Below are 72,089 nucleotides of genomic sequence, written 5' to 3' on the forward strand. Positions count from 1 at the left end.
AGAACTTTAACAATTGTGCATCTGAATTGATCAGAGACTCACTGAACCAAGAAAGGAAAGACTGTGAGTATTTGGAAGCAACCCTAACTACTAAAACGTGGAAACTCCAGCTCAAAAAATGGTGAAAATCTTTATTAGTCCATCTTCATTTAAAAGGACATCCTTACAGGTTACTAAGGACATCGGTGGTTACATGAATGTAGGCTTATACTCCAACCATGTACTCCCTTCAGGTTTAATTGTAATAGTATTTGGAGCAACAATATCCCCTATAGTTTGAGCTTTTCTTGCAACCACATTAACTCCATCCTTCAGGATATCCGTAAGAATATGATCCTCATAGAGGATGGGTAATCTATTATTAATAATATTCTTAATTTGTCCAAATTGGGGGCTGTACTGAAGACATACATGGGGCTTATTATTATAATTGTGTCTCGCAGATAGGTTATTTTTATTTGATGTTAATAAATCATCCCTGCATTTCTTTCTATGAAAAAAACCCTGGAAGAATATAAAACACAGCTGCAGTATGATTTGTCAATTAAACAAATGCAGGATAATGTGTGCGCCTTTGAGGATGAAATTACAGATCATAAAAGACGCAAATTTGAAAGAGACCTGAACGACTATTCAACTGATAATGTTTATGAATGGGGGAAATGGGAAAATAAATACAAATCACCCAAATCCATCCTGAAAAATAGTCGAGCACGCCAGAGACCAACCAATAGACCTCAGGTGTATTTTTCCTCTACTGAGCCCAAGTCATCAGACACTAATGCTAGTATATCGGATCTGGCTACAACCAGTAACGCATGAAAGAAGAAAGGGAAATTATAAGGTGTCAAAAAACGGAAAAGACGTGGTGGAAGGAAACACAAAAGAACATCTAGGGGTAACGACACGTCAAAGGAGGAAATACAGACAATAGAAAGAAAAAATAATGTATTGAACCTATCGTCACATGAGTTTACTCAGGATCATTTGGATGTACTGGCCTTGGGTCTCAACTTCGTTCCTGATGCTAATTTCAACTTATTTTTAACAATTTTGGATATTAATAAATTTATTAGGAATTTGACAATAAAGAAACATTTTTTCTCAGACCATGAAGTAGTATCGGAGGATATGGGGAATCCAAGAATTAATGAATTTGAGAGTCTAGATTTTAGGGAACAAGTTGCCCTGAATTGTTTACTGAAATTATCGAAAGAACAACAAATAACATCGGTAGAGGGACCTGAGAATTTTTCAAGAACTTTCAAAACAAAAAATCCTTACTTTTACCCGATTCAATCAAGAGCTGAATGTATGGACAGATTTCAGGAATTAATTGAAAAGGATCTTAAGAATCTTCAAGATTCTAGCCCTATTAGAACCCATAAGAATTACTTGTCACATAAAAAATGTAAAGCATTGGAGGAGTTAAAAAATATGAAGGATATTGTTATAAAAAAGAGTGACAAAGGGGGACTTATTGTAATTATGGACATAGGGGATTATAAAGAAAAAATGACTGAACTTTTGTCTGACACTGCCACGTATAAAAAATTGAAAGAAAATCCAACTAAAAAAATCAATGAGCAAACAGCCAATTTAATTGCTGAAGGTGTTAGTTTGGCAGTGCTAGACAAAAAACAAGCATATTATATTTACGTACAATACCCAAAACTTCCTGTTATGTATGGCCTCCCAAAGGTGCACAAAAGGGATGGCTTTCCATCAATGCGTCCTATAGTTTCGGGTATTGGATCAGGTCTGGAACATCTATGTGAATGGGTGGACTCCTTGCTTCAGCCCTTGGTATTGAGAATGCCAGGGTATATTAAGGACTCACGAGAAGTATTGAAAATCTTTAAACATAAAAAATGGGAACAAAGTTACACATGGCTCAGTTGTGATGTTGTATCTTTGTATACAAGTATACCACATGAGGTGGCAATAAGAGCCTTACAATTTCACCTCACTGAATGTGGAGATTACTCTCAGAATTTAATTGATTTCTGTTTACAGGTTATATCTTTTCTTATGAAACATAATGTGTTCACATTTGGGGATGAGATATATGTGCAGACATCAGGAGTTCCAATGGGAGCGAAATATTCCCCATCTTTGGCTAATCTAACCATGGCTTTATGGGAACAGGAGTATATTTACTCAGCCAGTAATCCATTCATTGATTGCATCTCCTGGTATGGCAGATACATCGATGACACCCTCATTATTTGGGGGGGCGATGTGTCTGCCATACCGGGATTTGTAGAATATATAAATAATAATAACTTTGGTATAAAGTTCACTTATGTCTGGGACCCTTGCAGTATCTCATTTTTGGATCTTGACCTGTGCGGTATAAATGGTGAATTCATTGTAAGTAAGACGCACATTAAACCGGTAAGTGGGAATACTATCTTGCATGCTGCTAGCAGTCACCCTGCTCACACAATCAAAGCTATACCAGTTGGCGAATTCACCAGATCTAAACGTAATTGCAGTAGGGAAGAAGACAGACTCAAGGAATATGGGGATTTAAAGAAAAAATTCAGTGACCGTAAATATCCGTATTGGTCGCTTGATAGGGCCAAAAAAATAGTGAACAAGAAATGCAGGGATGATTTATTAACATCAAATAAAAATAACCTATCTGCGAGACACAATTATAATAATAAGCCCCATGTATGTCTTCAGTACAGCCCCCAATTTGGACAAATTAAGAATATTATTAATAATAGATTACCCATCCTCTATGAGGATCATATTCTTACGGATATCCTGAAGGATGGAGTTAATGTGGTTGCAAGAAAAGCTCAAACTATAGGGGATATTGTTGCTCCAAATACTATTACAATTAAACCTGAAGGGAGTACATGGTTGGAGTATAAGCCTACATTCATGTAACCACCGGTGTCCTTAGTAACCTGTAAGGATGTCCTTTTAAATGAAGATGGACTAATAAAGATTTTCACCATTTTTTGAGCTGGAGTTTCCACGTTTTCGTATATTGCTGCTGCTTGGCGTCTCGGTCTGGACGCATCTCCGTGCTCAATCATCTATGGTCTGGTTGGTGAGCTGGCTACGGCTTTGTGCCGTTTTTTTCTCTTTATTATATAACCCTAACTACTCCTTTACTCCATCTGCATTAAAAAACAACAGGAAATTGAAAGTCTGCCTGAAGCTATGCAAATTGATGTCATCCAAAAACCTCTTTCTACAGTAGAGAAGAAGAGGCACTGTACAGAGAATTTATACCTCTACTGTGGGGGCTCTGGACATTTTGCCGTTAATTGACCTAATAAAAAGACCATAGCCTTCACAAATGACAAGCAATTTGGACCTTTCTGAATGGCTAGTTCCAGTTATCCAGACAATCTCATCTGTTATGCAGGACAAGGGCAAAGAGCAATCGCCATCTTCTCATTTTGTCGTTCCCATACAGGTCATAATTGGGAGCCAAAAAATACAATGCTGTGCTATGTTAGATTATGGAGCAGGAGGGAATTTCATTGCAAGTAGGACTAAATCCACAAAAATGTTTGTAAAGGAGGATGTATTGCCGGAACCTCCCTCTGCGATTGTTACTGCTGTAATTTCGTCTTATTTCATCTCCAAAATTTCCAGTTATTCTAGGAATTCCCTGATTTTTCATTCCATAAACCATCTATCAACTGGGTATCAAGGACCATTACCTTTCCCTCTGAGTACTGTAAATACAATTGCCATACTAATTTATCTGTTTACAAACAAATTCAAGTTTCCGAGATTTCTCATCAGAATAACAGTATGATAAACTACCTCCTCAGTACCAGCAGTTCAGTGAGGTCTGCAGTAAGAAGAAAGCCGATCAACTGCCTCCTCATCGTTCTTATGATTGCTTCCTGGAGCATCCATTCCGTTTGAGCACATTTATAATCTTTCCAAGCCAGAATTGAAAGTACTAAAAGAATACCTATGTTAGGGCTAGTGGAACGCACCAAATAATTAGAAAGATAGAACAAGGTGCGTTCGCAGCCCGGGGTCCACCGTGCATAGATGGAACCTGCTACCAAGTAATGACGGATTATATGGCAGTACAATGTGAATACACACGCGGGTTAACTTCACCCTGTGTGAAGGAAACGAACCCTGTTAAGTCACAGGGCCACGGTACCGCACACAAGAGCGCAAGCAAGGAGTCACCGAGCTCAGTCCCAAGACTTAGGATCCGAGTCCGTCTAGACTACTTGCGCTCGACACCGCTAATGGGGTGTCAGCGTAACCACAATAATAATTAAAGGTGCACGAGAGTGCGTGCGGTGCTGCACTGGCGGACGCCACTAACCACCCAGTCTTGGGTCAGGAAAGCGCTGTGAAAGCGCACGGCGCCGCACTGGCGGTCACAGCAATTAAATGCTGTAAGGTGTGTTATGTGCTGATGGCTTAGTCGGGCGCTAGATAGCAATCATCCACCTTCCGCGAGCAGTCATCCAATAGGGAGGGGATTTTAAAGAACGACTTTCACTCACAACACACACACGTTTACAAATGTACACTAGCACATGGCCGTGCAGTCATGCGAACCTTAAATAGCTGCAGCATGTACATGACCTTCCCAGAAGGACCAATGGGAGGCTGCCACAGAAGTTGAGCACCTTCAGGACCTTCCTGGAGGACCAATGGGATCTGCTGCAGTTTCTGAGCATGTGACCCTCGATCTCCAAAGGTAGATCTTGCCCTGGGCATGCTCAGAAGAGGAAAAGCAGGACTTAGTCCCAAAGGAGTCTGCTCGCTGCTGCCTAGCACTGGCTTCAATGGCAGAAGCTGGAAAAGCAGCAGTAACCCTATGCACAGAGTGAGACTGAGCAAGACGCTGGGACTGATGTTTCTGCTGAGCAGACTCCACTGCGGCTGGAGAAGAATGGGAGACCACAGCAGAGATGGTTTGAGATTCCCCCTGTGCAGAGGTGGGAACTTGACACCTAATATACCTAGACGAAAATTTGGCGAAAGGCTTCATTCAACCTTCTTCTTCGCCAGATGGAACACCCTTGCTTTTGGTAGAAAAGAAGGACTTAATCCTACAGCCATTAAAGAGAAATAAATAAGATTACAATTAAAAATCGCTACCCACTCCCCTTAATTCCTGAGCTGCTGGAGAGACTCCATTCATCCAGAATTATTACCAAACTTGATCTAATAGGGGCTTATAATTTCATACGAATCAGTCCAGGAGGTGAGTGAAAAACTGCCTTTACAAATAGATATGGACATTTTGAATATCTGGAAGCAGGATAGGTCATGTAAATGGGGATCACCACACGTTTGGATATAGCAAACATTGAACACAGCTTTATTCATGTAAATATACAAACAATAACAAGACACTGACATTTAAAAACATTAAAAAGGGAACATATTTGTGCCTGTAAACAAGCCCGCAATAAGGCTACAACCTGCACATGACTCCTAGGTAGGGTTGAGCGAAACGGATCGGACAAATTCAAAAATCGCCAACTTTCGGCAAAGTTGTTTTTCATGAAACCCGACCCGATCCTAGTGTGGGATCGGCCAAGAGGTTGCCGATCTGCGCGCAAAAGTCGCGTTTTTCAGCCAATGAAGGAGGACGCAGAGTGTGGGCAGCGTGATGAATAGATCTCGGTCCCCACCATCTTAGAGAAGGGCATGGCAGTGATTGGCTTGCTTTCTGCGGCATCACAGGGGCTATAAAGGGGCGTGCACGACGACCGCCGTCTTACTTCTGCCGATCTTAGCATAGGGAGAGGTTGCTGCAGCTTCATCAAAAGAAGGGATATAGTTAGGGATGGAAGATTAACGCCCAAACTGCTTGTGCTGTAGCGATTTCCAATGTCCAACACCTCCATTTTTTTGCAGGGACAGTGGAGGCTATATTTTTGTGCATCAGCTCTGTAGCTTATTAGGCTGCCTTATAAGGCTCCCGCATCAGATCTGTAGCTTATTAGGCTGCCTTATAAGGCTCCCTGATAGCTGCATTGCTGTTTGCATGCTGCTGTGCAAAACAACTGTTTTTTTTTAAGCAAAAATCCTGTTGCTACTTTCTGCACAGTTATCTTGTTTATTTGTCCACACTTTTGTGTGCAGCAGTCCTTTTTATTGCTGCCATACGTTTCCTGAGATCATTGTAGGGAGATTGAAATTGTACTACAGTCCTTGTATTTTTTCATATATCTTCCAGCCACTTTCTGCCACTTACATTGTGTTGTTTTATACACTGGGCCTGAGTTTTGGTTCAGTCTCCCCCCAAAAAAGTGAGATTCAAATTCTCACAAAGTGGATATACTTCAGTCCTGTTAGTTTGTCGTATATCAGCAAGCCACTTTCTGACACTTACATTGTGTTGTTTTATGCACAGGGCCTGAGTTTTGGTTCAGTCTCCCCCCAAAAAGGGAGATTTAAATTCTCAACAATTTTATATACACCTTATACCTTGTTTTACAGTACCATATAACAGTTGTTATTTTGGTTAGATTCTCCAAAAAACTGAGGAAGTCTGGTGGCAGAGCCCGTGGGCGGTGTTTGCCAGCTGGTACTGATGGTGGTGGTGGTGCATCTGGTGGTAGTGGCAAAAGCACAATAGCACATAAGGCTGGAGGTGTTGAGCCAGCGTCATCGTCTGGCTACACAAGGCCTCGAAGGCTCTCTTATCTGGGAGTAGGAAAACAGCTTTTAAAGCCAGAGCAGCAGGAAAAAGTTTTGGCTTTCCTTGCTGACTCAGCCTCTAGCTCTTTCGCCTCCTTTTCAGAAAGTTCCAAATATAAAAGCAGCGAGTCGTCAGTGGATTCTCCCGGTCAGGAACAAGACATTTCCTTGTGTCCTTCACCCAAACCAAAAGTGAAGGATGCATCAGGCGACACTACAGGTTACTCCATGGAGCTCTTTACACATACCGTGCCTAGGTTAGAAAGGGAAATTGTTAACTGCCTATAACTAGATGAATCGGACATGGAGTGCACTGATGCACAGCCACAGCTAGATTATTATGCTGTTCCTTTGACTCAGATCACTACATTGCCCTCACAGTGTACTGAGCCAGAATCTGACCCTGATGAGACTATGGTGCCCTGTCCCGAACGCTATAGCACCTTACACGGTGACACAGAGGAAGGTGCACATGACATTGAAGAGGAGGTGATAGATGACCCAGTTGTTGACCCAGATTGGTAGCCATTGGGGGAAGAGAGTGCCGCTGCCAGTAGCTCAGAAGCAGAGGAGGATGATCTGCAGCAGCCATCTACATCGCAACAGCTGTCATCTGGCAGGCCCGTATCAGGCCAAAAACATTTGTCAAAAACAAAAACAGTTTTAGGACAGTGTGGCCATCCGGTGAAAGTAGCACAGCACGCAATGCCTGAAAAGGTATTCCATAGTAGGAAGAGTGCAGTGTGGCAAATTTTAACCAAGATCCGAATGATCAGTCAAAAGTTATCTGTAAGTTATCTGTAAGAAATGCTCAAAGACCTTTAGCAGAGGGAAGAATCTTAAAAATTTAAATACAACATGCATGCTTAGACATTTAACCAGCATGCACTTGCACCTGGACTATCTACCAAACGTCCCGTACCGTTGGTGCACCTGCTCAGAATGAAGGTAGTCAGCAATGCTACATTGCTTCTCTCACTGTAAGTCCACTGGTTAGGACACCACCAACAGCAAATGTGGAGGTATCGTCGCAAGGCCAAAGCAGTCAGGGAATCACAAGGTTATTGCTAGGAAACACTGTATGTAGGCCAACATCTAGAATACCATCACCAACCCTCTCTCAATCCGCCATGTCCACCACCACCACCGCTAATTCCACCATATGCAGCTCTCCAGTCCAGCTCACCCTACAAGAGACTCTCGTTAGGAAAAAAAAGTACTCATCCTCTCATCCGCGTACACAGGGTTTGAACGCCCACATTGCTATGCTAATCTCGTTAGAGATTGTGCCCTACCGGTTGGTTGAAAGCAAAGCTTTAAAGACCAGATGGACTACGCAGTACCACGCTATGACCTACCCAGTCGGCACTTCTTTGCGAGAAAAGCCATCCCAGCCCTCCACCAGCATGTCAAAGACCGCATTGTCCATGCACTGAGGCAATCAGTCAGTGGAAAGGTGCACCTCACAACAGATGCATGGACCAGTAGGCATGGCCAGGGATGTTACGTGTCCATCATGGCAGAGGTGTTAGAGGTGCACAAATCCGAAGTGGAGTTGGACAGAGGGGTTTTATGACCAGGTTGTGGAGTGATTTCGCATTTGCCCAGTATGGTTACGAACTACTTTTCCTCCATTATCGATGTTCTCCCTCACAGGTCATTCCCCTTTGATTACTGGGCATCTTAAATAGACACCTGGCCTGAATTGGCAGAATATGCATTACAGGAGCTCGCTTGCCTGCTGCTAGTGTGCTATCAGAAAGAGTCTTCAGTGCTGCTTGTTCAATACTGACTGAAAAAAGAACATGTCTGGCTACCCAGAATGTTGATGATCTAACCTTCATTAAAATGAACCAATCATGGATTTCAAATTATTTTGCCCCACCGTCCCCTGCTGACACGTATCTTGCCTTAAAAATGTCTTGCTTTTGGCCTCCTCTTACTGACTTCTCCAATTCCTCCATTTGCAGCTGCTGAATGTCCACCATAGGCCATTTTTATACCTCCCTAAATGGGCTGACTGCCCCCACAGGGCTGTGGTCACCACCTGGCGCAAGCACCCATGCCAGTGCCATTTGCCTGGACAGGTGGGTGGGCCCACTCTTGGGCGACGGCACTGGCACAGGGTCCCTCACAGTACAATGAAGTGTCTCTGATGGTGGTGGTGCACAACCAACGTCAGACACACCGTCGTAATATGAGGGGCCCTGTGCCAGTACCGCCACCCACGAGAGAGTGTCCCCTCCAGCTCGAACAGTGCTCTACCACTTGCAATACTTACCTCTCCCTGCTCCACCACTGTGTAGTCTGTGCTGTTAAATCCTTCAATGGCACTGCCAATACAAATTTGTTGAAATGATAGATGATATTTAAAATACAGTCATGGCCAAAAGTATTAACACCCCTGCAATTCTGTCAGATAATAATCAGTTTCTTCCTGAAAATTATTGCAATAACAAATTCTTTGGTATTATTATCTTCATTTAATTTGTCTTAAATGAAAAAAACACAAAAATAATTATCTTAAAGCCAAATTGGATATAATTCCACACCAAACATAAAAAAGGGGGTGGACAAAAGTATTGGCACCGTTTGAAAAATCATATGATGCTTCCCTAATTTGTGTAATTGACAGCACCTGTAACTTAGCTGTGGCACCTAACCTCTGTCCTGTGTCCTTGTGTGTACCACATTGAGCATGGAGAAAAGAAAGAAGACCAAAGAACTGTCTGAGGACTTGAGAAACCAAATTGTGAGGAAGCATGAGCAATCTCGGGGATACAAGTCCATCTCCAAAGAATGTTCCTGTGTCTACCATGCGCGGTGTCATCAAGACAATGGCACTGTGGCTAACCTCCCTAGATGTGGATGGAAAAAAAAAATTGGCAAGAGATTTCAACGCAAGATTGTGCGGATGTTGGATAAAGAACCTAGACTAACATCCAAACAAGTTCAAGCTGCCCTGCAGTCCGAGGGTACAACAGTGTCAACCCGTACTATCCGTCGGCGTCTGAATGAAAAGGGACTGTATGGTAGGAGACCCAGGAAGACCCCACTTCTTACCCTGAGACATAAAAAAGCCTGGTTGGAGTTTGCCAAAACTTACCTGAAAAAGCCTAAAATGTTTTGGAAGTATGTTCTCTGGTCAGATGAGACAAAAGTAGAGCTTTTTGGGCAAAGGCATCAACATAGAGTTTACAGGAGAAAAAAGAGGCATTCAAAGAAAAGAACACGGTCCCTACAGTCAAACATGGTGGAGGTTCCCTGATGTTTTGGGGTTGCGTTGCAGCCTCTGGCACTGGACTGCTTGACCGTGTGCATGGCATTATGAAGTCTGAAGACTACCAACAAATTTTGCAGCATAATGTAGGGCCCAGTGTGAGAAAGCTGGGTCTCCCTCAGAGGTCATGGGTCTTCCAGCAGGACAATGACCCAGCAATGAGTCCAGACCTGAATCCCATAGAACACCTGTGGAGAGATCTAAAAATGGCAGTTTGGAGAAGGCACCCTTCAAATATCAGGGACCTGGAGCAGTTTGCCAAAGAAGAATGGTCTAAAATTCCAGAAGAGCATTGTAAGAAACTCATTGATGGTTACCGGAAGCGGTTGGTCGCAGTTATTTTGGCTAAAGGTTGTGCAACCAAGTATTAGGCTAAGGGTGCCAATACTTTTGTCTGGCCCATTTTTGGAGTTTTATGTGAAATGATCAATGTTTTGCTTTTTGCTTCATTCTCTTTTGTGTTTTTACATTTAAGACAAATTAAATGAAGATAATAATACCAAAGAATTTGTGATTGCAATCATTTTTAGGAAGAAACTGAGTATTATCTGACAGAACTGCAGGGGTGTTAATACTTTTGGCCATGACTGTATATAGGGCCCTGGCCTCCATTTAGACCAGTTAGTACTTTGCGCCTACTACCACTGTCTGCTACTCAGCAGAGGAGCCCACCCCTGTACCTAGCTATGCCACCTGTTTATTTATGAACAACTAGCTGAAGAGCCCGGCGTTGCCTGGGCTTAGTAAATATCTGTGGTTAGCTATAGCACCTCACTTCTCTTATTTTCCCATCACGCCTCTCATTTTCCCAATCACATCTTTCATTTTCCCCCTCACATCTCTCATTTTCTCCCTCACACCTCTCATTTTCTCCCTCACTCCTCTCATTCCCCCCTAACACTTGTCATTTCAACCTCACATCTGTCATTTTCTGATCACTCCACTATTTTTCCTCACTCCTCTCATTTTGCACTCACACCTTTTCATTTTCACCTCATCACCTCAGTATATACATGTTTGTCATCTCCCTTATATATAGTATACATCTGTATGTCATCTCCTGTATATAGTATATACCTGTATGTCATCTCCCCTGTATATAGTATATACCTGCTATGTGTCATCTCCCCTATATATAGTATATACCTGAATGTCATCTCCTTCTATATATAGTATATACCTGTATGTCATCTCCTCCTGTATATAGTATATACCTGTGTGTCATCTCCCCTGTATAAAGTATATATCTGTGTGTCATCTCCTCCTGTATATAGTATATACCTGCATGTCATCTTCTATATATAGCATATACCTGTATGTCATCTCCTCCTGTATATAGTATATACCTGTAGGTCATCTGCTCCTGTATATAGTATATACCTGTGTGTCATCTCCTCCTGTATATATATGTACCTGTATGTCCTCTCCTCCTCTATATAGTATATACCTGTGTGTCATCTCTCCTGTATATAGTATATATCTGTGTGTCATCTCCCCTGTATATAGTATATACTTGTGTGTCATCTCCTCCTGTATTAGACCTCGTTCACACGTTATTTGCTCAGTATTTTTACCTCAGTATTTGTAAGCTAAATTGGCAGCCTAATAAATCCCCAGCCAACAGGAAGCCCTCCCCCTGGCAGTAAAAAATTTAAATTTCACCTCACAACATAGCCTATGACGCTCTCAGGGTCCAGACGTGTGACTGTGCAAAATTTTGTGGCTGTAGCTGCGACGCCTCCAACACTTTTCAATTCCCTTTTTCCCCATTATGTAGATAGGGGCAAAATTGTTTGGTGAATTGGAAAGCGCGGGGTTAAAATTTCACCTCACAACGTAGCCTATGACGCTCTCAGGGTCCAGACGTGTGACTGTGCAAAATTTTGTTGCTGTAGCTGCGACGCCTCCAACACTTTTCCTTTCACTTTTTTCCCCATTATGTAGATAGGGGAAAAATTGTTTGGTGTATTGGAACGCGCGGGGTTAAAATTTCACCTCACAATATAGCCTATGACGCTCTCGGGGTCCAGACGTGTGACTGTGCAAAATTTTGTTGCTGTAGCTGCGACGCCTCCAACACTTTCCCTTTCACTTTTTTCCCCATTATGTAGATAGGGGCAAAATTGTTTGGTGAATTGGAACGCGCGTGGTTATAATTTCGCCTCACAATATAGCCTATGACGCTCTCGGGGTCCATACGTGTGACTGTGCAAAATTTTGTGGCTGTAGCTGCGACGGTGCAGATGCCAATCCCGGACATACACACATACACACACACATTCAGCTTTATATAGTAGATTTTTTGGCAGACATTTAGCCCACTTTATTATTTGGGCCTACTAACTTAGTCTGCTACTCATTACAATTTTCCGACACTGAGCAAAGCAATGTCGCCTGTTTATTTATGAACAATTTTTTGGCTGACATTTAGCCCACTTCATTATTTGGGCCTACTAACTGTGTCTGCCACTCATTAAAGTTTTCCTCCACTGAACAAAGCAATGCCGCCTGTTTAGTCCTGTTACCAATTTTGAACTGCATTTAGCCTACTTTATTATTTGGGCCTATATCTGTGTTTCCTCCTCATCCTGCCCATTGCCCAGGCACTGCTAGATGAGTCTGCTGGTACATTGACCCAGACCACTACATTCCCCTTGCACTCTACACAGCCAGAATCTGACCCTGCTGAAAGTCAGGTTCCCCTTCCTATACTATACCACCTTACACGGGGACAAAGAGGAAGGTGCAGATGAAAGTGTAGGTTCCCTCAGATGAAAGTGTAGGTTCCCTCATCAGGTGGGGGGGCATACTCATTGGCGACGTCACTGGCACAGGGCCCTTCATAGTATGCAAAAGTGTCTCTGCCAGTGGGAGGCGCCACCTGCCGTCAAACGCACCGCCGTACTATGAGGGGCCCTGTGCCAGAGCCAACTAGTGGGCCCCCCCTGCTTGCTCAGGATCACAGCACATGCAAAGTTGAAATACTTACCTCTCTCTGCTCCACCGCCGTGACGTATTCCGCGTTTCCTGGGCCCACAAAAATCTTGAGCCGGCCCTACCCCCCACAACTTTAGCCAAATGACCCCCAGTTTTCAATGCCTAACTATTATTATAAAGTAAATTAAGATTGACAAGCTTAAGTAATAATAATTGATGTTTTTGGCATTAAAATGGGCACTGTAGGTGTTTTCCTGTCCTCCACTCACTGCCGACTTTGATTCCCCATTGACTTACATTGGGTTTCGTGTTTCAGTCGGCCCCCGACTTTTCACAATAATCAGCCGATTTCACTCGACCCGACTTTTGACAAAGTTGGGTTTCACGAAACCCGACTCGATCCGAAAAAAGTAAAAGTCGCTCAACTCTACTCCTAGGTACAATGGAAAAATAACCTGCAGTAGGGTGCCTATGTAGACATCATTGCCCTAATGTGATTGTCACACAATAGTTCATATAAACAACCAATTTAGGCTGGTTTCACATTTGCGGTTATGTCCGCAGTGTTTCTACAGCATATATCCGCATGCGTTGTGTATTCCTATATTTAACATTAGGGACGCATGCTTTTTTAATTGTTCGCGTTTTGCCGTGTTTGACGTCGCATGCGTCGTTTCGTCTTTTGCGGCTTGGCGCGGAAATGCAACATGTAGTAATTTTTAGAGGTGTCAATTTGCCGCCTGAAAACGCATGCAGGTCGATTGCGCAAGGTTTGCGACAAAAAAGCGCATTGCTGTCTATATGAACGCATGCATTCACAAGCACATGCGTTTGGTTGTGTTCGTGAACGCATGCGTTTCACAAGAGAAAAACATGTCTAGACGCTGATAAGCCACCCCCCACATAGTAGGTGATAAAGGGAGGTAGTGGACATTTGCAGGTCACTACTCAGCAGACACTGAAGCAGACGAGACACAGGCTACATCTTGGAGGAAAACAAGACACTGAACAATGTGAGTATATCCTAGCCAATGGCTTTATTTTCTATTTTCTGTCTCTACATGTCCTAATTTCTTGCATTTCTTTCTTTCTACACACATCAGAATGTCTTCTTCTTCTCATGAGGAGTTTCTTCCTGGGCCATCGGAAGTCGAGCATGTCAGTGAGGTGAGTACTTGCCTCGTCAGATTGGTAAGTATTCACTGTCACATCCACACATGGGACAATTTTTGTTTTTTCCTTTTTTTAGAGCTCTTCTTCATCTGCGGCAGAGACTGGGCAGGAGCAGCTGAGTCAAGGTCGGGTTGAAAGATGGCAGCGGGTACGTATACAAGGCTTACTGTTTTATGTATCCTCAGTGTAATATTCTTGAATCTTCCTTTCTTTCCATTCGTATTTCTTTCCTTTTTTCTTCTGGAATCCTTTTGTTTGTTGACTTTCCTATTCATGCCATTTCTCAGCATCTGGCGGATGCCTGACGAATGGGTGGCCGCCGCTGAGGCTCGGCGGCTGGCACGTTGCCTGGAAGCCCACGCCCGGGTGAGTTCCCGGTTGGGCCACCCGACGGAGGTCCGCCTCAACCCCATATTCCCCCCTCTGCCCACTTCGGCTGCGTCAGAAGTTTACACCCGGCCAAGGAGTTGCGCCCCGCAAGAGCGGGACTTAATAATCCTGCCGGTGACGGAACACCAGCGGCGCCTAGTGGCGGTTTGGAGGAAACAGCCGCGACCTGCGGACGTGATAGACCTCACCGGAGAGGAGAAGGTTCCGCCGTCGCACTGGGGAGTGGTGGTCTTCTACAACCCCAGGCAGGAGAGGGGGGTTATCCAGGAGATCGGAGAACCCCTGCAGGTCCGTGTCGACCGGAGGTGGAGCCCCGCTACGGGACAAGTGAGGAGACCCGTGATCTGAGGCCAGGTGATGCTGTAACCTATACCCGGTGGCGGAGGGAGGCCGGCTGGGTGTCCAGGGGTGACCAGCGATGCGCAGCCCTACAGGTTGAAGCTGGAGCCCCCGATGAAGGGGTCCCTGTTGCGGACCACCAAGAGAGCCAGGCCCCGCGTGTGACTGTGGATCCCACCCGTGCTCAACGGAGAGGAGTGGTCTGTGAGGTGAGACCACAACCTTCCCAGAACTAAACCTCGAAGACCTGAGAATTGTAAATAGTTAACTGTTTCCTGATGTTGCTGCTGCTTTAAACCCGTAGGGGTTAGAGAGAGAGTCCTCCTGAGAACTGTAGAAAGATGGTCGGCACAATGACAGTAGGCCCAGCCAAGGAGCTAGGCGGTCCTGCATTGGTGAAGTGAGAACGGAAAAGAAAGTTGAGTTGTTGTAGTACTTGATAGTAGGCCTTTAGTGGGTTTAGCGTATACGCCCTTAAAGGAAGAGTTAGTTTATGGTTCAAAAATTTGCACTTAGTAGAATTCCCGGCTGGGTACTGAGAGTTATTTATAGTCCTAATGTTATTTAAAAATATTTAACTGTTATTTTTGTTTGTAACATTCAAGTGTCCTTACCTCCCATAAAGGGAAGCACCTTTTCTATTTACTTGTTCTTAGCATTCAAAATTTTGTATGTCTTTCACTGCATTATATTTTTGTTCTTCTTCCCAGTCCAGGAGTACTGGATTTAACCGGGGGGGAGTGCAGCGCCCCAGAGACATGGTCGTTGCTGTATAGCGCTCTGCCACTAAGGGGAGCAGCGGTACGTCTGATGGCACTAAAGAGTTATCCTGACCAGGTATCACCAGAACACATTACACTTCACACTCCGGCCACTAGGGGGAGCAAAAGGGCTTTATTTATTGGGCCACTCCTCACACTGGTAAAACTAGGGGCTGGGGAGGAAGTTAGTCAGAAGCTGACTGGGTTGGAACCAGGCAACATCCCGTGGCAGGGGGTGTTGCAGGGAGAAGGCACAGGGGGGTCTGTTGTGAATTCTGTGGTCGAGCTCCCTCCTGTGGTCACAAGTGGTACTTCGGCTGATTCTGTCTATGGGCTTCCGTTGGTGGATGTGAGTGGTACTGCGGCTTCTGAGTTTCCTTCCTCAGGTGATGAGGTTAAGTCGTTAGGTGCTGCTCTATTTAACTCCACCTAGTGCTTTGATCCTGGCCTCCAGTCAATGTTCTAGTATTGGTCTTGCTTCCTCCTGGATCGTTCCTGTGGCCTGTCTGCTCAGCATAAGCTAAGTTCTGCTTGTGTTACTTTTGTTTGCTATTTTTTCTGTCCAGCTTGCTTTATTGGTTTTTCTTGCTTGCTGGAAGCTCTGAGATGCAGAGGGAGCACCTCCGTACCGTTAGTCGGTATGGAAGGTCTTTTTGCCCCTCTGCGTGGTTGTTTGTAGGTTTTTGTGTTGACCGCAAAGCTATCTTTCCTATCCTTGGTCTATTCAGTAAGTCGGGCCTCACTTTGCTAAATCTATTTCATCTCTGTGTTTGTATTTTCATCTTACTCACAGTCATTATATGTGGGGGGCTGCCTTTTCCTTTGGGGAATTTCTCTGAGGCAAGGTAGGCTTATTTTTCTGTCTTCAGGCCTAGCTAGTTTCTCAGGCTGTGCCGAGTTGCATAGGGAGCGTTAGGCGCAATCCACGGCTACCTCTAGTGTGGTGTGATAGGATTAGGGATTGCGGTCAGCAGAGTTTCCACGTCTCAGAGCTCGTCCTATGTTTTTTGGTTATTGTCAGGTCACTTTGTGTGCTCTTAACTTCAAGGTCCATTGTGGTTCTGAATTACCTATTCATAACAGTACTGGAGGCCCAAAATACTAATGCTTCTCAATAGAGGGAAAAAAGAAGTTCTGAGACCATTTTTTTTTCTTTGCACTGTGTTTTGCCTTTTTTTTCCCCTAGACATTTGGGTGGTTCAGGACACAGGTGTAGTGATGGACATTAAGGGTCTGTCTCCATGTGTGGATCATCTCACTGCAAGAGTACAAAATATTCAAGACTTTGTGGCTCAGAATTCTATGTTAGAACCAAGAATTCCTATTCCTGATTTGTTTTCTGGAGATAGAGCTAAATTTCTGAGTTTCAAAAATAATTGCAAACTGTTTCTGGCGTTGAAACCTCGTTCCTCTGGTGACCCAGTTCAACAAGTTAAGATCATTATTTCTTTATTACGTGGCGACCCTCAAGACTGGGCATTTTCCCTTGCGCCAGGAGATCCTGCATTATGTAATATTGATGCGTTTTTTCTGGCGCTCGGATTACTGTACGATGAACCTAATTCAGTGGATCAGGCAGAGAAAAATTTGCTGGCTCTGTGTCAGGGTCAGGATGAGATAGAGATTTATTGTCAGAAGTTTAGAAAGTGGTCCGTGCTCACTCAATGGAATGAATATGCGCTGGCAGCTATTTTCAGAAAGGGTCTCTCTGAAGTCCTTAAGGATGTCATGGTGGGATTTCCTATGCCTGCTGGTCTGAATGAGTCTATGTCTTTGGCCATTCAGATCGGTCGACGCTTGCGTGAGCGTAAATCTGTGCACCATTTGGCGGTGTTATCTGAGCATAAACCTGAGCCTATGCAGTGCGATAGGACTTTGACCAGCGCTGAAAGGCAGGAACACAGACATCAGAATGGGCTGTGTTTCTACTGTGGTGATTCCACTCATGCTATCTCCGATTGTCCTAAGCGCACTAAGCGGTTCGCAAAGTCTGCCACCATTGGTACGGTACAGTCAAAATTTCTTTTGTCCGTTACTTTGATCTGCTTTTTATCTTCCTATTCTGTCATGGCATTTGTGGATTCAGGCGCTGCCCTGAATTTGATGGACTTGGAGTTTGCTAGGCGCTGTGGGTTTGTCTTGGAGCCCTTGCAGTGTCTTATTCCATTGAGAGGAATTGATGCTACGCCTTTGGCCAAGAATAAGCCTCAGTATTGGACCCAGCTGACCATGTGCATGGCTCCTGCGCACCAGGAGGTTATTCGCTTTCTGGTGTTGCATAATCTGCATGATGTGGTCGTGTTGGGGTTGCCATGGCTACAAGTCCATAACCCAGTATTAGATTGGAAATCAATGTCTGTGTCCAGCTGGGGTTGTCAGGGGGTACATGGTGATGTTCCATTTCTGTCTATCTCATCATCCACCCCTTCTGAGGTCCCAGAGTTCTTGTCTGATTACCGGGATGTATTCGATGAGCCCAAGTCCAATGCCCTACCTCCGCATAGGGATTGTGATTGTGCTATCGAGTTGATTCCTGGTAGTAAGTTTCCTAAGGGTCGACTGTTTAATTTATCTGTACCTGAGCACGCCGCTATGCGGAGTTACGTGAAAGAATCTTTGGAGAAGGGTCATATTCGCCCGTCGTCATCGCCATTGGGAGCAGGGTTCTTTTTTGTGGCCAAGAAGGATGGTTCGCTGAGACCTTGTATTGATTACCGCCTTCTAAATAAAATCACGGTCAAATTTCAGTACCCCTTGCCGCTGTTATCTGATTTGTTTGCTCGGATTAAGGGGGCTAGTTGGTTCACCAAGATAGATCTTCGTGGTGCATATAATCTTGTGCGTATTAAACGGGGCGATGAATGGAAAACTGCATTTAATACGCCCGAGGGCCATTTTGAGTACCTAGTTATGCCATTCGGACTTGCCAATGCTCCATCAGTATTTCAGTCCTTTATGCATGACATCTTCCGAGAGTACCTGGATAAATTCCTGATTGTATACTTGGATGATATTTTGGTCTTCTCGGATGATTGGGAGTCTCATGTGAAGCAGGTCAGAATGGTGTTCCAGGTCCTGCGTGCTAATTCTTTGTTTGTGAAGGGATCGAAGTGTCTCTTTGGTGTTCAGAAGGTTTCATTTTTGGGGTTCATTTTTTCCCCTTCTACTATCGAGATGGACCCTGTTAAGGTCCAGGCCATTTATGATTGGACTCAGCCAACATCTCTGAAGAGTCTGCAAAAGTTCCTTGGCTTTGCTAATTTTTATCGTCGCTTCATCTGTAATTTCTCTAGTATTGCTAAACCATTGACCGATTTGACCAAGAAGGGTGCTGATGTGGTCAATTGGTCTTCTGCTGCTGTGGAAGCTTTTCAAGAGTTAAAGCATCGTTTTTCTTCTGCCCCTGTGTTGTGTCAACCAGATGTTTCGCTTCCGTTCCAGGTCGAGGTTGATGCTTCTGAAATTGGAGCGGGGGCTGTTTTGTCGCAAAGAGGTTCTGATTGCTCGGTGATGAAGCCATGCGCCTTCTTTTCCAGGAAGTTTTTGCCTGCTGAGCGAAATTATGATGTTGGCAATCGAGAGTTGCTGGCCATGAAGTGGGCATTCGAGGAGTGGCGTCATTGGCTTGAAGGAGCTAAGCATCGCGTGGTGGTCTTGACTGATCACAAGAACTTGACTTATCTCGAGTCTGCCAAACGGTTGAATCATAGACAGGCTCGTTGGTCGCTGTTTTTCTCCCATTTTGACTTTGTGGTTTCGTACCTTCCGGGCTCTAAAAATGTGAAGGCGGATGCCCTGTCTAGGAGTTTTGTGCCCGACTCTCCGGGTTTGCCTGAGCCGGCGGGTATTCTCAAAGAGGGAGTAATTGTGTTTGCCATCTCCCCTGATTTGCGGCGGGTGCTGCAAAAATTTCAGGCTAATAAACCTGATCGTTGCCCAGCGGAGAAACTGTTTGTCCCTGATAGGTGGACGAATAAAGTTATCTCTGAGGTTCATTGTTCAGTGTTGGCTGGTCATCCTGGAATCTTTGGTACCAGAGATTTAGTGGCTAGATCCTTTTGGTGGCCGTCTCTGTCGCGGGATGTGCGTTCTTTTGTGCAGTCCTGTGGGATTTGTGCTCGGGCTAAGCCCTGCTGTTCTCGTGCCAGTGGGTTGCTTTTGCCCTTGCCGGTCCCGAAGAGGCCTTGGACACATATCTCTATGGATTTTATTTCGGATCTCCCCGTCTCTCAAAAAATGTCGGTCATTTTGGTAGTTTGTGATCGCTTCTCTAAGATGATCCATTTGGTACCCTTGTCTAAATTACCTTCATCCTCTGATTTGGTGCGACTGTTCTTCCAGCATGTGGTTCGTTTACATGGCATTCCAGAGAACATCGTTTCTGACAGAGGTTCCCAGTTTGTTTCGAGGTTTTGGCGAGCCTTTTGTGCTAGGATGGGCATTGATTTGTCTTTTTCCTCGGCTTTCCATCCTCAGACAAATGGCCAAACTGAACGAACCAATCAGACCTTGGAAACATATCTGAGATGTTTTGTTTCTGCTGATCAGGATGATTGGGTGTCCTTTTTGCCATTGGCTGAGTTCGCCCTTAATAATCGGGCCAGCTCGGCTACCTTGGTTTCGCCATTTTTCTGCAATTCTGGGTTCCATCCTCGTTTCTCTTCAGGGCAGGTTGAGTCTTCGGACTGTCCTGGTGTGAATACTGTGGTGGACAGGTTGCAGCGGATTTGGACTCATGTAGTGGACAATTTGACCTTGTCCCAGGAGAAGGCTCAACGTTTCGCTAACCGCAGACGCTGTGTGGGTCCCCGACTTCGTGTTGGGGATTTGGTGTGGTTGTCATCTCGTTATATTCCTATGAAGGTTTCCTCTCCTAAGTTTAAGCCTCGTTTCATTGGTCCGTATAGGATTTCTGAGGTTCTTAATCCTGTGTCTTTTCGTTTGACCCTTCCAGATTCTTTTTCCATCCATAACATATTCCATAGGTCATTGTTGCGGAGATACGTGGCACCTATGGTTCCATCTGTTGATCCTCCTGCCCCGGTTTTGGTGGAGGGGGAGTTGGAGTATATAGTGGAGAAGATTTTGGATTCTCGTGTTTCGAGACGGAAACTCCAATATCTGGTTAAGTGGAAGGGTTATGGTCAGGAAGATAATTCCTGGGTCTTTGCTTCTGATGTCCATGCTGCCGATCTTGTTCGTGCCTTTTATATGGCTCATCCTGGTCGGCCTGGGGGTTCTGGTGAGGGTTCGGTGACCCCTCCTCAAGGGGGGGGTACTGTTGTGAATTCTGTGGTCGAGCTCCCTCCTGTGGTCACAAGTGGTACTTCGGCTGATTCTGTCTATGGGCTTCCGTTGGTGGATGTGAGTGGTACTGCGGCTTCTGAGTTTCCTTCCTCAGGTGATGAGGTTAAGTCGTTAGGTGCTGCTCTATTTAACTCCACCTAGTGCTTTGATCCTGGCCTCCAGTCAATGTTCTAGTATTGGTCTTGCTTCCTCCTGGATCGTTCCTGTGACCTGTCTGCTCAGCATAAGCTAAGTTCTGCTTGTGTTACTTTTGTTTGCTATTTTTTCTGTCCAGCTTGCTTTATTGGTTTTTCTTGCTTGCTGGAAGCTCTGAGACGCAGAGGGAGCACCTCCGTACCGTTAGTCGGTATGGAGGGTCTTTTTGCCCCTCTGCGTGGTTGTTTGTAGGTTTTTGTGTTGACCGCAAAGCTATCTTTCCTATCCTCGGTCTATTCAGTAAGTCGGGCCTCACTTTGCTAAATCTATTTCATCTCTGTGTTTGTATTTTCATCTTACTTACAGTCATTATATGTGGGGGGCTGCCTTTTCCTTTGGGGAATTTCTCTGAGGCAAGGTAGGCTTATTTTTCTGTCTTCAGGCCTAGCTAGTTTCTCAGGCTGTGCCGAGTTGCATAGGGAGCGTTAGGCGCAATCCACGGCTACCTCTAGTGTGGTGTGATAGGATTAGGGATTGCGGTCAGCAGAGTTTCCACGTCTCAGAGCTCGTCCTATGTTTTTTGGTTATTGTCAGGTCACTTTGTGTGCTCTTAACTTCAAGGTCCATTGTGGTTCTGAATTACCTATTCATAACAGGGGTCCCTGTCAGGCGTGGGAACCTGGCAGGTGCCTAGCGACAGAACAGAACGTAACGGAACCGCACCTGCACACCTTGCGGCGGTATCCTAAGAAAGAGACAAGAGGGGAAGAATATTGTGGAACAGTGTAAATGAGATCAGCACAAAGGAGAGCCAGTAAGAGTCGTGCCGAGAGAGGAAGGCAACATCTTACTGAGGCGCGTAGTCGGTGGCTGGAACACCGTAGGAGTAACTGACTTCAGGCCTTACTTCAAATTCTGCTGGACAGTTGATTATAGGTTGGCTGTCTACCTTTCACACCTGCGAAGACATAGGGGGCAACATTGGGAGAAGGGCATCTCTAGGGTCCCGGAAGACCTCCAAGCCTTCCTATCAAACGGGTGGCGTCCTAGCCCTAACATACCTGGGGGACGTTAGAAACTAGGAACATCTGGAACCAAAGAACGAGAGAGAGAGAGCTGTAGAGAACGAACGAACGAGAACAGCAGTTGTGAGGACTATTCCGAATGCTCAGCAGGGTAGGACTACAACATACAGGCGCTATTGGTAGGCAACGATTTCCATCTGCGAGGGAAACTCTGGATGTGCCCATCGGACCGGCCGGTCTCAGAGAGCCCTGTTGAACGTACTCTGGATTGAGGATCCTGAAGCCTTCAGTAAAGAGGTAAAGAGACTGCAACCTTGTGTCTTCGTTATTGATTGCGCCTTACACCATCACCATCCACCTTACTGGGAAGCCCTGGGGACATACTTCACCTGTGAGAAGTTATACCATCCAGCTGCCATTCCATCACACCAGTGGACCCTACAGCAGCGTCGGTCACCCTGACCGAACACCACAGGTGGCATCACGAACCATTGACAGACTGTACAAATCCCTTTAGTGGACGCCCCTTAGCAGGGTCACGGACCGGGTCTAGCCACCGTGACAGCCTCAGAACCGAACCAGAGAGGCCCGGTACCGAGAACTCGTGGCCCTGTGTCTGGGGGCGCTCCATTTATGGTACAGAGTGGTCATAATCCTTGAGTCTTTCACACTGAGTTTCAAATCCAAAAATTCAATTTCCGTCTGAGAATACTGCGACGTGAGGTGTATGTTCCAGGGGTTGTTGTTAAGTGTCTTGACGAATTCTTGACACTCCTCCAGGGTGCCTGTCCAGAGAAATAAAACATCATCGATGTTCCGTAGCCATTTGATAACATGCTTTGAGAATCCATCTAGACAGTACACCCTGGTAGCCTCCCACCACCCTAAAAAAAGGTTGGCATATGAGGGGGCACAACGAGCCCCCATTGCTGTACCCCTCACTTGCCTGTAGAAGACATGATCAAAAATGAAGTAATTCTTGTCTAGTATGAACAGTATGAGATCCAATATGAACGAATCGTGTCATCTGTCGCCAGATGTGTTCTGGTCCAGGAAGTAAGATACAGCTCGTATACTCAATTCATGTCCTATACACGTGTAGAGTGACCCTACATCCAGAGTCACAAGCCAGATGTTCGATGGGATCTCTACGTCCTGAAGTTGTGAGATAAGGAATGTATAATCTCTTACATATGATTTGAGAGACGAAACTAGAAACTAGGCTGGAGAAAGAAATCCACATAGATACATGGTCGCTCAAGTAACCCCCCTATCCCGGACACTAGAGGCCTACCTGGACTTATGAACCTTAGGGAGCATGTAAAAGGTCGGTGTCGTAGGGTGGTGGTTTGTCAAAAAATCCTTCTCACGTTTGTTAATGATGTTGCGGCCTCCAACAACCTGTTCAGTTTGGCCTGAAAAACACATGAAGGGTCTGAGGGAAGAACCTGATAACAATCCATATTATGTAGTTGGCGCATAGCCTCCTGAACGTAAAGGTCACTGGTGAGCATTGTGGAATTATGTGATTTACTTTTCATTCTTTTACACCCCAACGTTGGTGGCTCTTCTGATCACTTGATCACGGCTATTGTTTTCGTATTTGGTATTTGTATCAGTTTACACTGGCATTTATAATACACTTGTTGCACATTGTTGCACTTATTTGTATTCAGTGTTTTTTCCATTATATATAATTTTTTTTTCACTCTTTCACCACTATTGATTTTTATGATTGAGTGTTTTTTACATTTGTATGAATTTATATATTCATTACATTGATTATTAATTTGCACCTTTTTGGTTTGCCATCATTCATCTTATTTGTTTATCCATTTTTCTATGCTGGTGGTATTGTGATAACAGTCAGTACAATTTTATGCCCATTGCCACGTGGTTTGTTTGCTCCCTGTCCCCTGCTGGACACATCTATTTTCATATATTTTTACATATATATTTTTTTATGATTATTATATCTGTCTACACATTGGATTTTTTTTCAATAGGACATAATGTGATTTTAATTATACTTTTAATAAAATATATTGCATTGTCATCTGTTTATTATATTGATTGATATTTTTGTGTGTAAATCATGATCTGATTATTTATGAAATAAAAAATTATAAATTTTTTTTATTTTTTATTTTGGATACTTTTGTTGGGTAATATTATCATTTTTAGTATTCATAAGGTTTAATTTCTTACTATATTGGTATTTTTTTCTATATAGGTTTTGCATTTTTCCATTGTACCTAGGAGTCATGTGCAGGTTGTAGCCTTATTGCGGGTTTGTTTACAGGGCACAAATATCTTCCCTTTTAATGTTTTTAAATGTCAGTGTCTTGTTATTGTTTGTATATATACATGAACACAGCTGTGTTCAATTTTTGCTGTATCCAAACGTGTGGTGATCCCCGTTTATATGACCTATCCTGCTTCTTTGTGCTTCATTATTAGTTACTTTATAGGTCTTGGTGTGTATCCCACTGACCGTTGTGCCCCCTCAATTCTTATATATACATTTTGAATATCTGGTTATGCTTTTCAGCCTTAGCAACTCCCTTGGCATCTTTCAGCACTTGATTAATGATGTTTTTCGAGATTTCTTGGATCGATTTGTTATTGTTTATCTTGGTGACATTCCTATATTTTCAAATTACCGTATATACTCGAGTATAAGCCGACCCGAGTATAAGCCGACCCCCCTAATTTTGCCACAAAAAACTGGGAAAACTTATTGACTCGAGTATAAGCCTAGGGTGGAAATGCAGCATTTACCGGTGAATTTCAAAAATAAAAATAGATCATTATTTCTCTATAGCTGTGCCATACAGTGCTCTGCACCGTTTATATTTCCCCATAGCTGTGCCATATACGGTGCTCTGCACCGTTCATTGTGCCCCATAGATGTGCCATATACGGTGCTCTGCACCGTTCACTGTGCCCCATAGATGTGCCATATACGGTGCTCTGCACCGTTCACTGTGCCCCATAGCTGTGCCATATACGGTGCTCTGCACCGTTCATTGTGCCCCATAGATGTGCCATATACGATGCTCTGCACCGTTCACTGTGCCCCATAGATGTGCCATATACGGTGCTCTGCACCGTTCACTGTGCCCCATAGATGTGCCATATACGGTGCTCTGCACCGTTCACTGTGCCCCATAGCTGTGCCATATACGGTGCTCTGCAACGTTCACTGTGCCCCATAGATGCTCCACATAAATCTCTGCCGCCGCCGCTGCTGCTGCTGCAATAAAAAAAAAAAACACATACTCACCTCTCTTGATTGCAGCTCCCGGCGTCTCGTTCCGGCGCCTCCATCTTCCCGGCGTCTCTGCTCTGACTGATCAGGCAGAGGGCGAAGCGCACACTATATGCATCATCGCGCCCTCTGCCTGAACAGTCAGAGCGCAGACGCCGGGAAGATGGAGGCGCCGGCCGGGAAGATGGAGCGACGCCCGGCGGCTGGAACGAGGACAGGTGAATATGCTATACTTACCTAGTCCTGGCGATCCTCGCGCTGTCCCTCTGCCTGGTCTTCGGTGCCGCAGCTTCTTTCTCTATCAGCGGTCACCGGCACCGCTGATTAGAGGAATGAATAGGCGGCTCCACCCCTATGGGAGGTGGAGCCGCTTATTCATTTCTGTAATGAGCGGTCCCACGTGACTGCTGAAGAGGGGAAGAAGCTGCAGCACAGGAGACCGTGGGATGGCAGGGACAGCGCGAGGATCGCTGGGACTAGGTAAGTATGCCTCAGCACCCTCTCCCCCTCACCCGCCGACCCTGCCACCCACCTTGACTCGAGTATAAGCCGAGAGGGGCACTTTCAGCCCAAAATTTTGGGCTGAAAATCTCGGCTTATACTCGAGTATATACGGTACTTGGAGGAGCATTACAAACATGTCTGTAACTCCCCAAGTAACTGGTAGTTACAGTGATGTTGCCTTCCTTTCGGGGAGGGCGATATCATGCTTGGAGACAAATGGGATCCCTTTGGCAGGTAAATCTTACACACAACATATTCTAACTCCAGGCAAGAAGGGGGAGCTCAGAACCCTGTTTTAGGGGAGCTTCCCTGATTTTCATCCTGGTCTGGAGGAGGAGTTAGTTCAGTCTGGAGCAGAGAGCAGACTACGGAGCCGTGCAGCCAGGACTGAGCTGCAGCTCAAGGGAAGGAAGAGAACCTGAGGGGTTGTTGTATGTTGTGGAGCCATTGAGGGAAGGAGCACAGGAGTGGAAAAGGGCTCAGAGGGGAACTGTGACCGGGCACCCTCAGAGCCGAAGCGCAGAAACCAGGCACCGGGAGCCCGAGGCTTTTTTGGGACTCTAGGACACATAGCAGAACCGCAGGGCTTAGAACTTTAAGTGATTTGCCCACACCACACCTGGAGGTGAAGCAGCCCTTGAAGAGCCTGGGCCGTGATAGAGACCCTGTAAAATGGCTCAAGCTGCCCTTCATACGGGTACCTGTTCTAGGACAGGAGGGAGAGGACTTTGCCAGCAAGCTACAGGCAGCAGGGACATTGCATATTAGCATTAGTATGATGGCTTACGGACCTCACCTGGGAGAGGGATCACCTTTGTCTCCTAGTCAGCCGGACCACATCACCACCTGTGCCTGGCACCCTGGATTGTGGACTTTTTCTACCAGTAAACCAGGTAAAGACTTTACAACTCTTACTTATTTGCTGGCAAGCACCATCCTTTTCATACACCTTGGGTGCCCTGTGGGAAGCGTCACCATCTTGCTGCAACAACATAACAACAGAGGACCCCTTTAAGCAGCATCAGTCCCTCTGTCCGAGAACCACAGGTGGCGTCACGGATAGACTTTATTACCAAATATCACTTTAAAGACCTTTCTCCTTTTAAGTGAGCGCCCAGGGCCGCGGACCGGGTTGCAGCCACCGTGACATCCCCTTTAAGAACGACCGAGTATTCCCTTTGCCCTGGTAGGGCGACTCACATCCACTTTGTCCTGGAATAATTACAAGAGAACCATCTATATATCAAACACAAAAAATGTGAATTCGAACAAACCAGTACTCAAATTCTGGGATATATTATCTCCCCAGTAGATATAAGCAGGGCCCATAATACTGTATGGAGGATTATGCTGCCCAGTTTCTGAGGTATGGTAGAATTTGCGATAGATATCAGTCTAAGCCCCCAATGTATCCTGAAAGATAAGGAAAAACAGGTTTTATTATACTCACCCAGGGGCAGTCCCGCTGCGGTCCGGTCCGATGGACAAAGCAGTCCGGGTACAGCGCCTCCCATCTTCACAAGATGATGTCCTCTTCTTAACTTCCTGCCGTGGCTCCTGCGCAGGCATACTTTGTCTGCCATGTTGTAAACAGGAAAGCTAAAGCACAGTGCAAATACAATAAATTCAGGATAATCACAATCAATATGCAAATTTCAAATCTGGACAACATGTATCTCTTTTTTCAATTGCATTTACATCTATTTATGTATGTGTTGGCATTGTCAACTAGGAAATAAGTATACTTGAAAGATGATAGTATATTTGTTCACGTAGCTATCATAATGCAGGGGAAAAGGCTAAACACATCTGTTTGAAAAACACTTTAGTGTGAATTAGAGCAGTCATACATGAGATATTTTCAAAAATCATACAAAATAATAAATCATAGAAAATTAAATAAGACCAACAATTGAACAATTGGAGGTCACAGTCCCTATTGAGGGCAGTTGATATAAGGGATTGTAACTCGTTTATCCAAATGTCCTCTGTTTAAGAGATTGCAAGCGATCTCCGCCCCAACGTGGTTGGCTGACCTGTTCAATCATTTGCTATCTCAGTTGTGTCATAGAGTGGCCAGCAGCATTGAAATGGTATGGACAGATAAAGCCAGGTTTTGGCACTGTATTGTAGACTTATGTTTGGAGATGTGATCTCTTAAATGCTGGGTGATTTCTCCCAGATTTAAGTAACATAGTAACATAGTAACATAGTTAGTAAGGCCGAAAAAAGACATTTGTCCATCCAGTTCAGCCTATATTCCATTATAATAAATCCCCAGATCTACGTCCTTCTACAGAACCTAATAATTGTATGATACAATATTGTTCTGCTCCAGGAAGACATCCAGGCCTCTCTTGAACCCCTCGACTGAGTTCGCCATCACCACCTCCTCAGGCAAGCAATTCCAGATTCTCACTGCCCTAACAGTAAAGAATCCTCTTCTATGTTGGTGGAAAAACCTTCTCTCCTCCAGACGCAAAGAATGCCCCCTTGTGCCCGTCACCTTCCTTGGTATAAACAGATCCTCAGCGAGATATTTGTATTGTCCCCTTATATACTTATACATGGTTATTAGATCGCCCCTCAGTCGTCTTTTTTCTAGACTAAATAATCCTAATTTCGCTAATCTATCTGGGTATTGTAGTTCTCCCATCCCCTTTATTAATTTTGTTGCCCTCCTTTGTACTCTCTCTAGTTCCATTATATCCTTCCTGAGCACCGGTGCCCAAAACTGGACACAGTACTCCATGTGCGGTCTAACTAGGGATTTGTACAGAGGCAGTATAATGCTCTCATCATGTGTATCCAGACCTCTTTTAATGCACCCCATGATCCTGTTTGCCTTGGCAGCTGCTGCCTGGCACTGGCTGCTCCAGGTAAGTTTATCATTAACTAGGATCCCCAAGTCCTTCTCCCTGTCAGATTTACCCAGTGGTTTCCCGTTCAGTGTGTAATGGTGATATTGATTCCCTCTTCCCATGTGTATAACCTTACATTTATCATTGTTAAACCTCATCTGCCACCTTTCAGCCCAAGTTTCCAACTTATCCAGATCCATCTGTAGCAGAATACTATCTTCTCTTGTATTAACTGCTTTACATAGTTTTGTATCATCTGCAAATATCGATATTTTACTGTGTAAACCTTCTACCAGATCATTAATGAATATGTTGAAGAGAACAGGTCCCAATACTGACCCCTGCGGTACCCCACTGGTCACAGCGACCCAGTTAGAGACTATACCATTTATAACCACCCTCTGCTTTCTATCACTAAGCCAGTTACTAACCCATTTACACACATTTTCCCCCAGACCAAGCATTCTCATTTTGTGTACCAACCTCTTGTGCGGCACGGTATCAAACGCTTTGGAAAAATCGAGATATACCACGTCCAATGACTCACCGTGGTCCAGCCTATAGCTTACCTCTTCATAAAAACTGATTAGATTGGTTTGACAGGAGCGATTTCTCATAAACCCATGCTGATATGGAGTTAAAGTTATTCTCATTGAGATAATCCAGAATAACATCCCTCAGAAACCCTTCAAATATTTTACCAACAATAGAGGTTAGACTTACTGGCCTATAATTTCCAGGTTCACTTTTAGAGCCCTTTTTGAATATTGGCACCACATTTGCTATGCGCCAGTCCTGTGGAACAGACCCTGTCGCTATAGAGTCACTAAAAATAAGAAATAATGGTTTATCTATTACATTACTTAGTTCTCTTAGTACTCGTGGGTGTATGCCATCCGGACCCGGAGATTTATCTATTTTAATTTATTTAGCCATTTTCGCACCTCTTCTTGGGTTAGATTGGTGACCCTTAATATAGGGTTTTCATTGTTTCTTGGGATTTCACCTAGCATTTCATTTTCCACCGTGAATACCGTGGAGAAGAAGGTGTTTAATATGTTAGCTTTTTCCTCGTCATCTACAACCATTCTTTCCTCACTATTTTTTAAGGGGCCTACATTTTCAGTTTTTATTCTTTTACTATTGATATAGTTGAAGAACAGTTTGGGATTAGTTTTACTCTCCTTAGCAATGTGCTTCTCTGTTTCCTTTTTGGCAGCTTTAATTAGTTTTTTAGATAAAGTATTTTTCTCCCTATAGTTTTTTAGAGCTTCAATGGTGCCATCCTGCTTTAGTAGTGCAAATGCTTTCTTTTTACTGTTAATTGCCTGTCTTACTTCTTTGTTTAGACACATTGGGTTTTTCCTATTTCTAGTCCTTTTATTCCCACAAGGTATAAACCGCTTACACTGCCTATTTAGGATGTTCTTAAACATTTCCCATTTATTATCTGTATTCTCATTTCTGAGGATATTGTCCCAGTCTACCAGATTAAGGGCATCTCTAAGCTGTTCAAACTTTGCCTTCCTAAAGTTCAATGTTTTTGTGACTCCCTGACAAGTCCCCCTAGTGAAAGACAGGTGAAACTGCACAATATTGTGGTCGCTATTTCCTAAATGCCCAACCACCTGCAGATTTGTTATTCTGTCAGGTCTATTAGATAGTATTAGGTCTAAAAGTGCTGCTCCTCTGGTTGGATTCTGCACCAATTGTGAAAGATAATTTTTCTTGGTTATTAGCAGAAACCTGTTGCCTTTTTGGGTTTCACAGGTTTCTGTTTCCCAGTTAATATCCGGGTAGTTAAAGTCCCCCATAACCAGGACCTCATTATGGGTTGCAGCTTCATCTATCTGCTTTAGAAGTAGACTTTCCATGCTTTCTGTTATATTTGGGGGTTTGTAACATACCCCAATGAGAATTTTGTTACCATTTTTCTCTCCATGAATTTCAACCCATATGGACTCGACATCCTCATTCCCTTCGCTAATATCCTCCCTTAAAGTGGACTTTAGACAAGACTTTACATAGAGACAAACCCCTCCTCCTCTCCGATTTTTACGATCCTTTCTAAACAGACTGTAACCCTGTAAGTTAACTGCCCAGTCATAGCTTTCATCTAACCATGTCTCGGTTATTCCCACTATGTCAAAGTTACCTGTAGATATTTCTGCTTCTAGTTCTTCCATCTTGTTTGTCAGGCTTCTGGCGTTTGCGAGCATGCAGTTCAGAGGATTTTGTTTTGTTCCAATCTCCTCACTGTGGATTGTTTTAGAAATGTTCTTACCTCCCTTCTGAGTATGTTTTCCTGGGTCGTCTTTGTTCGAGTCTAATGTTTTTCTTCCCGTCCCCTCTTCTTCTAGTTTAACGCCCTCCTGATGAGTGTAGCGAGTCTTCCACATAGGCTTTTAATGAGATAGACCATGTGGGTGGAATCACACGAGAATATATATTTTACTGATATAGTTTTCCTGTGTATGGGTGATGAATCTTATAACCTCTAAATATGTTGTTGCTTTGGTGTCCGTGATGACAGGGAAACATCCCACGTTTGGGTGTGGATAGAAAATGTTGATGGAGGATGTTAAGGGTTGGATCGATGTCTGCTCTAACCAGTTTTTCTTTTAGATTGGATGGATGTCTGAAGTATGGGAACAAGACTTGGAACTCTTTGATGTTGGTAGCCTGTTTGGAGAATATTCCAATATTTTCATATTGATCTATTTATTTTATATGCATACGGATGGAAATTATGTTTGAACTAGATGGTGGCCCGATTCTAACGCATCGGGTATTCTAGAATATGTAGGTAGTATATAGCAAAGTCCATGCAGTATATAACACAGCCCACGTAGTATAAAACACAGCCCACGCAGTATATTGCACAGCCACATAGTATATTGCACAGCCCACGTAGTATATTGCACAGCCACATAGTATATAACACACCCCACGTAGTATATAGCACAGCGACATAGTATATAACACAGCCCACAGAGTATATAACACAGCCCATGCAGTATATAACACAGCCCACATAGTATATAGCACAGCGACGTAGTATATAACACAGGCCATGCAGTATATAACACAGCCCACGTAGTATATATCAAAGCCTACATAGTATATAGCAGTGTGGGCACCATATCCCTGTTAAAAAAATAATTAAAATAAAAAAGTTATATACTCACCTTCCGGCGGCCCCCGGATCCAGCCCAGGCCTTTAGCGATGCTCCTTGCGGCGCTCCATTCCCACTAATGCCTTTCGGCAAAAACTCGTGATCATGTAGCGGTCTCGCGAGACTGCTACATCATAATCTCACGAGACCGCTACGTGATCTCGAGTCATTGCCGCAATGAATTCTTGGGACAAGAGCGTCGCGAGGAGTGGGAAAGGGTGCCGTGGACGCCGGAAGGTGAGAATATAATGGGTTTTTTTTATAATTATTTTTAACATTATCTGTTTTTCCTATTGATGCTGCATAGTCAGCATCAATAGTAAAAAGTGAAGCGGTGTTTACCTTCTGCCCCAATATCGCTGATTGGTCGCAGACTGCGACCAATCAGTGACCTGGGATTTCCGTTACGGAAGTTACAGACAAACAGACAAAGTACCCCTTAGACAATTATATCTACAGATGGTATGTGATCAAGGATCTTGTTGTGCAGAGATGGAGTGCCATTGACACAATGGTTTAGAATCTTAGGGGGGTAGCCTCTAGACTTGAATTTCTCACCCATCTCATTTAGACATGTAAGACATGTTGTCTTGTCGGAAACTATTCTTTTTACCCATTGGAATTGTGATATAGGTATTGATCTCTTCATAGGAAGAGGATAGAAACTGTTATAATAAAGATTATTTCAATCCGTATCCTTGACATAAAGATCAGTAGTTAGTGTGCGTTCTTGATCTTTAGGCTGCCGTCACACTAGCAGCATTTGGTCAGTATTTTACATCTGTATTTGTAAGCCAAAACCAGGAGTGGAACAAATAGATGAAAAGTATAACAGAAACATATGCACCACTTCTGTATTTATCACCCACTCCTGGTTTTGGCTTACAAATACTGATGTAAAATACTGACCGAATACTGCTAGTGTGACGGCAGCCTTCAGGACATATGTGTCAAGAATTTTGATACAATGTTGCCTCATGTTTTTGACATGTTACTTTGGTATACTTACCCATTTCTATAAAGTTTTGTATATATTCCTTCCAGTATACTGAGAAAGGTTTACATAGACCGAAACGTCTGTTTATTTCGGAATTGCTGTTATCAATAAAAAAAATTTCAGGATAGAATCCTACTTGCGACCATTGCGATCCAGAAGTGCAGTATCTCCTTAGTGCTACAGGTCAGTCTCACAAGCTAGAAAACACACATTCTCAGAATCCAAAACTGGACCATGAGCTCAATTACAAATTATGAATACAATATAACAGTAAAGAGTACCTACAAATATAAAGTATGCTAAGATTTACCCTTTAAAGAATCACTCCCACCAAAATGTATATCTTCTTAATATATTGAAGTCATTATATTATATAGCACTGTGTCCTTTCAAATACTCATTTTGCCTTTCTACCCAGATATTTTTTTGCTTTTCCATTCGGTCTATGACATGACATAATTAATAATAGACTAGCTGAATCTTTCTAAGATCTATGTAGAAATAGGAAGTCTCTTTTTTCTTCATGAGTCATTACTGTAAAAGTCCCTGGTAGGGGAGAGTAGAGAGAAGCGCTGGGTCAAGAACTGAAGAGATGGATGGCTCATGCAGGGAAAAAAACTTCCTGTTTCTACATAGAGTAGAGAAAATAGAAGAATGAACTGGGTAGAAAGGCAAAATGAGCAATTGTAAGTAGACAGTGCTATATAATATGATGACTGCAATATATTTATGCAGTGTATTTAGAGGATACAAACTTAGTGCTTCTTTCACCACAAAACATTTTAAACTGTCAACAACTATAGCTCAATAATTATAAAAAAATTCCAAATTTTATTAGGAGACAAAGTATATAAACAACTTTTTAAACACCTCAATTAAATCTTAAATAGGGTGGTTTAGTTTTAATGTATGTACAAATCGTATTTGTTGTGAATTTTTCTAATCTGTGAAGAGCACAGGGTGCCAGTGGCGAATTTGCCAATTCTGGTGCTCTGTGGCAAATGCCAAGCATCCTGCACGTTGTTGGGCTTTCAGCACAACCCCCATCTGTGGACGTCGGGCACTCAGGCCATCCTCATGGAGTCGGTTTCTAACCATTTGTGCAGACACATGCACATTTGTGGCCTGCTGGAGGTCATTTTGCAGGGCTCTGGCAGAGGTCCTCCTGTTCCTCCTTTCACAAAGGCTGAGGTAGCGGTCCTGCTGCTGGGTTGTTGCCCTCCTATGCCCCCCATGTCTCCTGGTGTACTGGCCTGTCTCTTGGTAGCGCCTAAAGCCTCTGGACACTACATTGACAGATATAGCAAACCTTCTTTCCACAACTCGCATTGATGTGCCATCCTGGATGAGCTGCACTACCTGAGCCACTTGTGTGGGTTGTAGAGTCCGTCTCATGTTACCACGAGTGTGAAAGCACAACCAACATTCAAAAGTGACCAAAACATCAGCCATAAAGCATTGGTACTGAGATGGGGTCTGTGGTCCTCAACTGCAAAATCACTCCTTTATTGAGTGTGTCTTGGTAATTGCCAATAATTTCCATCTGATGTCTATTCCATTTGCACAACAGCATATGAAATTGATTGTCAAACAATATTGCTTGCTAGGTGGACAGTTTGATATCACAGAAGTTTGATTTACTTGGAGTTATACTCTGTTGTTTAAGTGTTCCCTTTATTTCATTTTTTTGAGCAGTGAATATATATATGTATATATATATATATATATATATATATATATATAGTGCTTTTTATTATATTATTTTACACCATGCTAATGACTTGTCATACGGGCGGGTATCCGACGGCTTCTCTCTGCCCATTGACACTGACTGACAAGCCTCTACCTATACGCACATGCAGGCAGAGGCTTGCTGCAGCATTTCAGAGTAAAACATAAGTAGCTGGGAAACTACAGCCAGGAGCTAATACATACTAGTATTAAAAGCACCTAAAAAGCCTTAAGAATCACCTAAAAGCACAACATGACCATGATGGGATAACATTTTAATAGGGTGTTCAGTGGTGGCTATTGCACGCAGCCCTAGAGCCTGGGGAGGGAAAGGGGGAAAAGAAGGTCTTTTTGGCCCGTAAAGAAGACCAATACCATTAATAAACTGTGATAGCTGGCAGACCTGTGGCCAAGGAGCTTCAAATTTCACAAACGGCCATGGCTTTGCCTCCTCAGATGTACGGCTTTGAAATAGAAAGGATGTGGAACCTGTTGAAGATGTTTAATTAGAACATCATAAAATTAGCAGAAGACCAACAAACATCAGTCAAAATGGGCACTTGGTGCAGTTCTCCTACTATTAGCAATAGTCCCAGCTCAATATTAAACATGACCAGGCAGCCACAGCATACATTCAAAAATTAATAACTCTTAATTCTTAATGTCTGATGCAGAGATCAGAAGTCTATTATAATGTCCCTCACACTGTGAGGAAACTATGTAATCCTTTATTGTTTTGGTATTTATTTATATAAAATATTCATTTTATACTTTACACTCGAAAACTTAATAATTCTTTAAGAATTATTAAGTTTTCGAGTGTACACTGTGGCTGCCTGATCATGTTTACATATTGAGCTGCGCCCATTGTTTTCCATGTCTCTCACACAATGCCACCAAATATATTTTGTTAAATATTTGTGGACATTTTTCTGATGATTTATATACTATTAGTAAAAGTTGCACCTTATATTCTACGGAAAATCTGACATAATTTGAATTACTTGTGTATTAAATCTCAGTTAGAGGCTATCCATCTTATGCTGTAAATGTCATTGGTCAGTTGCTGATCACATGACCAGTGGAATGCCGTGCGCCAGAGCTGCTTACATTTGAACGGCAGTGACAGTTGGAAGTGACTGGCGACAGTTGAGGAGATGTCTGCTGAGCAGAGCGAAAAAATGGAAGAGACATTTCAGAGAGAAGGAGTGAAGAGACGAAGATCTACCTATGACACATCTGATGATGAGAGGTGGACTTCAGTCAAGAGGACAAAAGAAAGTGTCCAGAAGAAGGATGGAGAGGAAGAGAAGGTGGCACATCAGAAGATAGGAGCCAAGAAGCGAGGAGCCGTCTTCTTCACAATTGGGGATAAAGAGTCATCTTCAAAAGAGGTCCAAGGTAGAAAAAAACGAAGGATTTCACCAGGACAGAAAGCCATGGTTCTGAAGAAAGAAGAGGACAGCAGTGAAACCAAGAAAAGAAAACCAATCTTGGCAAAATGCATCAAGAAAGCTCAAGAGGTCCAGAAGAAAAAAGACCTGCAGGACAACCAAGAAGGCTCAGGTAGATATCTTATACATAATTAACTTGGGAAAATATTCAATTATAAATACTGTACATTTAATGTGTAATGCTATTCTGTCATCCAGATGTAAATACTAAGCAAAATTCTTTCAAGTTTTCATTGTATCATGTGAAATAAGTAACCAATGAAGTAAATGGCATATACTTGTCTTGTGGTGACTTACGCTATGATTAATGTAAATGATTAGCACAAAGGTTTATAACATTTCAGCTGTTGTTCCCAGCCATCTCCATCATTCCCATACAGATTGCATTAAAAGGTAGTGCACATAAGTGATTACCACTCCATTTAAAGAGGAGCATTGGGCACATACTGTATTTTCAGGATCAGCATGGGTACAAGTACAACAATCATATATTTTTCACATTTTCTGTGGATGCGTAATAAAAGTTGTTAGTGGGCCAACCTCTTTATTTAATAAAAATATATATATTTATATACAGTATATATATATATATATATATATACTGTGTGGAAAAGTTAATTATACTATAATTTCTCTATTAATTTCCCTCCTAGGAAGCAGCGGTGTTCAACCAACCGGCTCCAGAAGCACAGTCCCTGATAACTTCAAAAGGAGATTACTGTTCCATCATGTGCTCGGTCAGGGAAGTTTTGGAATGGTCGTGCTGGCGGAGGATAAATCTACCCACAAACATTTTGCTATTAAGATCATCAGCAAAACAGCCCTGCTTGCTTCAGGTGATATTTATGGGATGGTGGAGCGACGAGCTCTGCAGCTGGCATCTGGGAGCCCCTTCCTTCTCCGCGCAGACTTTGCATTCCAGACCAAGGTAAGATATTCATTACTTAAGCCCCTTCCCAACACTAACAATTTGCATCTTTTTTTCCTTCCTTTCTTCAAAGAGCCATAACTTTATTACTGTTGTGTCAACATAGCTGTAAGAGAGATTGCTTTTTGCAGGATTTGTTGAAATGTTAAATTCCAAACGCATTATTTTTTTATTTTATTTTTTTTTACGCAATTTTGCCATTTGTCTTTTGTTTATATAGTATTCAATGTGCAGTAAAAATGACTGGGTAAAATGATTCTCCAGGTCGGAACAATTATGACAATCCAAACATGAACAGTTGTTTTATTTAAAGAAACCTGTCAGCAGGATTGTGCTAGGTAAACTACAGACACTGTCAGGTTGGCACCATTATACTAATTAAAATGATACCTTGGTTCATGAAATCTGTTTTGTGGTTGTTGTTTAATCCATATTTGTAGTTTTCAGTTAATGAGATTCTTGTGCTCCGGGGTGGCCTGTGGGGGGTCTTTATGTGGTGTTCTGCTTAGATATTCATCCCTATGGCTTATGTCAGGTCACTGATCCCTCAGTGACCTGCCCTTATTTTACATTTTGCATAGAATATGGCTAAAAAAATCGCATTCATCAGGCAGACGCCGGCAGCTGCGCCTGCGCTGTAGCATGATATGGTGGATAATATAATATCTGTTTTGATTTTATTTAAACATATAGTTTTGTTGGAAAAGAAACCCAAAATTTATCTTAATCAAAATGGCACCGGAGGCCGTGCCTGCACAGTAGCATCTATCGCTTTCCAATAGACGTCACTATGCAGGTGCCGCCGCTTGCGCCATTTTGCTAGAGAAAAAAAAAAGGCTCAATCAAGAAGGCACTGGTGGTGTCCGTGCAGTGGAATCTATAGGAACGCCATACATGATACTGCGCAGGCGTGACCGCCGGCACCATTTTGATTAAGATAATTCCGCTTTTTTCCATCAAAACTATATGTCTAAATAAAATGAAGACAGGCATATTATCCACCATATCATGCTACAGCGCAGGCAATGTCGCCGCAGCCAGCCTGATGAATGTGATTTTTTTTTTCTTTTTAAAACCATTATTCTATGCAGTATAGGGGGCAGGTCACTAAGGGATCAGTGACCTCTCATAAGTCATAAGGATGAATGTCTAAGCAGGGGACCACATGAAGATGGCTCCCCTCTCCGATAGGCCGCCCCCGAGCACAAGAATCTCATTAACTGAAAACTGCAAATAAAGATTAAAGAACAACCACAAGACGGATTTCATGTATCATTTTAATTAGTAAAACGGCGCCAACCTGACACTGTCAGTAGTTTACTGAACACAATCATGCGGACAGGTTCACTTTTACTGCTGAAAAAACTGTGAGCATTTGTAAAAAAACATTGGGTTTATGTATGTCTATTTCCTGAAACCTGGAAATGGTTTATTACTCCATTGATAGAGTTGTACAAGGTATATTTATTGTGAGGTAGGGTGATATTTTGACCACATTTTATTGAATTTTGATAGAAAAGTATGTTGACCAAAATCAAGCACTTAATTGTATATTTTGATAGCTTGGACTTTTATGGTTGTGGCGATACAAAATACGATTATTATTATTATTTTATATTTAATAAGGGAAAAGTTTTCATTCAAATTAGTATAATTTTTATTTGTTTTATATTTTTAAAACGTTTTTATTTATTTTCACTTTACTTTTCAGTTAACTTATGGGATTTAAACCTGTGATTACTTGTTTTTTGTTCTATATAGTGCAATACTACTATATTGCAGTATATAGACAACATTACGTTCTCCTTTCAAAGCTCAGCAATAGGCTTGGCTTCACAGGAAGAACAAGTTGACAGTCATGGAGGCCTTCAGCAGACCCTCAGCTGCCATTACAACCCATCAGCACCCCGCGATCGGTTAAACAAGCTGTGTTCACTGCTATTTATATCCTGAATTTTATTCTTATGCTGACCAATGACTTTTGTATTATGCACATTATTATGGATGTTGCTATATTCAGGCTATGTGTTACATGAATTATATAAGATTTTTGTATTTATTATAATAGATACACTGTTTTTCTATTTGATATAGTCCTGGTGTATGCATATACTGTATCTGCACATGCACTTTATGTATTTAATATATTGATCGCGCTATTTTACTTGTATTTATCAATTTACTGCATTAAATGTTGTAATATATGTGCATCCTAGTGAGAACCATTATTCAATACATAGGCTGTCTCTCCACCTCTCATGTGTTTTAAATGTTTAGTCGTATAATACATGTTTTTAACTTGTTTTTTTGTCTGATCACTGATTTATCCAAATAAAGAATTTACTCTACTTATTTCTGTTTTATTACCATATTTTTTGGCTCACTTTTTCCCCCCAAAATTTTTGGGGAAAATGAGGGTGTGTCTCATAATGCGGATATGCCTTAATGACAGCGGTGGAGCAGGGTCCCAGGGTCGCTGCTGGAGGAGGTAAGAGTGGAGCATTGCTGCAGGCCGCAGGCTGGGATGAGGGGGTGTTCGGATGTGCACCGCTTCGGGTGCTCGGTGGTGCAGGGGCTCTGCCGACATTTTGTGAAAGCCCAGAGCCCCTGCACTTACGTGGTTTTCTATGCGGTGGACTCTAGGAAAATGGCTGCCAAGGGCAGCGCATGCGCAGGTAGGCATGCGCAGATAGAGATCTCGGCCCCAAGATCTTGGGAGATGAGATCTCAGCGCTAAGATCTCTGTTAGCGGTGCCCCCGCACCACCAAACACCCGCAGCGGCGCACATCCGAACACCCCCTTATCCCAGCCTGTGGCCTGCAGCAATGCTCCACTCTTGCCTCCTCCAGCAGCAACTTGGGACCCCGCTTCACCGAAGCCACCCCCCCCGTTAAGCAATAAGACACATGGAATTGTAAGAAGCACCACCATTTTACTAAAAAAAGGGTTTTTTTTCCTGTTTTTCTCAAAATTTTGGGAGGCGTCTTATAATCCAAACACAATAAAAACAGAAAAGGGAAATAGGAAAAAGTCAGCTCACCGAAATGCCTTGCACCTTGTTTATGAATATCATCTGCGTGGTGAAGTCCCAGTCTCATATACAATAGATGAAGGAAAAAAAATGAAGGAAAGTTCTCCAGAGATGAAGAAAAGAATAGTCCCAATAAAGGAATAAAAACAGCTTTTTATTTAAACCATTTAAAATCGTAAATAACCCGTATCGGTAACTGTACAGATTATACACATATAAATAACCTACGCATTTCAGCGATAAGCCTTAGTCCCTTTATTGAGACTATTTTTTTCTTCATCGCTGGAGATCTTTCCTTCGCTTTTTTTTCCGTCTTATAATCCGGTGCGTCTTATAAACCCCCAAATATAGTATTTAATCCTTACTGGACTGTTGTAGGTCGTTTCATACTTGAATTGTGATCCAGTGGACCTTAATGATTGTACTCATCTATTTTTTGCTGAGTATCTAGCTATATCCCTTTAATTGTAGGTGTTATGTGTACAGGCATCTGGTGAGTATGGTGCAGGCTCAGCTCCCGAATCTGCTCCATACATAGAGACCTGACATTGGATGCGCTATTTCATGATATGTTGGCAACTGCTTTTCTGTGTCCTTTAGAAATTAGCAGTGGGAGAGCATAATAAAAGGAAAAAGAAGGCTTACGTACCCCCTGAGACCAACTTTGGCACTTTCACTGCTCCTTTGGTCGTCTCCACCCGAAATAGATGACGTCATGATCATGGCCAACAATCACCTGACTGCTGAGGCCATTAGCTACTGGGCCAGGTGACTGCTGGATGGAACGTCATCTCTTCTGGTCCAGCGGAGAGCAGTAGGAATGGAGCAGAGATTGGATTGCGGGATAAGGGCTCATACTCACTTGCGAGAAAAACGGACGACTGCAATCCGATAAAAAATCGGAGATATATAGTAGTGGCATGGTTATAGAGGTCAATTTATCTTTTTGCACACGAGTATGAAATATACAATCAATATCATTTACAATGGCACCTCTCTTGGATATACATACATACATATATATATATATATAGTAGCATGTAAAAGTGTTGGCACCCCTGGTCAAAATTACCGCTATTGTGAATAGTTAAGCACAATAAAGATGAAATGATCTTTAAAAGGCCTAAAGTTAAAGATGACACATTTCGTTTGTATTTATATTGCCAAGTTTTTAACACTAAGGTTCCGATAAAGAAGGCCACTACTTGCGATATAAAGCAATTTTATTTCTAAATACTAAATTAAAGGAATAGTATGATTGTGTACACTTTTGTATATTTTATCATACAAAGGTTAAGCACATATAAAGATTAAATACATATACGCACATCATCATCAAGGAGCTTTTAACCCCTTCATGACATGTGCCGTACTAGTACGGTGCTTGTCGTGTCCCTCCCTTTGATGTGGGCTGCGGCGCTGAGCCCACATCTTTCACGTCACATGTCAGCTGCTTTGAATTTGAATTGCAATCCACCAGCGGCTGTTAACCCATTAGATGCTGCTGTCAATCACTGACAGCGGTATTTAATGTGATCGCGCCGGAAGAGCGTCACTAATCCTGTCCATGGGTGACCCCACGGGTCAGTGATGGGTCAGCATGACAACCAGATGTCTCCAGCAGACCTCTATTGTTGTCATTGCCAGATTGCTATGAGCACCGGCCGGTGGTCATAGCAAGTGAGCATTTCTGCTACACACAGGCGATCTGATCATCGCCTGTACGCAGCAGAGGCGATAGGGTTATCGCAGCTTCGCTTCTAATCTCCCATGGATACTAGTGAAGCATGCAAAAAATTTAAAATGTTTTTTTTTTAAATAAAAAAATATAAAAGTTTAAAGCTATCAAACTATAAAAAGAATTAATCAGCCCGGTAAAAAAAAAGTCAAAACGCCAGAATTACTTTTTTTTGTTTGCTGCAACATTGCATGGAAATGCAATAATGGGCGATCAAAAGATCATATACACACCAAAATGGTATAATTAAAAACACCATCTCGGCATGTAAAAATAATAATAAACCCTGACCCAGCCCCAGATCATGAAAAATGGAGATGCTACGGGTCTCAAAAAATGACGCAATTTTTTTTTTGTCTAACAAACTTTGGAATTTTTTTCACTATTTAAACATAAAACAACCTAGAAATGTTTGGTATTTACGAACTCGTAATGACCTGGAGAATCATGATGGCACTTTTTCTACAATTTCACCACACTTGGAATTTTTTTCCCATTTTCAAATACGCGATATGCTAAAACCAATAGTGTCATTCAAAAGAACAACTAGTCTCGCAAAAAACAAGCCCTCACATGGCCATATTGACAAAAAGCTAAAAAAGTTACGGCTTCGGGAAGAAGGGGAGCAAAAAACAAAAGCGCCAAAACGTAAAAGGGATGCTGCGTGAAGGGGTTAAACATCATCCGTCTGGAATATCAGAGATGCAAGCATCAAGACAGAGAACTCCTGGAAAATTCACAACACTCCATAGGCATTCCCATCACAATACTGTACACGTTTAAGTACAGGTACATAACTTTCTGCTTCTGTTATGTTTCTCTGGCCTTATATAGTGATTTGCACTATGTGTAATCTGATTCAGCTTTGCCCTCCAGTGGCCAGCCTTTGGGATAAGATGAATCAGAGTTACGAGGCAAACGTCAGACAATGGGGCAATACACCCACACAATTCAAAAAGCTCCCAACGATAACCTAAATCAAAAGAACACAGAGGTTAAATAAATCTCCATGTTTTACCATAACAAACAACAAACATATAATTATTTGTGATTAAAAACCTTCAGACAATGGGAGGCAGTAAAAAGTTCTCAAGATTGTGTCACTATAAGCATTTTCTGTCTGTAAATGTATGAGCAGTAATGCTGCTCTGTCATGGTTTGAATGCATTCTGTGATCGCACATCAGAGAAGAGAGAAATGGGTTCCCCCATCCCTGCAACTCACCATGAAGTCCCCCGGGCCGCCAGTGTCTTCTTTTGGGAGAAAATGGCTGGCGCATGCGCAGTCCGCCCGCTGATATCTATGGCATGTGCAGCCCTCATCCTGTCATGTGCAACTCCAATTTTGCTTCCCCATCCTGTCATGTGGTGCTCTCATCCTGCGCCCCCATTCTGTCATGTGGTGCTCTCATCCTGTGCCCCCATTCTGTCATGTGCTGCTCCCATCCTGTGCCCCCATTCTGTCATGTGCTGCTCCCATCCTGCGCCCCCATTCTGTCATGTGCTGCTCCCATCCTGCGCTCCCATCCTGTCACCAATAAAAAAAGAGTAGATCAACACAATATATCATGAAAAATAGGAGTACAGATGTTATCAAAACGAATCAAAGGTAATTCAAGTAAAGTAATCACAGAATATACCCATAACTGCAGGAGGAGGACCAGTGACTATGCAGAATACTGCAGGATTGCACCGCTGACAGTGGCGCAGCATGTGACAAGCGCTCTATAAACACCTCCTCCGAGTGCAGTTATTAGTGATGAGCGAATATACTCGTTACTCGAGATTTCTCGAGCATGCTCGGGGGTCCTCCGAGTATTTTTTAGTGCTCGGAGTTTTAGTTTTTCTTGCCACAGCTGAATGATTTACATCTGTTTGCCAGCATGAGTACATGTGGGGATACCCTAGCAACCAGGCAACCCCCACATGTACTCATGCTGGCTAACAGATGTAAATCATTCAGCTGCGGCGATAAAAACTAAATCTCCAAGCACTAAAAAATACTCATAGGAACCCTGAGCATGCTCGAGAAATCTCGAGTAACGAGTATATTTGCTCATCACTAGCAGTTATACTACTAGACAGCCGCCCCCCTCCATGGTGGTTAGTCTCACCAGTTCATTGCCCCTTTTATTGTGGTAGTTGCTGCAGTGCATTAGTATTGTGACCTGGTGATGGTACAGCTGCTCTTTTTCTGCTGCGTTTTTCTCACACCCCTGTCCCAGACACCTCTACACTGCTTTGCACGCAGAGGTTCCCTCCCTGGTACCTGTAGTTCACCATCACCACAGCTTCTCGCATTACACGCTCGATGCCGGCTCCTATTGGGGTCTTGCAGTCACTACTGCGGAACCTCACACACCTGTCCGGCGCTGCAGGGGTAAATGAGCGCTCCTACCCCCATCCTGGTCAGGTGACCGCAGTGCCCGCAGGCATAATCACTCTCCTGCGGTGCCCCATCCCAGAAGGCACTGCAGTGCAGGCACATCCTTCTCTGTGATATGGATCATGTGACTTCCAACCCTACTGGTATTCTGATCCTGCCTACACATGCATGTGACTGATCACATGCTCATGACATCACCGAAGGTCCTTTAGCTTCCTCATAACTATTTAGCTATTACCGACTTCCCGACACCAAGAACGTATCGAGCGGCCCACTACAGGCATCAGCACTTCTGGCATTTGCCAGAAATGCCCGATGGCAAGTCCTGCCATGCCCTTATCTATAGGTCTTCGCTTGAGATTAAACTAGGATCATCGGTGGGTCTATTCGCAAGGAATGGGTTGCCCATTCCATCGTAGGGTTTCAGCCTAGTCATAGTGCAGGGTCAGTTTTAGCCCCTTCTACCTTAGTCCTGTGTTGCAGATCAGTAACAGTTTGTCCAGCCAGAAAGAAGTATTAAAAAAAAAAACCCTCCCGGATTTCTGCAATATGAACAGCGTTCAAGATCTTGCTCAGCGTCTGCAAGGGTTAACGTTGGAAGTTTCCAGCTTACAACAGCACGTGAGTAATTGCCCTGGAATCTGCTCTGAAGAACCTAAGGTGAGTTTGCCTGAATGTTTTTCTGGTAAACGGCAGGAATTTTTTTAGTTTAAAAATGTATGTTTACTTTATTTTCGGCTTAGATCCAGGTCTTCAGGGGCTAAATTACAGCATGTGGGGATTATTATGTTGTTATTGCGAGGTGAGCGCCAAGTTTGGGCATTTTCATTGCATCCGGATGACCCTTGTTTGATGTCAGTAGAAGCGTTTTTTTTTGCTATGGGGGTATTATATGATGATCCTGATCGAGTCACTACTCAGGCGGCTGAAACAGGGTTCTGGCGACTCTGAGAGATATTGTACACAGTTCAGACGATAGTCTGCAGAGGTCAGCTGTAATGATCCAGCACTCAAGAGTCAGTTTTTAGCAGGTTTGAATGACAGGGTTAAAGATTTGCTCATTGCATATCCTGCACCTGCTACGCTTGAGGCTGGTATGCAATTAGCTATCCGGGTGGATAGAAGATTGAAAGGTAGACAGAATGAGGAGAAGGTTTCAATTTTGCTGGAGAGCCCCGTTGACTGTGGGGAGCCGATGCAACTTGGGGCGATGTCCTCTCGTTCTCAGGAAAGGCAGAGAAGATTCTCTGAGGTGCTATGCCTTTAATGTGGTAAGGCTGACCATTTTATTAAGCAATGTGAAGGACGCATAAACAAGGAAAAGAGAAAAAAAGGTCAATCAGAATAACCCTCCCTTTCACATTGCATTTTTACGGTCGGCAGGAGTTTCTTTTTCTGGTAGTTCTACCTGTCGTGGTCATTCGATTGATTTTCAAGTGATGGTGGACTGTGGTTCTGCACTTAATTTGATTGAACAACAATTTCAAGACAGGTATAAGATTGATTCTGTACCTTTATCATGCCCTTTTCCTGTTGTGGCGATTGATAACACTCTTCTAGAGCATGGGTGCGTTTCTCGAAAGGTCACCGGGTTTCCACTCGCTGTGAATATGGAACACCAGGAATCTTTAGATTTGCTTATACTTGATAAATTGCCTTTTCCAGTTGTCCTGGGGTTACCCTGGTTAAAAATGCACAATCCTGTACTGGACTGGTCATCAAGTATGATAAGATCCTGGGGTCAGGAGTGTTATGGGAAATGTTGTGATGTACACTTTGCTGCTGTTGTGAAAAATGAGCTTTTGAACCATTCAAGAATACTGGAAAGTATTTTCAGAGGTGGAGTCACAAGCTCTACCACCTCATAGATATTACGATTGCGCTATTGAGTTTGTCCCAGGTGCTACTCTCCCTAAGAGTCGTTTATTTATCTGACGATTCCCAAGAGGGAGGCCTTAAAGGAATACCTACATACTAGTCTTACTGCAGGTCATATAAGACCCTCTAAATCCCCTGTAGCTGTGGGGTACTTTTTTGTAAAAAAAAAAGATGGGGGTCTTAAGCCGTGTCTGGATTTCAGGGAGATTAATAAGTTTGTTGTACGTAATCCTTACCCCTTGCCGCTAATTCTGGATTTGTTTAACCAATTAGTTGGAGCCAAGTGGTTCTCTAAGATCGATCTCCGTGGGGCATATAATTTGCTGTTGGTTAAAGAAGGCGATGAATAGAAGACAGCCTTTAATACCCCGGAAGGTCATTTTGAGTGTCTGGTTATGGCTTTCAGCCTTACAAATGCTCCGGCGTTCTTTCAAAATTTCATTAATGACATCCTGAGGCCATTGATCGGTAGGAGTGTGATTGTTTATTTGGATGATATTTTGATCTATTCACCCGATCTGGAGTCGCATTGGCAGAGAGTCCTTGGGGTTCTGCAGATTCTGAGAGAAAATACACTCTTTGCTAAACTGAAGAAATGTGAGTTTGAGGTACAGAAAATTAGTTTTTTTGGGTACTTTGTTTCCAGTGATGGTTTTGAGATGGACCCAGTGAAGGTTCAGGTGGTATTGGAGTGGCCTAGACCTGAATGCTTGAAGTCGATTCAGAGATTTTTGGGGTTTGCTAATTATTATAGAAAATTCCTAAAGATTTTTATTTTATCGCAAAACCCCTTACTGATCTTACTAAGAAGGGTTCCAATACTGTCTAATGGTCCCCTGAGGCTGTTAAGGTTTTTGAGAATCTCAAGGAAAGGATTAGCTCTGCTCCTGTTTTGATCCAGACAGATGAGAGTAAGCCCTTTCTGGTAGAGGTGGACACCTCATCAGTAGGAGTGGGGGCTGTTCTGTCCCAGGAGGGAGAGGATGGGGTGCATCCCTGTGCTTTCTTTTCTAAGAAATTTTCAGAGGCGGAGGTCATCTACGATGTTGGGAACCGAGAATTGCTGGCTATTAAGCTTGCGTTTGAGCATTGGTGACATTTTTTGGAGGGCGCTAGACATCCTATACATGTCTTTACTGATCATAAGAACCTATCTGGATGCTGCTAAACGTTTGAATACCAGTCAAGCTAGGTGGGCACTGTTTTTTGCCCGGTTCCATTTCTTTGTGATATAAAAAAATGTTAAAGCTGATGCTTTGTCTCGAAGTATCTCCCCAGCGGTTAATACTGAAAAGGAAGAATCTATTCTGCAGAGAGGGGTGCTGGTGGCAGCACTAGGTTCTGAGTTGGAAAACAGCATTCTTAAAGCCCAGGATGCGGCACCAACTAACACTCCGTATGGGAAATTATTTGTGCCTAAAGCCCTGAGAAGAGCTTTTTTTATGGAATGTCATGAGTCTTGTTTGGCGGGTCATCCAGGGATTGCCAAAACAAGAAAGTCGATCGGTCGGAGTTTCTGGTGGCCAGGGTAGCTAAGAGAATTTGTCAAGTGGGTACGTCAGTGTACCGTGTGCTCTAGGTCTAAGGCTTCTTATGCTCCGTGGCAGGGTTGCTTTGCTCGTTAGAGGTTTCTAGTTCTCCATGGATGCATCTTGCAATGGATTTTATCACCGACCTGCCGGTCTCTGAGGGTTTTTCTGTTATCTGGGTTGCAGGGACCGGTTTAGTAAGATGTGTCATCTGGTCACGTTAATAAATTACCATGCGCTAAGACACTTGCCAGGGTATTTGTGAAAGAGATTGTCAGACTCCATGGTGTTCCCACGGACATTGTCTCCTATAGGGGACCACAGTTTGTGACTCACTTTTGGCGTGCCTTTTGTGACTGACTTAAGGTTCATTTGTCATGTTTGTCGGGCTATCATCCCCAGTCCAATGGACAGACCGAGAGGAAGAACCAGGACGTCGAGCAGTTTTTGAGATGTTTTGTAGCGAAGATGTGGTTGGAATATCTACCATTAGCTGAGTATGCTCTGAATAATCACACGTCTTCTTCGGCTGGGTGTTCTCCTTTCTTTTGTTGTACTGGGAAGAATCCATCTTTCGGTCCTTTTTCTAGGATTGAGGCGGCGGTGCCTGAGGAGGAGAGTTTTTCTGGAAATTTGGAAAGGGTTTGGACCAGTGTGCGCCACAATCTTAAACAGGCTAATAGGAGGTCTAAGAAATATTTTGACAAGAAAAGAAGGAAGGCGAGGTTTGTTGTTGGGTACATGGTTTGTTTGTCCTCTAGGAATCTGCGTTTGAAGATCCCTTCTAAAAAGTTGGGGCTGAAGTTTGTAGGACCTTTCAAAGTGGTTCACATTGTCAACTCGGCAGCGGTGAGATTAGACATTCCTTCATCCTGGAAAATTAATTCAGTTTTTCATGTATCTTTGCTGGAGAAGGTTGACACGCCAGATAAGGTGGCTATGCCGCCCTGCTCCTCCAATTGATGAGGACTGCGAGTTTGAGATTTCATGCATTCTTGATTCCAGGTGCCATAGAGGAGGGTTACAGTATCTTGTATCATGGAAGGGTTTCGGTCTCGAGGACAATTCCTGTGTGAAAGCTGTGGACGTCTCAGCCTCAAGGTTAATTAAGGCTTTTCACAGGAGATTTCTGACTAAGACCCGGCCTAGAGGATCCGGGGGATCCTAGTTAAAGGGGGGGGTACCGTTAGAATCTGTTTAGTTTGTGACTATCCACCATTTCCTTGTGGAGTTCTGGCTGACAGTCTTTTTCCTCTGGTGCTGGGTTTGTCTTGGGTCAGGTGTTTGTATCACTCTTTATTAACCAGCACCTGCCTCCCAGTCCTTGCTGAACGACAGTGTTAATCTGCTTGGGCTCTGGCTTGGTGCTTTGCGTTCTGTGTGTGTTATTTGTGCAGTGTTGGTGCCTCTGGTTCTGCTAGCCTTAGTTTCCATTTTCTATTGGCTTCGGCAGCCTTCTCTGTGTTTTCAATTAGGAGGTGACCCGTTTTTGTACCCAGTCCTTAGTTCTTTTAGGGAACCCCTTCCCCTTATCTATAGGTCTTTGCTTGAGATTAACCTAGGATCATCGGTGGGTCTATTCACAAGGAATGGGTCGCCCACTCCATCGTAGGGTTTCAGCCTAGTCATAGTGCAAGGTCAGTTTTCCCCCTTCTACCTTAGTCCTGTGTTGCAGATCCGTAACACTATTATAGTACTAGTCTTCTCCTATGGGTCAAAAACATCTTTTGATCCCCCATATACTCCAGGGCTCGGTGCGACTACAGCACATGTACGTACTATAGTTATGCCTCTATGTTTGTATCTCGACAATCAGACATGAATTTACCATGCAGCCTATAGATATTCTATCCTATTCTGTAGTAGATGTGTAGGTAATGCAATAATCTGTAATACACTTAGGGTATGTTCACACGTTCCTGATTTCCATCCTTTTTTTTTCAGGACTGTTTTTTAAAAAACTGCAGCTCTTGGCAGAAAACGCAGGTCCTTTTTTTGGTCCTTTTTTTGTCCTTTTTTTGATCCTTTTTTTGATCCTTTTTTTAATGCAGTTTTCTATGCAGTTAAAATGGCTGAAAATACCCTAACCCTACCCCTAACCCTACCCCTACCCCTAACCCTACCCCTAACCCTAACCCTACCCCTAACCCTACCCCTAACCCTACCCCTAACCCTAACCCTACCCCTAACCCTACCCCTAACCCTACCCCTACCCCTACCCCTACCCCTACCCCTACCCCTAACCCTACCCCTAACCCTACCCCTAACCCTAACCCTACCCCTAACCCTACCCCTAACCCTACCCCTAACCCTAACCCTACCCCTAACCCTACCCCTAACCCTATTCTAACCTTAGTGGAAAAAAAAAAAAATTCTTAATTTTTTTTTATTGTCCCTACCTATGGGGGTGACAAAGGGGGGGGGTCATTTACTATTTTTTTTTACTTTGATCACTGAGATAGGTTACATCTCAGTGATCAAAATGCACTTTGGAACGAATCTGCCGGCCGGCAGATTCGGCGGGCGCACTGCGCATGCGCCCGCCATTTTGCAAGATGGCGGCGCCCAGGGAGAAGACGGCCGGACGGACACCGGGACGCCAGGTAAGTATAAGGGGGGGAGATTAGGGCACGGGGGGGGCATCGGAGCACTGGGGGGGCATCGGAGCACGGGGCGGTGGGATTAGAGCATGGGGGGGCGGGATCGGAGCACGGGGGGGCAGCCACACTCCGCCCACGCACTTCCGCCCGCTTCCCCGCACTTCCTGCTGCAGCGGTTCGGCACCACAAACCGCAGTAAAACCCGCAGATATTTTTTTCATCTGCGGGTTTTACTGCGGGTTTGACCTCACAATGGAGGTCAATGGGTGCAGAACCGCTGCGGCTCCGAAAAAAGAAGTGACATGGTACTTCTTTTTTACCGCGGCTATTCAGCGCGGCTTTTTTTCCCGATTCCCGCATCATGTGCACAGTGGTTCCTGTTTTCCATAGGGTACAGTACACTGTACCCTGCATGGAAAACAGCTGCGGAACCGCAGCGGCAAAAACGCTGCGGTTCCGCAGAAAAAAACGCACTGTGTGAACATGGCCTTATTTATCTTCTCTGTCAACAGCTGCATTTGCTGGAATACATGAGCTGCGGGGACTTTTACAGCTACTTACTGATGAAGGGACAGCTTGCCATCCCCAGTGCAAGGTAAAGGCTTATACAATTATACATGTACTGAAATATATATAAGAGCAGTTCTGTTATCAGTACTGACTGATCATTGTTTTTTTTCGATGGCAATAGAGAGTAGACTAAAGCAATATTTTAGTCACCAGAATCTGGACAGAATCCTGACTGGCCACTTTAATATACTATAGAATAGGGCAGGATTTCTTGTATTTCTGTACACATTCACTAATTTATTGTCTTTATGTCAGTTTCTATGCAGCTGAACTCGTCTGTGGCATACAATATCTTCACTCAAAGGGCATCATCCACAGAGACCTCAAGCCCGAGAACATCTTGGTGGCTGAAACGGGCCATATTAAGATCTCAGATTTCGGTCTCGCAATTGACAACATGCATGGAGACCGAACAGCCACTGGATATGTTGGAACACAAGGCTACATGGCTCCTGAAGTGAGAAGAACATGTTTTTTTCATACTATAATTGTATACCTGCCAGGATCATACACATAATCCTACATGTCTCCATTACACTACATGGGACATTCTGACATAGACATCTGACACAATCACATATCTGACTTTCCATACACAATAGATAACTATTTTTCTCTACCTCCCCAAACACATGCATGGCTCAGCTGAGTGTGCATGCATTCTGAATTAGAAGAGGGACGTTTGACCGTGCCAGACTCAAAGGGATCGGGCAATAATTTAAAATTCAACATCAAGTGTTTGGCTGAATTGAGATGTCTCCATACACAATGGATAATTTTTCCAGAATCTGTGAGTCTGGCCAAAATAAATGATTATGTTATGTATTTTGCCATCATTATAGACCCAGGAGCTGCAAGTCAGATAACAAAGTAACAAAGGGTTCAGGAGCTCAGAAGAGCAGCATGGCTCCTTTCAGTCATTAGTGGAAGAAATCATAATATTCAAGTGACGTCACAACTAGAGGAATCATCCACCCTCAATGGATTATATAATTTTACAATTATTATAGCAAAAGCTTTGTTACACTAAAGCTATGGATCTTTTTGACCAACTCTTTATCTATTTCCATCTTCATGTAGATTTTGGCTGGGAAGGAGTATAACGCTGGAGTAGATTGGTATTCTTTTGGTGTCATTTTAAAAGAAATGGTTACCGATGAGTGCGCCTACCATCAAACAATCGATAAATCCTCCAGCATCAGGAACATCATTAAGCAGGTCAATAGTTTTAACAGTCGATAGTACTATGATTTATAGAATGTTATAGTTGTAGAGATGAGCAAATCTTTTGAAATGTAAACTAACCAGCTTCTTTCAAATGTTTCAAAAAATTGCATGTACTCAACACAAATGATAAAACTTGTGGTAACCGTTCTTCACTGCTGTGCTGTCACACACTATCTGTACAGTCTTTTAGTGTTTTATGTTTTTCTCTTTGTGATGTGCTCTCAGTATCCAGATTCACCACATAATAGCTGCTATATTCCCTGCTTTGGATTTCATACAGGCTATGATAGTCCCTCCTGATTGTGCTATAACTTGTGATGTGACACCTGTAAGGCATTTTGGTAAGGCCTGGACAGCTGTATCAGAGGTTCTGTGAGCCTTCTCTGGCTGTTGTAAATTTCAGCAATACTCTATGAAAAATGGCTGCGACTATTATAGGTCATTCCCAAGCAGCAAATCACTCGATTCACTCATCTCTGCATAGTACTCATCATTTTCTCTGCTACTTACATTGATGGATTTTGGCTTTTTCTTTATTAGCTCCTTCAGAAAGATCCTGCCAGCCGCTTAGGAGCCAACGGTAGCATCAGAGAGCACAAGTTTTTTCAGCGTATCAACTGGGTCTCAGTGGAAGCTCTGAAACTGTCTCCACCACACATCCCTGTAGTAAGTATACAAGCAAATAATGTTCCATTACGTCATACTATATATTTTGCAGAATCTGCTTATTTTTTAAGAGCAGATAATTACTGATGATGACAATAACACTGGATAGGCAACACCATCCAGAGCTGCTACTCCATAGATACTGGCCTGGCTTTGTTGATTCAGATATTTGGATTCTAATTTTTGGATTGTACACAATTGATCATCTAGTGTAGATTTGATCATTCTCCAGTGGGACTGTTGGTGTTACTTTGTTGGTTTCTTAGCATCATACACTTTGTGTCTATTTTTTCATTAATTTTTGATCTGCATAACTGGTTTTAAATGGAGACTGTGATAAAAAGGCATAATTCTAATTTTAGAATTCCTTTTTTTCATTTATAGCCATTATTCGCCATCGTCGTAAACCATTCCATCTGGACAAATTAGAAGCAGCAGAGGTCAAAGAACTTACATCTGCAAATGACCAGGCTTTGTTCAAGGGATTTTCATTTGTCAACTTGGAAACCCTTGACCAGACACCAGCTCTATAGTCATCAGACCGAGCTGTCCACCGCCTTCGGAAGACTGAAGACTGGAAGAATAAACATCACTTGAGCAAACGCTGCAAGAATGAAGATTGCCATGGACCCCAAATGAAGACGCAGAGAATGACAAAGCCAGAAGATCCATCTATGAGCTGGTGGTAAGTATAAGCGTAATAATATCTGCGCTTTATTACAATCTTAGGCGTGTGCCAAACATTTTACACTAACCGGTAATGGGATTTCCTCCTGCTCATGGCATCTCCAGCTTATGGAGCTGTCTTGGACAAAGAGGAAATAACCAGGTGCGAGATGGCTGGCTATTAAGGGGTGGAAGGAGGCCAGACTTTTTTTTTTTAAACTTACATCTTGCACATGCCTATGATAAATTTACCATTACCGGTAGTTGGATTTCCTCATACTTATGACAGTGCTGTCATAGGACTGGGGAAAAAGGTGAGAGATGGCCGGCTATTTAGGGGTGGAAGGAGGCCGGATTTTTTTTTTTTTTTTTAATATAAGGAAACATTGGTCCTCAGAGATCACAAGTGTTTGCTGCTAGTGGGCCACCATCAGGGCATTACTGCCATTACTGGTGTGTGGGGTCCGGTGAGCAGAAGCAAGGAGGGGGACTCGAACTGGGTGAGACAAGCTGCGCAGCCAGTGCTAAGGCAGCACGGCCCAGCCACTGTATAAATGGCCTAGCAGACTGTATGGTACACTGGGGCCTGGACTAATTACTTTGCTTTATTAAGCCCGGGCAAATTGCCGCCTCTCAAGATCCATAACTATTTGCCTGTCTATGGAGCTGTGCAAGGGCTTAATTTATGTGAGGCAAAAAAGGGACAAAATGGCAGTTGCTTTTATTTTACATGTCAGTATCTACATACCGCATGTGCAGCGGGATCGACTGCACCAGGGGCCAGAGGCTCCGGGTGGCCCCTGCAGGGTGGCTAATAATGAGGGCAATCGGGCTGTTAATCCGGCCCTGATTGCCCTCATGTGCGGCGGGCAGGGAGAGATCACTGCAGCTCCGCTGCCTACAAGAGAAAATGGCAGTGGAGCTGCAGCGATCCATCCTGTTTCCTGCCCGCACTTCCTGTCTCACACAGCAATCAGCGGCATAGCCGGATGACATCATCATTCAGCGCCGCGGCTGCTGTGCCAGTGAGAGGAGACTGCCGTGACAGTGATGTTGTGGCTGTGGGAGAGCGTGCGGAGAGGTGAGAGGTGCTGTCTGCTGTGTGCGTGTGTGTGCGTGCGTGCGTAGCACTGTGGGGGAACATGCAGAAAAGTGAATAGTGCTGTGTGTGTCTGTCTGTGTGTGTGTAGGTGGAGGAGAGGGCAATGATGGGGGTGATGGGAAGAAGGCAATGATAGTGTGACGGGGAGAAGGCAATGATGGGGTGACAGAGAGGGCAATGATGGGGATGGTGGGGGAGAAAACAATGATGGAGTGGTGGAAAGGGCAATAATGGGGGGTCGGGGAGGAGGAAATGATGGAGGTGGTGGAATGGGCAATGGTGGGGGAGGTGGGGGAAAAGGCAATGATGGTGGTAGTGGAAAGGACAATGATGGTGGAAAGGGCAATGATGGGGGTGGTGGGGGAGGAGGAAATGATGGAGGTGGTAGAATGGGCAATGATGAGGTGGTGGGAAGGGCAATGATGGGGTGCTGGGGGAGTAGGCGATGATGAGGGTGGGGGAGAGGACAATAAAGGGATGCGGGGAGAGGAGTACAATGAGGGGTGTGGGGATTAGGAAGTGAGGAAGGGGATTTAAAATGGATTTAGGAACAGGAGGAGGTAGAGGAAGACGTTATTATGTTTAACACAGTCCCTTAGTATATAGTGTACTCACTTATTATACATAGCACAGCCCCTTAGTTTATAGTGTACTCGCTTATTATGTATTGCACATTCCCTTAGCATATAGTATACTCGCTTATTATGTATAGTGCCATCCCTTGGTATATAGTGTAGTAATACAAAAAACATGGCACTCTTGTAGTGATCAGTTGTACGTGCTCAAATAGGGTGTCCAGCCCGTCGTAATAACTATATGCAAAAAACTTGACACTCAAGAGGTAGCAAAAAAGGCACCATCCTTAGTTACATAGTTTCCTCTTTCATCATGTATAACACCATCCCTTATTACATACCATCCTATATGGCACCGTCCCTTATTATATAGCTTCCTGTGCTGTTATGTACAGTGCTGTCTCTTACATAGTGTATTATTGTTATTTTTGTTAGTCACAGTGCCTTCTTTTATTACATAGTCCGCTCTCTTGTTAGATATAAAATGACTGCTGATGGAGGTGCCGGTGACCCGACTACCAGTCCATAATCTCCTCTATTAGAAAAGAAGCTTTCCCATGCTCCATCAGCCATCATTGCATTATATATCCAATAAAAGAAGACAATATGTAATAAAAAACAGGACTCTATATAATCCAATATGTAAGGGACGGTGCTGCACATATCAAGAGAGGACACTGTATAAGGGACAGCAATATACATAACAAAGGAGACTATGTAATATATAAATGTATGTGTGTGTGTGGATATATATATATATTTATATATACGCACCTTTTCGCCATAAAAGGAGGGGGCCCAGACACATTTCTTGCACAGTGGCCCCAAGCTGTCAGTGTCCGCCCTTGTGCTGTGCTGTGCCGTGTGCCTTTAATTAAATGTGCACACCACCGTCACTCTGTACCTGGCTCCTCATAACTCCTCCTTTCTAGTTCTGCACTGCTCCCGGCTGAACTCTCTGGCTGGATTTGCATAAGGACATCACACCTAGGGGAAAATATGTGTAAGTGGGTTGAGAGCTGGCTCAGGGATAGGAAACAAAGGGTGGTTATTAATGGAGCACACTCGGACTGGGTAGAAGTTAGCAGTGGGGTACCACAGGGGTCAGTATTGGGCCCTCTTCTTTTTAACATATTTATTAATGACCTTGTAGGGGGCATTCAGAGTAGAATTTCAATATTTGCAGATGACACTAAACTCTGCAGGGTAATCAATACAGAGGAGGACAATTTTATATTACAGGATGATTTATGTAAACTAGAAGCTTGGGCTGATAAATGGCAAATGAGCTTTAATGGGGATTAGGGTTGAGCGACTTTTACTTTTATAGGATCGGGTCGGGTTTCACGAAACCCGACTTTTTCAAAAGTCGGGTCGAGTGAAATCGGCCGATCCTATAAAAAAGTCGGGGTCGGGGTCGGCCGAAACACGAAACCCAATGCAGTGCATTGGGTTTCCAATGGTTCCCAGGGTCTGAAGGAGAGGAAACTCTCCTTCAGTCCCTGGGATCCATATTCAAGTGTAAAATAAAGAATTAAAATAAAAAATATTGCTATACTCACCCTCTGACGCGCCCTGGTACTAACCGGCAGCCTTCCTTCCTTAGAATCAGCGCGTGAAGGGCCTTAGATGACGTCGCGGCTTGTGATTGGTCGCGCGACCCCCCATGTGACCGCTCGTGTGACCAATCACAAGCTGCGACGTCACCGAAGGTCCTTCAAGCGCTGATTCTAAGGAAGGAAGGCTGCCGGTTAGTACCAGGGCGCTGTTGTGAATTCTGTGGCAGAGTTCACTCCTGTGGTCACAAGTGGTACTTCGGCTGATTCTCTCTGGGAGCTTCCATATGTGGAGGAAAGTGGTACTGCAGCTTCTGAGTTTCCTCTCTCAGGTGATCTGGTGAGGTTGTTAGCTGCTTCTCTACTTAACTCCACCTGATGCTTTGATCCATGCTTCCTGTCAATGTTCCAGTGTTGGACTTGTGTTTCTCTGGATCATTCCTGTTGCCTGCTGCTCTGCATAGCTAAGTGCTTCTTTGCTATTTGTTGCTATTTTTCTGTCCAGCTTGTCTATTTGTTTTGCTGGAAGCTCTGGGACGCAAAGGGTGTACCTCCGTGCCGTTAGTTCGGTACGGAGGGTCTTTTTGCCCCCTTTGCGTGGTTTTCTTTAGGGTTTTGTGTAGACCGCAAAGTTATCTTTCCTATCCTCGTTCTGTCTAGAATATCGGGCCTCACTTTGCTGAATCTATTTCATCCCTACGTTTGTCTTTTCATCTTACTCACAGTCATTATATGTGGGGGGCTGCCTTGTCCTTTGGGGTATTTCTCTGAGGCAAGGTAGGCTTATTTTTCTATCTTCAGGCTAGTTAGTTTCTCAGGCTGTGCCGAGTTGCATAGGGAGCCTTAGGCGCAATCCACAGCTGCCTCTAGTTGTGTTTGGAGAGGATCAGGAATTGCGGTCTACAGAGTTTCCATGTCTCAGAGCTCGTTCTATTATTTTGGGTTATTGTCAGATCACTGTATGTGCTCTGATCGCTATGTACATTGTGTTACTGAATTGCCTAGCATAACAGTACAGGAAGCCAAAGTACTAATGATTCTCAATAGAGGGAAAAAAGAAGTTCTGAGACCATTTTTTTTCCTTTGCACTGTGATTTGTCTTTTTTTTCCCCTAGACATTTTGGTGGTTCAGGACACAGGTGTTACAATGGACATTAAAGGTCTGTCTTCATGTGTAGATCAGCTCACGGCAAGAGTTCAAGATATTCAAAATTTTGTGGTTCAGAATTCTTTGTTAGAACCGAGAATTCCTATTCCAGATTTGTTTTTTGGAGATAGAACTAAATTTCTGAGTTTCAAGAATAATTGTAAACTGTTTCTGGCTTTGAAACCTCGTTCCTCAGGTGACCCAGCGCAACAGGTTAGGATCGTCATTTCTTTTTTGCGTGGCGACCCTCAGGACTGGGCATTTTCTCTTGCGTCAGGAGATCCTGCATTGAGTGATATCAATGCGTTTTTCCTGGCGCTTGGATTGCTGTACGATGAGCCTAATTCAGTAGATCAGGCAGAAAAAAATTTGCTGGCTCTTTGTCAGGCTCAGGATGAGATAGAGCTATATTGCCAGAAATTTAGAAAATGGTCCGTGCTCACTCAATGGAATGAATCTGCGCTTGCAGCCATTTTCAGAAAGGGTCTCTCTGAAGCCATTAAGGATGTCATGGTGGGATTTCCTATGCCCGCTGGATTGAATGAGTCTATGGCTTTGGCCATTCAGATCTGTCGACGCTTGCGTGAGCGTAAATCTGTGTACCATTTGGCGGTATTACCTGAGATTAAACCTGAGCCTATGCAGTGCGATAGGACTATGACCAGAGTTGAACGGCAAGAACACAGACGTCTGAATGGGCTGTGTTTCTACTGTGGTGATTCCGCTCATGCTATCTCTGATTGTCCTAAGCGCACTAAGCGGTTCGCTAGGTCTGCCGCCATTGGTACTGTACAGTCAAAATTTCTTCTGTCCGTTACCTTGATATGCTCCTTGTCGTCGTATTCTGTCATGGCGTTTGTGGATTCAGGCGCTGCCCTGAATTTGATGGACTTGGATTATGCTAAACGTTGTGGGTTTTTATTGGAGCCCTTGCAGTGTCCTATTCCATTGAGAGGAATTGATGCTACACCTTTGGCCAAGAATAAGCCTCAGTACTGGACCCAGCTGACCATGTGCATGGCTCCTGCACATCAGGAGGATATTCGCTTTCTGGTGTTGCATAATCTGCATGATGTGGTCGTGTTGGGGTTGCCATGGCTACAAGCCCATAATCCAGTATTGGATTGGAATTCCATGTTGGTGTCCAGCTGGGGTTGTCAGGGGGTACATGGTGATGTTCCATTTCTGTCAATTTCGTCATCCACCCCTTCTGAGGTTCCAAAGTTCTTGTCTGATTACCGGGATGTATTTGATGAGCCCAAGTCCGATGCCCTGCCTCCGCATAGGGATTGTGATTGTGCTATCAATTTGATTCCTGGTAGTAAATTCTCAAAAGGTCGACTGTTTAATTTATCCATGCCTGAGCACACCGCTATGCGCAGTTATGTGAAGGAATCCCTGGAGAAGGGGCACATTCGCCCGTCGTCGTTGCCATTGGGAGCAGGGTTCTTTTTTGTGGCCAAGAAGGATGGTTCGCTGAGACCGTGTATAGATTACCGCCTTCTTAATAAGATCACTGTTAAATTTCAGTACCCCTTGCCATTGTTATCTGATTTGTTTGCTCGGATTAAGGGGGCTAGTTGGTTCACTAAGATAGATCTTCGTGGTGCGTATAATCTGGTGAGAATCAGGCAAGGCGATGAATGGAAAACTGCATTTAATACGCCCGAGGGTCATTTTGAGTATCTAGTGATGCCGTTCGGACTTGCCAATGCTCCATCAGTGTTTCAATCCTTTATGCATGACATCTTCCGTGAGTACCTGGATAAATTCCTGATTGTGTACTTGGATGACATTTTGATCTTCTCGGATGATTGGGAGTGTCATGTGAAGCAGGTCAGAACGGTTTTTCAGGTCCTGCGTGCTAATCCTTTGTTTGTGAAGGGATCAAAGTGTCTCTTTGGTGTGCAGAAGGTTTCATTTTTGGGGTTCATCTTTTCCCCTTCTACTACCGAGATGGATCCGGTTAAGGTCCAAGCCATCCATGATTGGACTCAGCCGACATCTCTGAAAAGTCTGCAAAAGTTTCTGGGCTTTGCTAATATTTATCGTCGCTTCATCTGCAATTTTTCTAGTGTTGCCAAACCATTGACCGATTTGACCAAGAAGGGTGCTGATTTGGTCAATTGGTCTTCTGCTGCTGTGGAGGCTTTTCAAGAGTTGAAGCGTCGTTTTTCTTCTGCCCCTGTGTTGTGTCAACCAGATGTTTCTCTTCCGTTCCAGGTCGAGGTTGATGCTTCTGAGATTGGAGCAGGGGCTGTTTTGTCACAGAGAGGTTCTGGTTGCTCAGTGATGAAACCATGCGCTTTCTTTTCCAGGAAGTTTTCGCCTGCTGAGCGAAATTATGATGTGGGCAACCGAGAGTTGCTGGCCATGAAGTGGGCATTCGAGGAGTGGCGTCATTGGCTTGAAGGAGCTAAGCATCGCGTGGTGGTATTGACTGATCATAAGAACTTGACTTATCTCGAGTCTGCCAAGCGCTTGAATCCTAGACAAGCTCGTTGGTCGTTGTTTTTTGCCCGTTTTGACTTTGTGATTTCGTACCTTCCGGGCTCTAAAAATGTGAAGGCGGATGCTCTGTCTAGGAGTTTTGTGCCCGACTCTCCGGGTTTATCTGAGACAGCGGGTATCCTCAAGGAAGGAGTAATTGTGTCTGCCATCTCCCCTGATTTGCGGCGGGTGCTGCAAAAATTTCAGGCTAATAAACCTGATCGTTGCCCAGCGGAGAGACTGTTTGTCCCTGATAGGTGGACGAATAGAGTTATCTCTGAGGTTCATTGTTCGGTGTTGGCTGGTCATCCTGGAATCTTTGGTACCAGAGAGTTAGTGGCTAGATCCTTTTGGTGGCCCTCTCTGTCGCGGGATGTGCGTACTTTTGTGCAGTCCTGTGGGATTTGTGCTCGGGCTAAGCCCTGCTGTTCTCGTGCCAGTGGGTTGCTTTTGCCCTTGCCAGTCCCGAAGAGGCCTTGGACACATATCTCTATGGATTTTATTTCTGACCTTCCCGTTTCTCAAAAGATGTCAGTCATTTGGGTGGTCTGTGATCGCTTTTCTAAGATGGTCCATCTGGTACCCTTGTCTAAATTGCCTTCCTCTTCTGATTTGGTGCCTTTGTTCTTCCAGCATTTGGTTCGTTTGCATGGCATTCCAGAGAATATTGTTTCTGACAGAGGTTCCCAGTTTGCTTCGAGGTTTTGGCGAGCCTTTTGTGGTAGGATGGGCATTGACTTGTCTTTTTCCTCGGCTTTCCATCCTCAGACTAATGGCCAGACCGAACGAACCAATCAGACCTTGGAAACATATCTGAGATGCTTTGTTTCTGCTGATCAGGATGAATGGGTGTCCTTTTTGCCTTTGGCTGAGTTCGCCCTTAATAATCGGGCCAGCTCGGCTACCTTGGTTTCGCCGTTTTTCTGCAATTCTGGGTTCCATCCTCGTTTCTCTTCAGGACAGGTTGAGTCTTCGGACTGTCCTGGTGTGGATACTGTGGTGGACAGGTTGCAGCAGATTTGGACTCAGGTAGTGGACAATTTGACCTTGTCCCAGGAGAAGGCTCAACTTTTCGCTAATCGCAGACGCCGTGTGGGTCCCCGACTTCGTGTTGGGGATCTGGTTTGGCTATCTTCTCGTCATATTCCTATGAAGGTTTCCTCTCCTAAGTTTAAACCTCGTTTTATTGGTCCGTATAGGATTTCTGAGGTTCTTAATCCTGTGTCTTTTCATCTGACCCTTCCAGATTCTTTTTCCATACATAACGTATTCCATAGGTCATTGTTGCGGAGATACGTGGCACCTATGGTCCCATCTGTTGAGCCTCCTGCCCCGGTTTTGGTGGAGGGGGAATTGGAGTATATTGTGGAGAAGATTTTGGATTCTCGTCTTTCAAGACGGAAACTCCAGTATCTGGTTAAATGGAAGGGTTATGCTCAGGAAGATAATTCCTGGGTTTTTGCCTCTGATGTCCATGCTCCCGATCTTGTTCGTGCCTTTCATGTGGCTCATCCTGGTCGGCCTCGGGACTCTGGTGAGGGTTCGGTGACCCCTCCTCAAGGGGGGGGTACTGTTGTGAATTCTGTGGCAGAGTTCACTCCTGTGGTCACAAGTGGTACTTCGGCTGATTCTCTCTGGGAGCTTCCGTTTGTGGAGGAAAGTGGTACTGCAGCTTCTGAGTTTCCTCTCTCAGGTGATCTGGTGAGGTCGTTAGCTGCTTCTCTACTTAACTCCACCTGATGCTTTGATCCATGCTTCCTGTCAATGTTCCAGTGTTGGACTTGTGTTTCTCTGGATCATTCCTGTGGCCTGCTGCTCTGCATAGCTAAGTGCTTCTTTGCTATTTGTTGCTATTTTTTCTGTCCAGCTTGTCTATTTGTTTTGCTGGAAGCTCTGGGACGCAAAGGGTGTACCTCCGTGCCGTTAGTTCGGTACGGAGGGTCTTTTTGCCCCCTTTGCGTGGTTTTCTTTAGGGTTTTGTGTAGACCGCAAAGTTATCTTTCCTATCCTCGTTCTGTCTAGAATATCGGGCCTCACTTTGCTGAATCTATTTCATCCCTACGTTTGTCTTTTCATCTTACTCACAGTCATTATATGTGGGGGGCTGCCTTGTCCTTTGGGGTATTTCTCTGAGGCAAGGTAGGCTTATTTTTCTATCTTCAGGCTAGTTAGTTTCTCAGGCTGTGCCGAGTTGCATAGGGAGCCTTAGGCGCAATCCACAGCTGCCTCTAGTTGTGTTTGGAGAGGATCAGGAATTGCGGTCTACAGAGTTTCCACGTCTCAGAGCTTGTTCTATTATTTTGGGTTATTGTCAGATCACTGTATGTGCTCTGATCGCTATGTACATTGTGTTACTGAATTGCCTAGCATAACAGGGCGCGTCCGAGGGTGAGTATAGTAATATTTTTTATTTTAATTCTTTATTTTACACTTAAATATGGATTCCGATACCGATTTCCGATATTGCAAACATATCGGAACTCGGTATCGGAATTCCGATACCAGATTCAGAAGGTCGCCGACCTCATGGCCGACCCCACACAGGGGTCGGGTTTCATGAAACCCGACTTTGCCAAAAGTCGGCAACTTCTGAAAATGGCCGACCCGTTTCGCTCAACCCTAATGGGGATAAATGTAAGGTCATGCACTTGGGTAGAAGTTATAAGATGTGCTTAATTCTAAAACTCTGGGCAAAACCGTCAATGAAAAAGACCTGGGTGTATGGGTGGATGACAAACTCATATTCAGTGGCCAGTGTCAGGCAGCTGCTACAAAGGCAAATAAAATAATGGGATGCATTAAAAGAGGCATAGATGCTCATGAGGAGAACATAATTTTACCTCTATACAAGTCACTAGTTCGACCACACTTAGAATACTGTGCACCGTTCTGGTCTCCAGTGTATAAGAAAGACATAGCTGAACTGGAGCGGGTGCAGAGAAGAGCGACCAAGGTTATTAGAGGACTGGAGGGTCTGCAATACCAAGATAGGTTATTACATTTGGGGCTATTTAGTTTGGAAAAAGGAAGACTAAGGGGTGATCTTATTTTAATGTATAAATATATGAGGGAACAGTACAAAGACCTTTCTGATGATCTTTTTAATCATAGACCTGAAACAGGGACAAGGGGGCATCCTCTACGTTTGGAGGAAAAAAGGTTTAAGCATAATAACAGAAGCGGGTTCTTTACTGTAAGAGCAGTGAGACTATGGAACTCTCTGCCGTATGATGTTGTAATGAGTGATTCATTACTTAAATTTAAGAGGGGACTGGATACATTTCTGGAAAAGTATAATGTTACAGGGTATATACACTAGATAGGGCATTGATCCAGGGAACTAGTCTGATTGCCGTATGTGGAGTCGGGAAGGAATTTTTTTCCCCAATGTGGAGCTTACTCTTTGCCACGTGGTTTTTTTTTGCCTTCCTCTGGATCAACATATTAGGGCATGTTAGGTTAGGCTATGGGTTGAACTAGATGGACTTACAGTCTTCCTTCAACCTTAATAACTATGTAACTATGTAACTATGTAACCCCTCTTGGCTGATGTAGCGTTCCAGCCAGATAGAGCAATATATGCTGGGCTCGACCAGAAGTAGTTGCACATGTGAGGGCAGCTACTGGATGTTGGAGGTGGAGGGTGAGGCTCTGTGGAGACGCAAGACGTTGAGCTGGGTCCGGCTGTTAATTTTTTTTTTTTTCTTGGGGGGGGGATTCAGACTTTTGTCATGGGGCTCTATGATTTATATGTATGCCCTTGGCACTATTGTATGTTGTTCTTAGATTTATGGAAATACATCTTTATTAGTGATGGGTGAGTATACTCGTTGCTCGAGTTTTCCAGAGCACGCTCGGGTGGTCTCTAAATATTTATGAGTGCTCGAAGATTTAGTTTTCCTTGCCTGCAGCTGAATGATTTGCGGCTACTAGACAGCTTGATTACATGTGAGGATTCCCTAGCAACCAGGCAACCTCCACATGTACTCAGGCTGTCTAGCAGCTGTAAATCATTCAGCTGCAGAAAGGAAAACTAAATCTCCAATCAGTCATAAATACTCGGAGACCACCCGAGCGTGCTCGGGAAAACCCGAGCAATGAGTACTCTCGCTCATCACTAATCTTTATTATTATGGTTCAGTTCTTCAGATTGTGTGCTGTTTTTATATTTTGTTTTTCTGACCTCACAAAATGACCTTATTTTTATTGTATTAATTGGTTATACGTGTTGTTTTTAGATTTTTTTTGTTTTTGTTTTTTTCTGTTTGTTTTGTTACTTGCACTATGATTTTGAACTATACATAATTGACCAAAGGATTTAACTAAATGACTCTTATGAAAAATAGATTTAGTTAGCGGAGGCAAGTGCAGAAATGCATGAGGCGGAGCCAAGAGCAGGAGGCAGAGCCAAGTGCAGAAACACAGGAGGCAGAGCCAAGAGCAAGAGATGTAGAACCGCAAAAAGCAGAGCCAGGTATAACCGCTAGGAGCGGAGCCGCAGAGCAAAGCCACAGAGTGCAGAGCAAGGTCAGAGCGCAGAGCAAAGCTACAGAGAGCAGAGCTGAGAGCAAAGCCACAGGGTGCAGAGCTGAGAGCAGAGCAAAGTCAGAGTGCAGAGCAAGACACAGAGTGCAAAGCCCAGAGCAAAACCACAGAGAGCAGAGCAAGGTCAGAGAATGCAGTGCAAGGAGCAAAGCAAGGTCGCAGAGAGCAGAGCCGAAAGCAGAGCAAAGCTAGATACAGAGTGCACAGCAGAGCAAAGCAAGACACAGAGTACGCACAGCAGAGAAAGCAAACCAAGACAGGGATATAAGCGAACACAGGAACAGGACTAGACTAAGACAGAGTCAGGAACGAGACAAGGCACAGAGACATGGACATAAGCCAGGGTACAATGCCCCACTGGGTGGTTACGCAAGGACAGAGGCCAGTGTATTATGCCCCACTGGGTGGCTAACACAGGACACAGACCAGGGTACAATGCCCCCCTGGGTGGTGGACACATGGGTCACAGAGACAGGGCCTGGCACCTCAGCAGCTAAGAACTGACTGAGGGAGTAAGTTGCTCAGGCCCCCACCAATGGTTGGGGATGTCTTAAATACAGGAAGGCTCATAGCGATTGGCCGGGTAAACCTTAGCAAGGTGCACACAGTCTCAATAAGACACAGGAGTTGCCGGCGCCGCCCCCCTATGCACACAGACAGCATGCACAGAGCAAACAGCAGACATGAGGCACACAGCATGGAGCTGGCAGCAGAGAGAAGTCACAACAAGGCCCAGTGAAGTAATTGAGTTTGAGTGTAATGCAGGTGGGGGATGGAAGGCCATGCAGTGATGCCAGCAGGGTTGTTACACTCACATCCTGTGGTGAGTAGTGACTGCAGCGCATGAGGAGATTGACCAAGACAGCGCACTCCCTCCGTCAGCCCATGGGTAACCCCACAATGCGATATGTTGCTATTATAACCAAAGGCCTGACAAAAGTCTTCTGAATCTGCTCTTTACTATAGGCAGATCCCATTGGAAGTGGGGCCTCTTAGGGGCCATCAATAGCTGACAGAAAAGGTTACCCAAATAGTGCTGTATATTACTAATGCAATCATAGGATCACATTTTCAAGTCCCCTTGATGGACTAATACATATTGTAAAAAAACGTTAAAAAATGTTTTAAAGGGAAATTGTCTGTAGATTTGTGCTTCGTAATCTGAGTGCAGCATGAGGTAGGAGCTGAAACACAAATTTCAGTGGTGTGCCATTTATTGGGCTATGGTGTGCCAGATGAAGATATAACCTTGAAGTATAATCACAGTAAAGCAGATCTGAGTTTGTAACTAAAATGATACTTTTGTGCGCTCTGATAATTACTGCAGTAGATGTTTTACTTCATAATGTAATAATCAAAAATAACTTACGAGTTTATTAAAACTTCGTATTTAATAAAGTTACCTTTGGATATGTTTTGCAATCCTTATGAGAGAAAGTCATTTTTAGATAAAAGTTTAAAATAGAAAGCGGAGGCTGATAGCTGTAAGGCTTTAATCAGTACGTCTTCGAAATTTCAAAGTGCAATAAAGCAGCTGTTATAGGAAAATTGTGGGGTATCGAAATAGTATTATACAACATTACTGCCTGTGAGGTATAATAATATCCACAAACTGTTACTGAAAATATATATACCCATGGACTAGTTACAATTTGGGATACTCGCTGATGGTCTGTAATAAAAGAAACATAGTTTCAGATACTGGGTATTTTTACCTTTTAGATAATGTATAATATACGATATCTAATAGAAGATCATATGTTCAGATGGTGTAACTAGATATTAAATATATGTAAGTGGAGAGTGTCCAAAATGACTACAGTTTGATATATTGCTTATAATAATCTTGTAGATTAAAGCTTATAGTACTGTATAAAACATAGACAAATACAATAAATCATTAATATATCAAAAGGGCACAGTATTGGTATTTCCCCAGCAGTTTCTAAAAAAAAATAGCATTTTGGCTACATAATGATGGGCACAAATGCCAAAAGACTTGGATGTTTTGCATGCACTATATTATAGATATTTAACGATTATTATTATTATTTTTTTTTTTTACTTGCACAACCCTATCTCAAGAAGCATGGTTTCCAAAACTTGTCTTGATATTAATAAGAATAAAACAGTTGTATACAAGCAGGACGGATGGCTCTAAAATCACATGTGTGAATCTGCTATGTGGGATTTAGCATTCGCCAATAAAAGCCATATGGTTTTAAAATGTTGTTATAGTGCAAAGATAATAATTAGTGATAAGTGAACATGCTCGAACAAGGCATTTTCTGAGTATGCTAGTGTGCTAACCAAGTGACTTCAGCGTGCTCGAAAAATATCTGCGTCCCAGGGGCCGCATGTCTCACGGCTGTTCGACAGCCCCAACACATGCTGGGATTGTCTGTTTGTTAGGCAATCCCTGCATGTGTTACAGTTGACGAACAACCGTGAGAAATGCAGCCACGGGGACTCGAACATATTATTCGAAGTCACTCCGCTAGAATACAAGCATGCTTGGATAACGCCTTATTTGAGCACATTTGATCATCACTAATAATAATATAATATCAGAAAACAGGAATGCTTTTTCAATTTGTCTAAACATATGTTTAGATCTTTGTAGCAGCATTGATTTGCACCCCTAAACATTTAATTTGTGCTTTAATGTACAGCTCTGAAAAAAATTGCAAAATGTTCAGTTTGTCTGATTTTTCTCTTTATAGGTATATTTTTGAGTAAAATGTAAATTGTTCTTTTACTCTATAAAATTCAGAGAGCATGTCTCCAATTTTCCAAGCAATAAATTTTGTATTTTTTTTCTGAAAAGGAAAAATGGTCAAAATAAAAAAAAAACATTGCTTGCAGATCTCAAATATTGCAAAGAAAGCAAGTTCATAATCATTTAGAAACAACAATACTAACGTTTTAACTCAGGAAGAGTTCAGAAATCAATATTTTGTGGAATAACCATGATTTTTAATCACAGCTTTCATGCGTCTTGGCATGCTTTCCACCAGTCTTTCACACTGCTTCTGGCGCAAAAATGTAAGCAGTTCTTCTTTGTTTCATGGCTTGTGACTATCCATCATCCTCTTGATTACATTCCAGAGGTTTTCAATGGGGTTCAGGTCTGGAGACTGGGCTGCCCATGACAGGGTCTTGATTTGGTGGTCTCTTAATTTTTTCCAGAGCTGTATGTGGACATGTCCATACTTGATCTTTAAACTGATCATAAAGATAAAGGTGATGAATATAGGCAACGTAAGTATTTTATAATTATGTAGTAAACATTCACTTCTCAGAAATTTGGTTTTCGTCTGTGTTTCCAAGATACTGGTTAAGGCGGTGTTCACATTGTGTGTTTTTATTTTTCTTGAGCATATACGTCAGGATCATTCCCCAATGTGTTGTATACTTTCAGGAACATTGGAGCTGCAACTATAATTTGCCATTTAAAACAGCACAAGCCATTGAAAACGTTTGCTGCATAATGAGATTATTATGCCACAAGTCTAATGTTAGCTACATCTGTAGATCAAAAGAAAGGGAAACAATATAGGAAAGAGTAACTTTTTTTTCTTGATTTTTAAACTTTTGTTTTTGATTATAATCAACAAAAGAAAAGCAAACTGGCAACAAGGGGTTGTAACTTTCAGATAATTACATAAAATATTTGTAATAAATACTAAATGTACATAGATAATATAAAACTATTGTAAATGGTATTTTTAAAATAAGTAACAAAACAACTAAGAAAAGGAAAAGAAAAGGAAAAACAATGGACAGGTGGAGAAGGAAGAGGTGGGGGTTCGTCCATCACTTCTTGCATGCTCCAGTCACTTTTCTTCTTTTGAATCAATATCTAGCATAGGAGAAATTGCTTTCAGACTTACAGTAATTATCTTGGATGGCCTGGACAGAAAAGCAGATCTGACATCTGCCAGACAGATTTTTATGATTTTTTTGGTTAAAATATTCAATTATCCAGTAAATTTTGTTTTAGTCGCTATGCTAGTATGTATACTGCTTGAATTTGGATCTGCTAATGATATCTCTACATTTGAAAATAAACTTTACATGAGCTGTTCCTACGTTTATACTTGACTTCCAATCAGTCCAGAGATTCTTATCACAAAAGTTTTAACTTCAGAAATTCTAGATTTAGAACTACAGTACCTCTGGACATACATTTCTCATGCAATGGATCTATAGAATTACATTGTGGTATTTCAAATAATTGTATGACCTTTTAATAAAAGAAATGTCCGTGTTGCTGTGTAAGCATCTGAGCCACTTTCTTAGTTTCTTTGCTATTTTGTATAAAAAGGGGTTAACAGATATCCCCATCATTGTAAAATTTATATATCCCAAAAGTGCAACCACTAAATCTAGATAATTCTTAAAATTGCTTAACTAAAGCAAAATAACAATAATGTCTAATACATTTAAACTAATAAGCAATATTAACAATTGTAATTAACATTGACAAATCTAAATCTGGTTTGACATTTGACAGATTGATCAGACAAACTTCAGTCAAATAATTTCCATCAGGAAATCAAATAATTTGCAATGTATTATGTTCTAAAATCTGAATTTTACAGCGAGTGCATGAGTCTCTCTTTTCATTCATTAGTGTCATTCCATGCAGACAATGACGTACATTATCACTATGCATTCATTTAATTATTTAAAAATTAAAGAGGCCTGGCCTTACCACTTCCTAATAAAAACACTTAATTTAAAATGAAATGAATTAAATATGAAAAACAGATCAGGATTCTATTTTTAAACAATGTTGTCTTACTGGTTTGGTTTTCCTTGACAATATCTGGAAAAAGGGTCATGATTTCAAAAAGGTGATATTTCAAACCTTGAAGTCGGAATGAATACTATATATTTTTGATACTTAGATATTATTCATTACTGATATACTAGCTGGAAATATAGTCACCTAAATTCTCAAGTGTTAACCAGAAATACTCTTGCACAAGAATTTTCTGTACTGCCTTAGGCCGGTTTCACACGTCCAGATAATTCCAGTACCGTATAAAATCGGTACTGGAGTTATCCGTGTGTCCGTGTGCTCACGCGGCACATCAGTGTGGCACACGTGCGGCACACATGTGCCGCCAGTGTGCCCACTGGGTACCACACGCACCGTGCAGGAGACAGCGCTAAAGTTTACAGTAATGAATATGCGGCTCCACCCCTATGGGAGGTGGAGCCGCATATTCATTACTGTAAATGAGTGGCCCCACGTGACCGCATACAGGAGAAGATGCGGCCAGACCAGGAAGCAGCGACAGCCAACGAGGGAGGGTGAGTATTTTCAGAACAGCGGGGGGGCGCACAGGGGGTGGGGTGGCGGGGGACACATAGATCTTTATTTTAAACACTATTATTCATATTTTCTCTGCAGCAAACGCTGCTGCAGGGAAGATATGAATCGCAGCTTCAGCACCAGTGGGGGGGACGCGCTTAACCCCTTCATGACCCTGGGATTTTTCATTTTTCCGTGTTCGTTTTTCACTCCCCTACTTCCCAGAGCCATAACTTTTTTATTTTTACGTGAATTTGGCCATGTGAGGGCTTATTTTTTGCGGGTCGAGTTGTACTTTTGAATGACATCATTGGTTTTAGCATGTCGTGTACTAGAAAACGGGAAAAAAATTCCAAGTGCGGTGAAATTGCAAAAAAAGTGCAATCCCACATTGGTTTTTTGTTTGGCTTTTTTGCTAGGTTCACTAAATGCTAAAAATGACCTGCCATTATGATTCTCCAGGTCAGTACGAGTTCATAGACACCTAACATGACTAGGTTATTTTTTATCTAAGTGGTGAAAAAAAATTCCGAACTTTGCTAAAAAAAAAAATAAAAAATTGCACCATTTTCCGATACTCGTAGCGTCTCCATTTTTCGTGATCTGGGGTTGGTTGAGGGCTTATTTTTTGCGAGCTGAGATGACGTTTTTAGTGATAGCATTTTGGTGCTGATACGTTCTTTTGATTGCCCGTTATTGCATTTTAATGCAATATCGCGGCGACCTAAAAAACATAATTCTGGCGTTTCAAATTTTTTTCTCGCTACGCCGTTTAGCGATCAGGTTAATGCTTTTTTTTAATTGATAGATCGGGTGATTCTGAGCGCGGCGATACCAAATATGTGTAGATTTGATTTTTTTATTGATTTATTTTGATTGGGGCGAAAGGGGGGTGATTTAAACTTTTATATTTTTTTTATTTTTTTCACATTTTTTTTTACTTTTTTTTTTTACTTTTGCCATGCTTCAATAGCCTCCATGGGAGGCTAGAAGCAGGCACAACGCGATCGGCTCTGCTACATAGCAGCGATCTGCTGATCGCTGCTATGTAGCAGAAATGGAGGTGTGCTGTGAGCACCGACCACAGGGTGGCGCTCACAGCCACTGGTCATCAGTAACCATAGAGGCCTCAAGGACCTCTTTGGTTACAATGGAGACGCATCGCCGACCCCCGATCATGTGTCGGGGGTCGGCGATGACGTCATTTCCGGCCGCCCGGCTGGATGCGGTAGTTAAATGCCGCTGTCTGCGATTGACAGCGGCATTTAACTAGTTAATAGGTGCGGGCAGATCGCGATTCTGTCCGCACCTATTGCGGGCACATGTCAGCTGTTCAAAATAGCTGACATGTCCCGGCTTTGATGCGGGCTCACCGCGGAACCCTGCATCAAAGCAGGGGATCTGACCTCGGACGTACTATCCCGTCCGAGGTCAGATAGGGGTTAATGTAGCGCTGTCCCCTGCACGGCACACGGACTGCAGACGGACAACGTCTGTGTGCGGTACGTGTTTTACATGGACCCATTGACTTTAATGGGTCCGTGTAATACATGCGCTCCCACGAACACTGACATGTCTCCGTGTTTGGCACACTGAGACACAGTCCGCAAAAAATCACTGACATCTGAACAGATGCATTGATTTTAATGTGTCTACGTGTGTCAGTGGCTCCGGAACGTGAGGAAACTGACACCTCACGTACCCGAGACACTGACATGTGAAACCGGCCTTAGATGGTTAACATAATAGAAATTTCCGTCTTGCCATGGGTTGGTGAACGCGTTAGTCACAAATCAGATCATTTAAAAGAGTAAAAAAGATTTTGATTTGTTACTCATTATTAGTGTTGAGCATTCCGATACCGCAAGTATCGGGTATCGGCCGATACTTGCGGTATCGGAATTCCGATACCGAGATCCGATATTTTTGTGATATCGGGTATCGGTATCGGAAGTGTAAAATAAAGAATTAAAATAAAAAATATTGTTATATTCACCTCTCCGGCGGCCCCTGGACATCAGCGGGAGGATCCGGCGTCCGGCACGGCTTCTTTCTTCAAAATGCGCGCCTTTAGGACCTGTGGTATGACGTCCCGGCTTCTGATTGGTCGCGTGCCGCCCATGTGACCACCACG

This window comes from Ranitomeya imitator, chromosome 6, assembly GCF_032444005.1.
Source record: "Ranitomeya imitator isolate aRanImi1 chromosome 6, aRanImi1.pri, whole genome shotgun sequence".
In the NCBI taxonomy this organism is placed as follows: domain Eukaryota; kingdom Metazoa; phylum Chordata; class Amphibia; order Anura; family Dendrobatidae; genus Ranitomeya; species Ranitomeya imitator.